Genomic DNA, 72089 nt, shown 5'->3' with positions numbered 1-72089 from the left:
TATATCTAGAAGTGGATTTCCTGTCAATCAAGGGGTCCACAACCTGATTACAATCTGCCCCACCAGGAGGTTGGAATTAGAACAGGAATGTAAGACATGCGACATGGATTGCCAGAAATGTGAATCTATACCAGTGGGGCTGTAAATGTTAAGGAGAGAAATAGGGGAACCATTAATAACTAGGTGAAGAAGAAGCCATCTGCCATCAGCGTCCCTCTCATCCTTTTCTATAGTAAAGGAAAGGGACTTATGAAATAGTGTCACTGCTCTGTTTTTTCTTTCCCTAGCCGAGGAGCAATACACATGTCCCACCCAGTGCTTTTTAAGAGAACTAATATAATTTTCATCAAGATGGGTTTCTTGTAGTATTGCAATCTTACAATGTAATCTAGATTAATGGGTAAGTACTCTTTTTTTCTTGTGTATGGTTATGCAAAACATTCACATTCCATGACACAATAAAAACATTATCCGTCATAATGAGAGGGGAGGAGCATTAAGCGCAACCATGAGCATCCTAAAATTGGTATCACTATGAATTCAGCATTAAAAAATATTAGGCCAACATAAAAAAAAATGTGCAATAAGAATAAGTACAAGAAACTGATGTTAAAGAGGTAAAAAACAAGATAATAAAGATAGATTAAAATGACTTGAGGTAGTAAATTGGAAAAAAAAGAGAAGCGAAGAACTACAACTCAAAGAATAAAGAGTAAAAAAAAAGACCACACATAGAATAGAAAAAGAAAAAGGAAAAAGAAGAGGGTGTGAATGACAGAGAAAGATATGTTGACAGGAAGCCAAGAAACGTCAGTCAAAGTAGGCAGGATACACTTCACATGTGAAGAAAACAACATGAAGAGGTGGGGAAACGTGAAAAGGAAGACAGACGACAGAGTCAGCGAAGTCAAAGAGAAACGACGAAGACCACTAAACAGGTCGATGAAAATGAATAGAGTAAGGAGCAGCAGTTAGGGAGTGAAGTTAAATGGAATTAACCTGAAGAAATACGTAATACGAAGGACAAACATAAGAAAACATGCATATTAAATGAAGAGAGTAACACTTACCAACAAATAAAGATAAACTATAAACACTAGGATTGGGAAGGGAGGCACATGGAGGAGGAAACATCGAGGAAGGGTGTCTGTGCTAGACAAGAAACATGTGTAAAAAAGAAACCACAAAATTGTTAGGTAAGAGCCGCCTGAGAGGGCAGACAAACAACAACCACAGGTTAAACAACCGAATAAAGACAAAAACCATCGGAACCAGTAAAGAAATGTTTTGAAAATAGGAACTGAAACTTGTCAATATTTAGGGTTTCCAAAAGTCAAACTGTCTTAAATCCTCTGGGCAATCAAATGAGTGAGTCCTTTCCTTGCAAGTGACTTTAGAAAAACAAGGATGCACTAGACCATATCTGGCATTCATGGAATGAATAGCAAGACGAAAGGAAAGGAACTCCTTATGGCGAGCTACAGTAGCATGAGCCACGTCCTGAAAAAAGAAAACTCTGTGGACCATAACATTTGCTTTCTCTTCTTATCTGCAGACAAAACCATTAACAATTAAGTATATTCAAACAAAAGGACAATTATCCCTCTGGAGCGGCTGGCTGACAATGCAGAGGAAGACCCTCCAAGTTTGGGTCCAATACCATGTGCACGGTGCAGGTTAAGATTATTACCTTCATTGAGGCCAATTATTTTGGGAATGTGAATTTTAAGAAAGGCAAGCATGTCAGGCCCCACCTCCCCTTCCGGAATACCATAAATTCTAAGGTTATTGAGTCTGTTGCGATTTTCCAAGTCCTTCGTTTGTTGTTTAAGACAAGCTATTTCTTTGGTCATAGCGTCAACTTTAGGGATCACGTCCTAAGCATCACTGATCTTTTGCTCAACCACCAACACTCTTGACTATAAATTAGACCATTTCTCCTCTAATCTCTGAAGAGTAGCATTGGTGTCATGAACCAAGGGTTTCAGAAGTTTTATTTCCTCCTTGAGGTCATCCAGCGTTATGGGTAATGGAGATTTTGTAGGAGAACAAGGCTCCTTCTTTTGGTGTTTTGATGCAGCAGTAGTGGAGTCTTTGTGGAGGGAAGACATGTTCACAGAAGCACCCTTTTTACTGAAGGAGGTAGGAGACTCCAAGTAGAGACAAAAAGAAGATAAGCCACTAATGCACCACAGCCTCAAAAGTCACTCCGTTATCAAGTGCACACCTTATTAAACAAAAATCTTTAAAAAACACCAGAGGAAATCCAAAAACTGAAGATAATTCAGCTGGGAACCGGATTGGAAACTCTTGTGAAAAAACAGTGGCTTTTTTTAAAAAACAGGTGAAAGGCAGAAAAAAAGCAGGAGAGGTCCATGAAGAAACATCCAATTTAGGTGAAAGGCTTTAAAGCCGGCAAAAGAGGGTTAATTTGACCAGTGCGTCGCCATAAGTTAGTGCAGGCCTACTTTCAGTATGATTCAGGGCATTCCCTAATCCTCAGGATTGGACATCAGTGCCTGAAGGAACTGTTCACCACTGCATTCCATGGAAGGCAAAATGGCGCCCGCAACCGGCACCTCTGAGTACAACGCGGCCCTGGGGAAACAGGGACAAAATATGGCTTATTGGAAGTCAAAAATTGAAGCTACCTGTGCCCCCACATCCCTGCCTTCAAAGCCACTGCTCCCTGGCTCCAGGAGACGTTTGCTGCGGCTCTGTAAAAGCAATGGTCCCAGTCGATGCACGGAGCTTCACCGAGTCGCGGCCATCTTGTGGTGGCTCAAGCCACGCCCCTCCATGATTGCATATGTGAGCTGATTGTGGTTGCTTACAAGAAGAGATGCATTTTGGGGCTTTTTCTTTAGGACAGGTTTATGACGAGAACTCATATTCACTCACCTGATTCATAGGATTGAGGCCTGGACTGCAAAGAGTGAGTCTTTGCAAATACAAACAGTTTGCTGGGAGGAAAGCAGGTGGTTGCTAGTAGAGCGGAACCTTCTGCCTGGAATTTTGAGAGATACTTTGTCGGTCAGTTAAAAGATGGCAAGCCAATTGAGTCAAAGGCAAAAATAATAGTGCTTCTGCCTAAAATCGGAACTGCAAGGAGGCTTCCTATAGGCCCCTGAAGGTACAATGGTCGCATTGATTAATTTGTAATAGAATGACTGCTGGTATCCACAGCTGTGCTCAGAGCCCACGTCCGGGACTATTAGTTACATAATTTTGAATACCAATGCTGAGTATTATTGAATACACCCCATGCCTCTTTAATGCCCTAACAGACACTCCATGCCCCTTTATCTCACTCTTCCAGGTCCCTGTTTTCTCACTTTGGGGTCAATTAGGATGGCGGGTGGAAAACCCTTAGTAGTGGTAGTGGAAATTAACCGTCCGCTGGTACCGTGGCAAAACCGGTGGTCAGATTAGGAACAACCACCAGAAAAATCCAACCATGGCGGACCAATGCCACGAAAGACCGCCGGTAGCGTGCGGAGCAGGTGAAAATCCTTCCACGGTGGTCAGATTTGCTGCGGAAAAACCCAAAACCGATGCACGGTCAGGGGATTGACCGCACGTGAAATTAGGAAGGATACCATTGAGGTGACAGCAAAACAATCTGCTGTTTCCGACCACGGTGATCGCTACCATTGATGAATGGGAGAGCCAGCGGAAGGGCAGTTGCATACCCACCACCGCGATCGCTCCAGAACATTAATGGCGGTCGACAAAAAAAACACAAAATAAAACTACCAAGTGTATCCATTAACTGGCTCAGCCTCAAAAAACACCTATCATACCCCAATGACACATCCCCATGGCAAGTAAAAAAATACAAATCCCAGGTCAACCCACACAACACACCTGACATCAATACTCCATTTTTACACACCCACATAACTGAGTATAAAATTAGCCCCTTCCCTGACAAGAACCCTTTGCTCATCTCCACTACTGAAGGAACCAACCCCACAGCACAAAGGAGAGGCCAATCTGCACAAATCACACCATCACACCACCACTCGCACACCTGCACCTTTAACTCATTTGCACATCACATACCATGTCACAGAAGAAAATGCCAAAATTCACTGACAATGGGTTGTCAGTCACGGTAGATCAGGTAATCAGAGTAGAACCAAATTTTTTGGAAACCGGGTCCAACAGACACAATAAGCCACCAGAACGCAAATGTGGGCAAGGGTAGTCAGCAAGGTCAATGCAGTAGGGACCATCCCGCGCTCCAAGAAGGAGATCATGAAGCGGTGGCATGACCTCAAGAGCAAGGTGAAAGAGAAGAACAACAAGAACCGTGAGCTGGCTCAGAGGACTGGCGGTGGCCTTCTCATTCCACTACCAACATTCACCGCCTGGGAGGAGAAGGTGCTTGGCATACTACATCCAGAGAGTCTCACAGGAATACCCGGGGGAGTGGAGGCTGGTAAGTACCAACAAGTATCTACCATCACAATGGTATGTACTGTCTTGCACAACTACAAAGCGACACCTCCTAGGCCTAAATGCACTCATGTGCACCACACTCTCCCCAACACATGTCTCACAGATCCAACATTCACTCCCTCTGATTCACCCCTAAGGTAGCTAGTAATATTACCAAGGGTGCATGTGGACAGGCAGCCAGCACTACAACTCCCACCAGGTCCACTTGTCCCACAGCTCAGCAAGATGGAGCACACCACACACCCACAATCATGTGGCAGCCATTGTATTTCACTCATGAAACTTAAAGGTAGGTAGCCATCTTCAAAGGGAGGGGTGTTTGTGGAAAGGCAGCCAGCACTCCAACTCCCACCAACCCCCCCTTGCCCCACAGCTCAGGGAGATGGAGCACTCCACACACCCGCAACCATGTGGGAGCAATTATATTTCACTCATCAAACTTACAGGTAGGTAGCCATCTTATGCTCTCTTGTCCCACCCCCGAGCAGGATGGAACACTCCCCCATTCAAGAGCCATGAGTAACTATTCCCTTCCTCTGCTCTACTTCACAGGGAGGCAGCCATCTCAACAGGGAGGAGGGTTTGTGGGTGGGAAGCCTGCACTACAACTCCCACCAGGCCCCCTTGTCCCACAGCTGAGCAAGATGAAACACTTCACACACCCACAACCATGTGGCAGCAATTCCCCTCAACTATTTTATAGAACAGGTAGGTAGACAGTGCATGCACCCTGTCATTCCTCTCAAAAAGCATGGAGCCATATGACCACACCATCCCTCACATCTCACCCAACTTGGCATAGATCCAATAGCCACTTCCAGTGTGCAGACAGCAACGCGTATATAACTGTCACAAAACTGAAGTTTGACTCACCAAATCACATGTTGAAGAAATTCAGGGCACAAACATGCACAGCACTGAATGCTATCTGTAAGTGCCATGGGGGCAGAGCATCAAGGCCCATATGAACACAAAACATGCATGGTCAGTTGTAAAAAGAAAGCAAAGTACATGATATGACAAAAGGATGCATGAGATCACAATGGCTAGTGCATTCTCAGATGGAACGTCTTCCATGCAGAGTAAACAACATAAACACTACACATAAAGTTGTTGTGCTGCTAGTCATTAGTAGGGGTGGGCGGAATTTGCGTAATCGCGTTACGCAAATCTCCGCGAAACGGTAAAAAATCTCTGCGAACACGCAGAAATTACGCGAACACGCGGAATTGCTTGTTCGCGATACTTTTTTCCTCTTCGCGATCGCTGTTTGCGTGCTCGGGGTGAAATATCTCGCAACACGCATATTGAGAACGTGAACAAGCAAAAAATTTCGCGAAGTTGCGGAACGCAGATTTTTGGGCAATTTCGCGTTCTCCGCGGAACACGAAATTACCCAAATTCCGCAAATTCCGCGAACGGAACGGAAATTACCGCCCAGCCCTAGTCGTTAGATGACAACATATCCTTGTAATCACATAATCTGCACGTGGAACATGTTCTCTATTGAAATGTCACACCATGGACAAGTAATGTATGTACCTCCATATCATGTCATGATGCTCAGTACTGTGCAGCCATACAATGTGATATCAATGTAAACTGTGTGGTGAATACCATGTACCAACCAAACATCTAACACCAAGCTTGTGGGGTGCACTCCAATGACCATTTCATCTCTGTCCAACAGGTGACCAACAATTGACTGCAGCAGATGATAACACCAGCCTGCAGAGCCAGTCTCTCCCCCCCCCCCCGCAACATGGACTCTCGGATGCAGACACCCAAAGTTCCTCGGATGCAGAGCCTGAACCTGGCCCATCAGGACTGCCAGGGCGCACCAGGTCCCAGGCCCCCACTTTCCCCACCACCACCACCTCAGCAACAACAACTGCGCTGACCCCTGCTGCAACAACCTGTGCGGCCTCAGCCACCACCACCAGTGCTGCCTTCAACACTCTCCCTGCCTCAGAGGATACCCACACCACCCCACAATCTGAGGAGGTCAGGGAGAGTCTGCGGGTGCATCGAGTGGTGAAGCTACAGGTCCAGGACAGAAGGGTAGGTGGGAGAGTGACAAATTCAACAGGACACTGGGGCCGAAGCCCTGGCCAACATCGCCAGAGTCCTTGGGGCATACCAAAACAAACCCAGGGACACATGGGCCAGGTGCTGGAAGAAGTGCGTGAGGTCCCCCTGCTGCTGAGGTCCCTGGACACGCATATGGGCCAAATTGTGGACCTCATGGGCCAGCTTGTGGGTGTTCTGAGGGACAGCTCAACCTCCCTCCAGTGGACCGCAGGATGACAGTCCCACCACCTCACTTGCGGCCACAGAGAGGGGTGAGCTGGAACAGGATGAGTCCTCAGACACTGATGAGCCCGCAGCAGAGGCCCCCCTGGCAAACCCACAAGGGGCTGTCCGAGGAAAACCACGGGAGGATCACGTGGCAAAGCACCAGCCAAATGCCAGTCAAAGAGCCAGCCATGATGGCACCTCTCATCACCTTGTAATTGACGACTATCCTTACCCACACTGCCATGTTGATGGCAGGCGTCTGTTGGACGGTGTCACCACATCAATGTGGTGACTACTCTATTGTCTCGTCTACCATCACTGACAACTCATTGATTCACTTTGCACCATTTTCTTAAACATCACTTGTCTGTCACAAACACTCATTGTAAATAAACACTCTTTACACACCTATGTTTTTGTGTCAGCTCCATATTTATCACAGGATGTACAATGTTGTCTCTGATTCCAATGTACCAGAAGCTCTGATTGTTTTGAGGCATTGAGAGGCTGAAGGGACCTGGAAAGACACAATAGAACAACATTCACTTGTCAGGTGATGGCATCACAGCCATTACACAACACTTGTTATCAAGGTACCCAAACCAGCACACATTACAATGAGCAACAACATCAACATAGACATCATGTAGCTGAGCATAACTACCCTGTGCCACAAACATTAGCCATCAGCACAGAGCCAACAACAGGCAGTAGTAAAAAAACACCCCTAGGCCTTTTCACCACCATCAAAAACAGCAGACAATGGCACCATTGTACAATGTCACTCACCTCCAAGGGAAGTAGCGATCATGTGTGGATTGGCAAGCGGGGATATCTGCTGCTCATCATCGTCCAGGATCAGGGGGATCTCTTTGCGCAAGGCCAGGTTGTGGAGCATGCAGCATGCAACTACGATCTGACACACCTTTTGGGGAGAGTACATCAGTGCACCTGCGGTCCTGTCCAGGCACCGAAATCGAGACTTAAGAAGACCAAAAGTGCGCTCCACCACAGGACGTGTCCTCCAATGGGCCTCATTGTAGCAGACTTCACCCTGGGTCCTGGGATTCCTCAGTGGGCTCAGCAACCAAGGCTGGTTCGGATATGCAGAGTCACCTAGGTGTGAGATACACAGACCATTTTATAATATCACTGTGGCAGAGGACAGCATGACACACATACAGCACGCTAGTTGACTCTGCGTACTCACCCACAATCCACGCATGTTCCGGATGCAGATTTGCCATCATCTGTGGTACGATGCTGTTACCCAGGAAGTAGGAGTCATGGGCTTATCCCGGATATTTGGCGCAGACATGGGAGATTATCATATCCGCCTGGCATACCACTTGCACATTGACGGAATGGAAATGCTTCCTGTTACAGTAGATGTGCTCACGTGCCTGTGGTGGAACCAGACCAACATGTGTGCAGTCAATAGCACCAACAGCATTAGGGATGTGGGCAAGGTCATAAACATCACCCTTCACTGCTGCCAATTAATGTCTTCTGAAGAAATGGATGTAGCTGTCCTTGTAGGTCATCATAGTGGACAGGCCATCACGAAGCACCATGCTGAACATTGGTTGAGACATCCCACCTGCGCTGGCCACCATGTACTGAAATGAACCAAAAATGCAGGGCCGCCATCACCTTACACGTTGGTGTCAAAGCAGTCGTATAGGTTCTGTGTGCCTCAGATGGGGCTCCAACTGAGCACATAGGTCCTGAAGGGTAGGTCGATCCAAACGGAATTTCCGTATGATATCCTCATCCTCCATGTCCGCAAGCAATGTGAATGGATGATGCACATTTGGTCGCCTCCTAGGTAGGATGAAAGGGGACACATGTCAATTCAATTCCCCTCTGAGATGTGTCCAACATCTTACATTTTGACTGACACAGCGCCAACAATGTATGGCCTGAAACTACAGCTTCCAGCACAAGTCACCTGTAGAGACACCTTGATCTAAAGTAGTTGTACACATGTCCAGTATTTACACAGTGAGTACCCCCAAACCAGATTCAGACTATGTGAATGCCAAAAGGTACATTCCAACATCTTGTGTCACCAGCCCTAAGAGTAGTTTACACAGCACCTCTGAAACAGCAACACTGCTGGATTCTACGTAGCTGTTGTACCTGCCACACCTTCTTGCGTAACTCAGACAGGGCACACATTACCAACACAACGAGCACCGTTTGTGCATAAAGATCAAGTATAAACATGAGTTCAGCAATCTACACAGTGAAATATGCACATTATGTAGTCAGTCCTTTATTACTGTGGGTTGCGTAGCCATCTCACACATTGACATGTGTACATATTTGAGAGTCCATCACACAACAGATCTGTGTACATGTACAACAATATCATAAGTGTCATGTGAGGGAGTACATGCCAATGCATGTAATCCTGTGCACTGTCATGGCATGTGTAGGCATTAGTGAGTTAAATGTCACACTAGCATTGAATTACACTACCTTGTGGCATGATTCATAGTAAGTGTCTGCTGTTCAATGCAGAGAACTGGCCATTGCCATTGCTACAGCATGATGTGTCCATAGGTGCCATAAGCGTGCACAGCCACCGCAATCATGGCCATTGGCACCAATGTTAAGCTGCCAAATCGTGATAGAGACCGCCTGGCTCCCGGGGTGTGTTACCGCCAATGCCTTTGCCCTTACAGCCAATGGGAACTGCAATTGCGGTACTGATATACACATTTGAAAATCGCGGTAGGAGTGCACAGCTACTACTGGGCTGGTCATTGGCACCAATGTTAAGCTGCCAAAGCACGGTAGCGACCGCCTGGCCCCTGCGGTGTGTCACCACCTCTGCTCATGCCCCTACAGCCAATGGGAACGGTAATCACAGTAGTGATATACACTTTTGGAAATCGAGGTAGGCGTGCTCCGCTACTGCGGGGCTGGTCATTGGTCACATTTGAAAAAAGCTGACCTGGAACACCAATTGCAGCAGCTGAGTACCACTGAAACAACCCCAGGGGGCCATATATGTCTGGGAGAGAGCCACACATTTCCACTGCATCCAGACACTGCTGACTGACACTCTTTGCCACCAACTGCTGCTGTTCCTGTCTCCTGGACCCAGTGATGGCGAGAACTGAGAACATCAGGGCCTGCCCCTTCACCACAGAGGAGCTGGAGATGCTGGTGGACGAGGTGCTCTCACAGCATGGGAGGCTATATCGTGCTCCTGATGTCATGGTAAGTGTTTCAGAGTGAAAGTAGGAGAGTGCAGAGAGTGCACACATGAAGTTGATCTGTTGCAGTATGTGCCTGAGAGTGTGGGTTTGTGTGATACACTGCCTAGCATGCTGACTTCAGGTAAACGGGGATTTGTAGCCTAGTTTCCACAGATCCCTGGCTGCATTTCAATATGGGAGGGACATGCAGTGTTTTTGCAGCCATACAGTGACACTGCTGGTTTGGAAAGTGGAAGTCAGAACAGACATTGCCTGTGCAAATGGATGTCTGAGTCCATGAGGTTTTGACATGCTCATTTGTGACATTACAAAGACTTTTTGTCCAGAGGGTACTAAAGGAAGGGTGTTTGACTTTTATCTTGCCACCATGAATATGAAAGCATTATGCACAAGAGTGAAATGCCTGAGGGTGACACTCTTGGTGGAATTTCACCTATGACATAGCACCCGACCCAGGCTTTTTTACTGTGTTTTGTGCTGTGCTGTTTTTTGCTGTTCTGAACCCAGCCCCATACTCCCACTTACTCGCACTTAAAATCTATTAGCACTCACCTGCTACTTGTGCAGGGTCCTCGCCCGACTCTCTCTCACCTCGGAGCCATCTTGGGAAGGGTCGGGAGGCGTGTGGCAGGCGCCATATTGGTGGGAGAGTTTGGGCAACGGGGGATTGGCCATAAAAATGAGCACCATGCAAGCGCGCAGCCTAATCTGATCGAACGCGCTCCTGCAGAGCAGCTGAGCGGCTGTTTTCAGGGGTCGCTGCTGCTGGCGCGAAATTACTTTTTAACCATTGCTTACTGCCATCTGTTCCAGCAGGTTTGGTCTATCGGGGCTTTTTATTGTTAGACCCGACCCAGGCTTTTTTACTGTGTTTTGTGCTGTGCTGTTTTTTGCTGTTCTGAACCCAGCCCCATACTCCCACTTACTCGCACTTAAAATCTATTAGCACTCACCTGCTACTTGTGCAGGGTCCTCGCCCGACTCTCTCTCACCTCGGAGCCATCTTGGGAAGGGTCGGGAGGCGTGTGGCAGGCGCCATATTGGTGGGGGAGTCTGGACAACGGGGGATTGGCCATAAAAATGAGCACCATGCAAGCGCGCAGCACGCACGCGCAGCGGGCGCGCCGCTGGCGCGCCGGAGGCGCGCCAGAGTCATGCCCGTCTGCGCCCGTCCGCGCCCTGGACGAGCCCAGGACGACACAGGACCTAGTTTTCGGCGTCAAGGTAAGACGCCAGTATACCAGGTCACAGCTCCTGGAGATAGGGAGAAGTTCGGAGTACACCGTACCCTCCCAGACCAAGCTTGCTGCACTACTCTCTAACCCGGGAAGGAGGGCGGGCTCCAAACGCTCGAATGAGCCGAGCTCCCTTAACTGTGCGTTGCTGAACTGCAGATCCTTGGTCAAGCACCATACAGAAATCGCACTTTTAATAGAGGATCTGGCGCTGGACGTACTCTTCCACACAGAAACCTGGGCTAGGGAAGATGCAGTAGTGGAGATTGGTTTGGCCTGCCCTGAGGGCTTTAAATGTCTGCATAAGCCCAGACAGGGGGGCAGGGGAGGAGGGGTGGGAATTATTCATAGGGAGGAATTCCGCCCCGTCCGGTTACATACGGACGAGCTGGAGGGAGTCGAAGCAATGGCCTTCTCGCTTCACGGCGATGGAGGAAATCTACTTACGGGCCTGCTTTGCTATCGCCCTCCAGGGCTGCACACTCCAACGCAACCACTCCTGAACCTGATCACCAATCTGGCACTTACACACTCCAAAATGATTGTCCTAGGTGACTTTAACTGGTGGGAAAATGTTGGCACAAAGAACCAATTGCGGGACTTGACGTCGACCTGCCTCGGTTTAGGACTTCACCAACTAGTCACCTCTCCTACCCATCAAGGAGGTCATACATTGGATTTATTGTTTGCCAGTAAGATGGGGGCTGAACTCTTAAATGTCCTGCCGCTCATCTGGACAGATCACCATTGTATTCAATTCAAGATACTGCAAACAACTACCCCACCTCATGCTAAAACAGCGGCAGAATTTAGAGTGGGTAGAGACTGGACTAAACTGGCCAAAACGGGCTTGTTACTAACTCCACCAACAGTCAGCCTCTTTCATGCCTCCAGACCCGTGGAGGCAAACTATAACGCCTACCACAAGTTCATCACCAACGAGCTGGACCTTCTCATCCCGAAAAGAAAGATAAGAGTAAGGAGCAGGCAATCTGCGCCTTGGTATGATGATGACTTGCGACAATTGAGACAGCTCTGTAGACAGGCCGAAAGAAAGTGGAGGAAGGGGTTCCTAGCCAGGGACAAGCTGGCATTGAGATCTGCACAGAGCAGCTACAAGCAGCTTATCAAGGAGCGTAAAGCCAGCTATTTTGCTAATTCCATAGTGAATGCCCCTAATGGGACCAGGGAATTGTTTAGAATTGTGAAATCCCTATCGGCCCCTTGTTGCCTTGAAAATAAAGTTGTTCCTTCAAAGAGGTTGTGCGACGAGATCGCCTCCTACTTTAAGGACAAGGTAACAAAGATTACCAATCTCTTTAGGGACACTGACAGTGCGACAGAGATATCCGGGAAGGGGTTGGCCCTTGATAGGTCAGGGGAGGTGTGTCATTTGACCAGCTTCCCACTCTTCTCGGATGCGTCGTTTGTCAATACGGCACTCACCATCTCGTCTGGCTCTTCCCTTGACCCTCTGCCTCAGAGGGCATGGAAGTTATATGGCTATCCAACCTTGCCCTGGCTACGCCAGATCTGCAATCAGTCATTGGAAGAGGGTCTGGTTCCGGATAGCTGGAAACAGGCGGTTGTTTCTCCCCTCATCAAAAAAACAAATTTAGATCCAACTTTTCCGGCCAGCTTCCGACCCATCTCTCTCCTCCCATTCCCCATCAAAATCTTAGAGAAAGCGGTGAGCAGGTCCCTCTCGAACTACCTAGAGGCCAACCTGCTGCTGGACAAAGACCAGTTCGGCTTCCGCCCCGGCCACGGCACAGAGTCAGCTTTAGTTACCATGCTGGACTCGATGCGAGTGCGGGCTGACACAGGGAGCACTGCCGTATTGGTGCTCCTGGACCTGTCAGCCGCATTCGATACCGTGAACCATACCATCTTGCTGGGCCGGTTGAGGGAGGCGGGGGTGGGAGGACAGGCACTAAAATGGCTCCGATCCTACCTAGCAGGGAGACACCAAATGGTGACTATGGGTCCTTTTGCCTCAGAGAACACCCCCGTGAACTTTGGAGTTCCACAGGGTTCCAGCATCAGCCCCACCCTGTTCAACATATACTTGCAGCCGCTATTTCCTATCATCAAGGCGTTCGGGGTGGAGCTGATAAATTACGCAGATGACACCCAGCTGGCCTTCTCTTTAGAAGGCAAACATGCAGTCCCCTTGGTACAGTTCCAGAGCTGCATGAGGCAGACCACGGACTGGCTCCAGAGAAACTGCCTACAGTTCAATGGGGATAAAACCGAGCTGTTGCTCTTTGCGCCTATGAAACCGACTCACCATCTGCCAATGGACTTTAAGCTCGCCCCAGACGCGACCCCACTGATACCAGCCGCAACAGTACGAAATCTGGGAGTGCTATTTGACAATAATCTCCAGCTGGACTCCCAGGCGAGCAAAACCACGAGTGCCTGCTTCGGCTTACTGCGACTCCTACGCCGTATCCTTCCGCTGCTGCCTGCCGAATCTCGCAACTCGGTCGTCAGAAGCACCATTCTCAGCAGGCTGGATTACTGCAACTCACTGAATCTCGGAGCCCCCCAATACATCTTGCAGGGGCTACAGAGAGTCCAGTCAGCCGCCGCCAAGCTGGCACTCGGTCGCAAGCTTGATTCATCTTCTACTCAGGCACTCAGGGAGTTGCACTGGCTGCCAGTCAAAGAGAGGGTCCTCTTTAAGTCCTTATGTCTGGTCCATAAGGCACTCCACGGAACAGGGCCGGTCCCACTTCAGGAAAGATTCTCAAGGTATTCCCCCGTAAGGCAGTTGCGGTCATCCACGGCCAACCTGCTGGCACAGCCTAGGTTCAAACGGGCAAGGCTGGGAGGGAGGGCCTTTAGTGTAGTTGGGGCCCAAAGCTGGTACGCGCTTCCATTGGAACTTAGGCAGACGCAGCCATTAATGGAATTTAGAAGGAACCTCAAGACCTGGCTCTTTCCAGTAGTTTGATGTTTTCATCTGCCGTATCAGCAATAATTTAACCATCCGGTCAGAGCGCCTGGATACCCGTTGGGTCGCAATTGCAACTGTGCGCTATACAAATCTTCATACAATACAATACAATACAATATTGCTCATTCCCTGTGCAGGTTATCATGCACACATGTGCATACTTTGAACTGTGGACTGGCCAATGGCCTTGCTGTTTGTCATTTTGGATGCCCATTCCCTGAGCAGGTTCTCATGCACACATGTACATACTTTGAACTATGGACTGGCCAATGGCCTTGCTGTTTGTCACGTTGCATGCCCATTCCCTGTGCAGGTTCTCATGCACACATGTACAGACTTTGAACAATGGACTGGCCAATGGCCTTGCTGTTTGTCCCTTTGGATGCCCATTCCCTGTGCAGGTTCTCATGCACACATGTACATACTTTGAACTATGGACTGGCTAATGGCCTGGCTGTTTTCTACTTTTGATGCCTATCTGGGTGATATGTAATGAACACAGTTACTCCTGTTGTCTGCTTTGTCAGTGTCCTTGCTAAATAAAATGTTTTCTGTATGAGTATGGTTGCATGTGACAAATGCTCTCTATGCCACTTTAACATTGCCAATTGCTTGTTTTATGTTTTCAGAGTTTGCCAGAGGTGACAGGCACTTTTGTTCTTCTTGACTCTAAGGCTTGAGGGTGCAACAATGGTTGTTTGTGATGATCTACTGTTAGCCTACTCATCATATGGTTATGTTTGCTAAATTGTACATGTCATGTTATGATGCAGTACCACAACAGAGGTGACTTCTAGCCACAGGATTACTTGTGTGGTGGCCAGGGCCCATCATATCTGTCTGATTTTTCTTGATGAGTGTGCAGCAGTGTTGATGTGTGGTCATCTTTTGTAGTCCTGTCTTCCTAGTCACACGAGTACATTTGAATGTGTGCACTTGATTAGTCATACAGTGTGAATGGCCTGTCATTGTCAGTGTCATTGATGTGTGTGTGCCCCTGCAATGTCAACTACACACATGTATGACCCAGGTAATGAGTGCCTGTTTGTTCAAATTGTCAGACATGTGCATCAGATAGTGGGCGCATGTAGGAGTTGTTGGTTGAGCACTGTGCAGTGTGTTGGTGTGTCCTTGCACTCCTGGGAGACACCTACTTGTTGTTGCTGTCAGTTGTGAGAATGCAGAGTGTGTGACTGCAAAGTGTGTGTTGTGTTTTGTTGATCAGCCATGTGTCTTGTTTCAGTTTGTGCTCACTGCGCAGACCAGACATTATTTGTGAGTTTTCTCATGCATTGCTGTCACTTGACCCATTTTTGGCTCCAGTGTGGTATGTGGTATGTGGAGTTATGCCATCCCCGATAGGTGCTAGGGATGCCTACACATTGTGTGTGACTCCTCTATGTGTTTGTGTAAAGTACACTCCTCACCTGTCCAATACTGATGTACACACCACTTCAATCTCATGTCTTCCACCCCATATCTTTCCAGTGTGTGAGCCTCCCCACCACTTTATTCGTTACACTATGCTTTGTGATGCTGAACTGTGTATAGGACCAATGTGCCACTAAGGATAGTTTCCCAACTAGTTATGTGTTATTTTCTTCTACTGATTTGCTGTCATAGTTGTTCATGTGCAGTGCATATGTTTGGGCAGCACAGTCCTCTAGTCTGGTTGTTTGCCCTTGGGTTTCCCTTAGTTGTGCATATGTGGATGTTGGGTAAGCAGTATGCGTGTTTGCTGAGGTACTGCTACCCTTCCTGAGTGGGATATTCTATGTGTGCTATGATGATTTGTGTTGTGGGAGTTCATGTTATGGCACTCAGATGTTTGTGCTACTGATTTGGTTGGTATGCACACGCTGCTTGGTGTGCATGCAGTGTTGTCAGTGTATGAAGCCTTGTACTTGCTTAGTGTGCATCCTCCGATGCCCAGCTGAGTTTGCAATGTGATGGATTGGTATGTGCATCTGTAATGCTTTTGTTGTGGATGTATGCAGTGTTTGGCCTGTGTTGGCTCTTTCTACTGACATATGCTATTTGTGTGTGATGTTCTATTTGCATGACATTGTGTGTGAGTAGTTGTTGCTGTGTGATACATTAGATGTGTGTTGCAGGTGTGGTGTGCATTACTTGTGTGTCTGTCACATGAGGCAAGGTGCATTTTTGTTCATGAGCTTATTTTGACTGCACATTGCTGGTTTGTCCTCCTAGTTTTGACCTGTCACTTGTCAGGAATGTGTATGTGCATGCTTGTGGTACATTATGGCACCTTGTTCACTTTATGAGTGGTGTGGTGTCTCTGTCTGTGTTAGCTGATTGTCCCATTGATCCCAGTTAGTGTTCATGATTGATTTTTGAGGATGCACTTTTTGTTTGTGTTGAGGTATAGTGTCTGTGCATTGGCCCTGAGTGACAATGTTGTGCACACCTGTTCTGTTTGGGGTCACATTGCCTTTCCACTGTGTGGCTGCTCATGTGTGGGATTGTTGGACTTCTGTGGATGTTGTTTGTGAGCTTTGTGTTTGGCTATTGTTTCTGTGTCGGCATTGGTTCAGGCAAACCTGAGTGTGAGTGTGATGTTTATGGATGCACCACAGGGAGTGGGATTGGTTGTCATTGAACTCACAGGACACCATGTTGACCATTATGTGTGTTTCTCACAGGTGTTGGGTGTTGCAGGTGTGTAGAGGATGGGTTTGTGTGAAGGTCCTATTTGGGTTTGACAGTCAAGGAGTGTGACAATGGGCCATGTGTGTTGTACTGATGACATACACATGTCAAGTGAGTTGAGACAGATGTGTGACTGGTCACTGTATGACTTCAGACACTTCCTATCATTCCAGTGCCTATGCATGGTTTGCCTTGATGTCTCCTTGAGTTGTTGCACAGAGATCACTGTGGTTTACTTTAACTCACTGTGCCACCCATGTCTGATTTTATGGCCTAAGGGTGGTGTGATAGGTTCCTTCTCTTGCATGTGATGTACAGATACTATGTGCTTCCTCCATGGTTTTCCAGCACTGTCCACTGCCCTATGGTATGAGTATGTGTCTGGGTGTCAGTGTTGGGTGTTTGTGTGTGAATTGACCGGAAGTGTGAACAGTTCAGTGGATGTTTATGGGCAGTGTGAGTCTTCATTTTGTGATCATACTCAGTTTGCTTCACATGAGTGGGAGGTAGGTGTGAGGAGGAGGGTTGTTCAGCCCCTGAGCTTCTGTGGAGGGTATTCTTCTTCAGCCCCACCTTCCAAGTCAGACTCCCTTGTCCTTTGGTGTGTGATGTACAAGGTCTGGCTACACCTGGCAGATTCATTGTGTGGGGGGCACAGGAGGAGCACACAGCATGTTCCCAAATGAGTGTGGGAGGCATAGTGTGGGAAGGGTGGAGGTGGAGCCCTGTAAATCTTTGCAGACTGCCCATGCCTGGCGCCGGCCCTGCCTGCTACATTGTGCGCAGGTTTTCCCGCATCTTCACCGCTGCGGTGACGTGACAGGGAAATTGCAGTGATTTCACGGTTGATGGGTGACCCGGATGCGGGGGGTGACTTTCTGAGAGGTAGGACATGTGTGGGTACACTGGGGATATGTTCCTGTCCCCACCAGAGAGTCTGATGTGGACAGGAACCGTATGTCAGCACAGGAGTTGTGTGTTGTGGTTGTGTGCAGAGTTGTGCATCTGCATACCTGCGGCGTTGTCAGCGATGGAGAATTACTTGTTGGTAGTGGATGAGGTACAGCAGCGGAATGGCTTGAAGAGCTGGATCCACTGCGGTCAGGACTGGGTGGAGGGGATCAGGAATCTGGTTTTGCGCTCCGCTGTCGTGCTTCCACTATCATTGGGTGGGTGGATTCTCTGCTGCGGTGTGATGGGCTGTTTGCGGCATCATGATTTGCACGGAGGATGGAACGTCATTCCGCACGGCGGTAGGTCTCTATTGGCTGCCTCCGATGCGGTGGCGCCCGCAAATTTCTGGCGTTTCACATCGCTCCGCAGCGGATGGAAAATGGGCTATGTTTGCCCATTGTAATCTGGTGGGCGCGAGGACCGCTGATGGAGTGCGGAAAAGGTCATTTTCCGCCAGCACCGCGGTTGTGCCTCCTCCCGCCCGCCATCCTAATGAGCCCCTAAGTAATGTGTTTTCTGCCTCTGGCTTCCTCCTTCTCCCTTTCTCTCTTGCTAACGGGAAATGTCTGAAGAGGAAAACTAAGTGTGGGTCCCGAAAAATGAGAGGAGGTGACCCTCACCGGCAACCATAGGCTCAAATTAAGAACTGCGGAGAGCAAGAGAAGTGAAAACACACAAAGGGGAAAGGAGGAGAAAGAGAAAGGCTGAAAAACCATCACAAATGGAGAAATCAGGAACCGGCAGGCATGAGATAAACGGGCAGGGAGTGTCTGGGGGTTGATTACTGATCCATGACAAGCCACAGCTTCACCGCAGACTATTGGGCACCAGCATTAATTTTTGTTTTACACAAATTAAGCACTTTCTGGTTGTAGTGTATTTCGCCAAACAAATCATGAAGGATAATGACTTAAAATAATTTGGCATAGTCCAGTTTTGCATTTAGTTGTGTGGACTGCCAGAAAAATGTCTGGTAGAACAAATAGAGTGGCTTTGTCGATTCAAAGGATGCTGCATCACTGCATGTTCACACTGAGGTCATAATCCAGGTGGATGCGGGGCTTTTGACTTCTTTAATAGAGGTGCTTTTTAACCCCAAAGGGAAGTTGAGAAGGGAGAGGAAGATTTTAGTAATAGCCTTACTTCCTTCTTGTTACCACTTAGTTATTCCACATTCAAGGATTTGGAGGGATTCGTAAGAAAGAGAATAAAGATAAATATGAGAGGAGCGTTTGACTCCTAAGGTGCACTGCAAGTTACATGGGTGCGCCATGAGATGAAGTTGTCCAGTTTCCCTCATTTTTGTCTGTTGGTAAAATAGGACATGAACAATAGAACAGTTGTGTGTTCTACCACATCTGAGGACTGGGGACTGATTTGCATCACAAAAGTGAATCAAATCAGTGCAAAATCTTTTTTTCCTTATTTGTTTTCCAGCGTTTAACTTGTGTAGCTCTGAAAATAATGGAAAAGTAATGCGAAGCAGTGCATAGCGCTGCTTAGCATTATTAGTGCCATGGGGGCATACTAAGAATGGAGCATGGGCATTCCCATGCAACCACCCAAGGCTTCTCACGCGAAAAAACCCCATTTAATAAATGAAGTAGATTTGGTTTAGCGGGAGAAAATTGCCCCCTTTTCAAGTAGGCACACGGAAGGAGAAATGCTTTCATTTCTCCATCTTTTTCCGACTTTGCATGCATGCCGCCCTGTGCAGCACGCATACAAAGTGGGAAAAACTTTGCATTGTGTCTGAGCATTGTATTTTGTACAGGAGGGCTACCCTTCCTGTCCAAAACCTATGCTAGACTAATGCACACGCCATAGCGCTATCTAAAGTGTGTGTGTGGCTCTCGGCCGCTGAAATCAGTGCTGGGGCAAGGGAAAAGGGCGAAAGAGCCATTTCTCTGAAGATATGGTGCTCTTCTGCTCCCTCCCTGTTGCGCAAAGCAGCGCAGCTTCACAGGGGGCTGTGCTGTGTTGGTAAATCTCCCCCTATGTGTTCTAGCGGGATGACCAGCACGATTTTGTTACACATACCAGTTAAGTCAAGGAGAATAAATATGCAGAGCGATCCCTCTCTGTGATTGAAATATGGCATTGCAGATAGAGGCAAAGGTTTTTCAGTGCTTGCAGTAGTCTAGAATTCAATGTGACCCACAAACCTGATGGTTGTCCATCAGGGTGATGGAGTAAATTACTACACAGTGCCCTTACGGACCTTACCTCCCCCAGATGTAGAGATGTTATCCATTTGGAGGACACCGCTGAACATTGGCATGAACTAATGCCATTGCGGTTTCTTTCAATCAAGCAAACTTTTTTGAAGTTGCATTTCTTTCAAAGCAAACTCCAAAAGTGGAAGTTTTATTTGAAAAAGTAAAACTAATGGCCCCTACACCATTTCTTTATTTTACCGTCCCTTGAAGCCAGGTACCGTCAGGTGTTACCTGGCAGTGACGGACAACAAAAAACAGCCATCCAGCTGTCCACTCTAAATTGGGTGGATGGTCAGATTGTCCACTCTAAAATGGGTGGATGGTCAGATGTCTTCCTTCTGAAGCCTGTACTTTGTTGAGCTGACAGAGGACTATATTGGCAACAAAGCCCGAGTAGGGTCCACCATCGGCATGGTGTGAGTCCACCCAATGTACAGAATAACCACCCTACCAAAATTGAAATCAGCACCTCGGACTCTGCTCGTGCTGTGCCTGTATATTGCCTCGACTTGTAGGAGTCCAGAATACAATGGGACTCACTGGGAGCAGATAACGCTTTCAAGTATTGATTGACTACAACAAATTATTTTCTGTCTCCGTTGTGCTTATATGGATTAATTAGTTTTGTGGAACATTCAGAAGCTTATGATGCAGACCCCAATTGTATGCGGCTGGTATTTTAAACCCCTTAGTAACTAACCTTAAAGACATTGTCCCAGGTGCAGACTTACAAAACCTAATGCATACTTAAAAATAAGTGTGAGCACAGCATTGGAACGTGGGAACCCACAAACCTTGCTATAACCTTGCTATAAAAATCCTATAATGCAATACAACCTGCGGGTTTTAATGCCTGCCAATTAAATTTTAAAAACCTTCCTACTGGCAATGTTCTAAACATAAAAATCAGAGTGGAATATGAGCTTTTGCTAATGGGCTTCATCTTAACTTTCATTGCATATATTTTAAAGTGATAGATTACATTATAACTTTTGTGCATAATTGATTAGCAATGTTATGTTTATAATATTCTCATTCCTACTGCTTGATGTCAGACTCATCTAGAAAAGTTGCTCTTTTATAGAATGTTTAAAATGCTGCTATGCATCGCTTAACACCGAGTTTCTAAAATACATTTTTAAAAAATATTTATAGAAAGTACTGTAAAGAAGAGATGCTTGTAGAAAATAGTAAAAAATCTCAAAAAACAATGATGAGTATTTTGAGATTTTTTACTATGTTCTACAAGAATGTCCTCTGTAGAGTTCTGACTTCTGCGAGAGGCATGCCCGCCTGATAATGGCGACTGATAGCTGAAAAAGAACAATATTTTTGAGAGAATTCATTTTCCTTTGCAGGACAACATCTTGAAAAACCGGAAAGTAGCTTGTGCCATATCAGAACAGACACATGTTGGAGGCGCACAGATGATGGACTGCATTGATCCACGATGTCAGGATAATATTGTAAACACAGAGGTCGTGGTGAGGCAGAAGAAGAAGGAACAGCAACATGGTTCACCCCTGATTTCTCTATCTGCGCCTGGTAAAATATGTGGGGGCAGATTTATATTTCCTGGCGCATCCCTGCAAATCGCAGGGATGCACCAGGAAAGATGCGTGTCGCAAATTTACCCTTGCGCCACCACCATGCGGCGCATTGCTGGAGTCGTGTCGCAAGCACGACGCAGCTCCAGCAATGCTCAGGGGCGCCATGTACCTAACATGCTGCGTCATGACTTACGCCTGCTTCAAGCAGGCGCAGGGTTTTGACGCAGCAGCGTCGGAAAAGTGACTCCGTGAAATCTTGTAGATTTCACTGCGTCACTTTTCCGAGGCTTTTTCCGACGGAACGCCCACCCTGCATACATTAAACCTGGCGCAGGTTTAATGTAGCGCAGGGATTTACAACATGACGCATCTCCCTAGATGCGTCACGTTGTAAATAAGGCGCAACATGGCGCATGGTTTACGCCGCCGCTGTGTCACAGAAGTGACGCAACGGCAGCGTAAATGTCTTGCAAGGGGCTTGTAAATCTGCCCCGTGATTTCCGTGAACAAATACCAAGCACGATTCAGAACAAACTGCGCGAAGTCAGGAGGAAACCGAGAGGAAAGAGAATCGTTTGTACAGACGAGCTAAAAAAAGGATCTTTCGATTTTCGATTTTATTATGGTTTACTTAGTTTGACCAATAAAATATCAACAACCAGACATTTTTATTCCAAAATAAATTAAATTAATTACTCGCACTTTGATTATTTCTCAGTAGAGCAAATAATCAATGGCACAATTATCTCAGTAAAGAGTAACTCTGAAATGCCTTGCCGAATATCATAAAAAACACAAGAACATGGATACTGGGTAGGAAACTTCTATTCAGCTCCGAAAAAGTCACGTTACTTGAAGCCTGGGCTACAACAATCATCGCACAGTTGAGGTCAGTTGGCACACATTTAAGTCTTGAATATGGGGGTAATGACAGAGATTTCAGTTTAAAATTCTAGAAAGTGTAATAAATGGAGGGAGGATAGAGTATTGTAAATGGGGGTACCTGCCATTGATTTTTAAAGACTATCTATATTTTTTTGAGATGCCAACTTGTACAGCACATTAAAAGACAGAAGTCGAATCTGTAAACCCAAACCTAATTTGGGGAGAGGATGTGACCTAACGGCTAGAGCAGTGGACCTCGAAGCTGTGGAACCGGTTCGAGTCTTGGCTACAGCATGATGTGTCCATAGGTGCCATAAGCGTGCACAGCCACCGCAATCATGGCCATTGGCACCAATGTTAAGCTGCCAAATCGTGATAGAGACCGCCTGGCTCCCGGGGTGTGTTACCGCCAATGCCTTTGCCCTTACAGCCAATGGGAACTGCAATTGCGGTACTGATATACACATTTGAAAATCGCGGTAGGAGTGCACAGCTACTACTGGGCTGGTCATTGGCACCAATGTTAAGCTGCCAAAGCACGGTAGCGACCGCCTGGCCCCTGCGGTGTGTCACCACCTCTGCTCATGCCCCTACAGCCAATGGGAACGGTAATCACAGTAGTGATATACACTTTTGGAAATCGAGGTAGGCGTGCTCCGCTACTGCGGGGCTGGTCATTGGTCACATTTGAAAAAAGCTGACCTGGAACACCAATTGCAGCAGCTGAGTACCACTGAAACAACCCCAGGGGGCCATATATGTCTGGGAGAGAGCCACACATTTCCACTGCATCCAGACACTGCTGACTGACACTCTTTGCCACCAACTGCTGCTGTTCCTGTCTCCTGGACCCAGTGATGGCGAGAACTGAGAACATCAGGGCCTGCCCCTTCACCACAGAGGAGCTGGAGATGCTGGTGGACGAGGTGCTCTCACAGCATGGGAGGCTATATCGTGCTCCTGATGTCATGGTAAGTGTTTCAGAGTGAAAGTAGGAGAGTGCAGAGAGTGCACACATGAAGTTGATCTGTTGCAGTATGTGCCTGAGAGTGTGGGTTTGTGTGATACACTGCCTAGCATGCTGACTTCAGGTAAACGGGGATTTGTAGCCTAGTTTCCACAGATCCCTGGCTGCATTTCAATATGGGAGGGACATGCAGTGTTTTTGCAGCCATACAGTGACACTGCTGGTTTGGAAAGTGGAAGTCAGAACAGACATTGCCTGTGCAAATGGATGTCTGAGTCCATGAGGTTTTGACATGCTCATTTGTGACATTACAAAGACTTTTTGTCCAGAGGGTACTAAAGGAAGTGTGTTTGACTTTTATCTTGCCACCATGAATATGAAAGCATTATGCACAAGAGTGAAATGCCTGAGGGTGACACTCTTGGTGGAATTTCACCTATGACATAGCACCCGACCCAGGCTTTTTTACTGTGTTTTGTGCTGTGCTGTTTTTTGCTGTTCTGAACCCAGCCCCATACTCCCACTTACTCGCACTTAAAATCTATTAGCACTCACCTGCTACTTGTGCAGGGTCCTCGCCCGACTCTCTCTCACCTCGGAGCCATCTTGGGAAGGGTCGGGAGGCGTGTGGCAGGCGCCATATTGGTGGGAGAGTTTGGGCAACGGGGGATTGGCCATAAAAATGAGCACCATGCAAGCGCGCAGCCTAATCTGATCGAACGCGCTCCTGCAGAGCAGCTGAGCGGCTGTTTTCAGGGGTCGCTGCTGCTGGCGCGAAATTACTTTTTAACCATTGCTTACTGCCATCTGTTCCAGCAGGTTTGGTCTATCGGGGCTTTTTATTGTTAGACCCGACCCAGGCTTTTTTACTGTGTTTTGTGCTGTGCTGTTTTTTGCTGTTCTGAACCCAGCCCCATACTCCCACTTACTCGCACTTAAAATCTATTAGCACTCACCTGCTACTTGTGCAGGGTCCTCGCCCGACTCTCTCTCACCTCGGAGCCATCTTGGGAAGGGTCGGGAGGCGTGTGGCAGGCGCCATATTGGTGGGGGAGTCTGGACAACGGGGGATTGGCCATAAAAATGAGCACCATGCAAGCGCGCAGCGCGCTCGCGCAGCGGGCGCGCCGCTGGCGCGCCGGAGGCGCGCCAGAGTCATGCCCGTCTGCGCCCGTCCGCGCCCTGGACGAGCCCAGGACGACACAGGACCTAGTTTTCGGCGTCAAGGTAAGACGCCAGTATACCAGGTCACAGCTCCTGGAGATAGGGAGAAGTTCGGAGTACACCGTACCCTCCCAGACCAAGCTTGCTGCACTACTCTCTAACCCGGGAAGGAGGGCGGGCTCCAAACGCTCGAATGAGCCGAGCTCCCTTAACTGTGCGTTGCTGAACTGCAGATCCTTGGTCAAGCACCATACAGAAATCGCACTTTTAATAGAGGATCTGGCGCTGGACGTACTCTTCCACACAGAAACCTGGGCTAGGGAAGATGCAGTAGTGGAGATTGGTTTGGCCTGCCCTGAGGGCTTTAAATGTCTGCATAAGCCCAGACAGGGGGGCAGGGGAGGAGGGGTGGGAATTATTCATAGGGAGGAATTCCGCCCCGTCCGGTTACATACGGACGAGCTGGAGGGAGTCGAAGCAATGGCCTTCTCGCTTCACGGCGATGGAGGAAATCTACTTACGGGCCTGCTTTGCTATCGCCCTCCAGAGCTGCACACTCCAACGCAACCACTCCTGAACCTGATCACCAATCTGGCACTTACACACTCCAAAATGATTGTCCTAGGTGACTTTAACTGGTGGGAAAATGTTGGCACAAAGAACCAATTGCGGGACTTGACGTCGACCTGCCTCGGTTTAGGACTTCACCAACTAGTCACCTCTCCTACCCATCAAGGAGGTCATACATTGGATTTATTGTTTGCCAGTAAGATGGGGGCTGAACTCTTAAATGTCCTGCCGCTCATCTGGACAGATCACCATTGTATTCAATTCAAGATACTGCAAACAACTACCCCACCTCATGCTAAAACAGCGGCAGAATTTAGAGTGGGTAGAGACTGGACTAAACTGGCCAAAACGGGCTTGTTACTAACTCCACCAACAGTCAGCCTCTTTCATGCCTCCAGACCCGTGGAGGCAAACTATAACGCCTACCACAAGTTCATCACCAACGAGCTGGACCTTCTCATCCCGAAAAGAAAGATAAGAGTAAGGAGCAGGCAATCTGCGCCTTGGTATGATGATGACTTGCGACAATTGAGACAGCTCTGTAGACAGGCCGAAAGAAAGTGGAGGAAGGGGTTCCTAGCCAGGGACAAGCTGGCATTGAGATCTGCACAGAGCAGCTACAAGCAGCTTATCAAGGAGCGTAAAGCCAGCTATTTTGCTAATTCCATAGTGAATGCCCCTAATGGGACCAGGGAATTGTTTAGAATTGTGAAATCCCTATCGGCCCCTTGTTGCCTTGAAAATAAAGTTGTTCCTTCAAAGAGGTTGTGCGACGAGATCGCCTCCTACTTTAAGGACAAGGTAACAAAGATTACCAATCTCTTTAGGGACACTGACAGTGCGACAGAGATATCCGGGAAGGGGTTGGCCCTTGATAGGTCAGGGGAGGTGTGTCATTTGACCAGCTTCCCACTCTTCTCGGATGCGTCGTTTGTCAATACGGCACTCACCATCTCGTCTGGCTCTTCCCTTGACCCTCTGCCTCAGAGGGCATGGAAGTTATATGGCTATCCAACCTTGCCCTGGCTACGCCAGATCTGCAATCAGTCATTGGAAGAGGGTCTGGTTCCGGATAGCTGGAAACAGGCGGTTGTTTCTCCCCTCATCAAAAAAACAAATTTAGATCCAACTTTTCCGGCCAGCTTCCGACCCATCTCTCTCCTCCCATTCCCCATCAAAATCTTAGAGAAAGCGGTGAGCAGGTCCCTCTCGAACTACCTAGAGGCCAACCTGCTGCTGGACAAAGACCAGTTCGGCTTCCGCCCCGGCCACGGCACCGAGTCAGCTTTAGTTACCATGCTGGACTCGATGCGAGTGCGGGCTGACACAGGGAGCACTGCCGTATTGGTGCTCCTGGACCTGTCAGCCGCATTCGATACCGTGAACCATACCATCTTGCTGGGCCGGTTGAGGGAGGCGGGGGTGGGAGGACAGGCACTAAAATGGCTCCGATCCTACCTAGCAGGGAGACACCAAATGGTGACTATGGGTCCTTTTGCCTCAGAGAACACCCCCGTGAACTTTGGAGTTCCACAGGGTTCCAGCATCAGCCCCACCCTGTTCAACATATACTTGCAGCCGCTATTTCCTATCATCAAGGCGTTCGGGGTGGAGCTGATAAATTACGCAGATGACACCCAGCTGGCCTTCTCTTTAGAAGGCAAACATGCAGTCCCCTTGGTACAGTTCCAGAGCTGCATGAGGCAGACCACGGACTGGCTCCAGAGAAACTGCCTACAGTTCAATGGGGATAAAACCGAGCTGTTGCTCTTTGCGCCTATGAAACCGACTCACCATCTGCCAATGGACTTTAAGCTCGCCCCAGACGCGACCCCACTGATACCAGCCGCAACAGTACGAAATCTGGGAGTGCTATTTGACAATAATCTCCAGCTGGACTCCCAGGCGAGCAAAACCACGAGTGCCTGCTTCGGCTTACTGCGACTCCTACGCCGTATCCTTCCGCTGCTGCCTGCCGAATCTCGCAACTCGGTCGTCAGAAGCACCATTCTCAGCAGGCTGGATTACTGCAACTCACTGAATCTCGGAGCCCCCCAATACATCTTGCAGGGGCTACAGAGAGTCCAGTCAGCCGCCGCCAAGCTGGCACTCGGTCGCAAGCTTGATTCATCTTCTACTCAGGCACTCAGGGAGTTGCACTGGCTGCCAGTCAAAGAGAGGGTCCTCTTTAAGTCCTTATGTCTGGTCCATAAGGCACTCCACGGAACAGGGCCGGTCCCACTTCAGGAAAGATTCTCAAGGTATTCCCCCGTAAGGCAGTTGCGGTCATCCACGGCCAACCTGCTGGCACAGCCTAGGTTCAAACGGGCAAGGCTGGGAGGGAGGGCCTTTAGTGTAGTTGGGGCCCAAAGCTGGTACGCGCTTCCATTGGAACTTAGGCAGACGCAGCCATTAATGGAATTTAGAAGGAACCTCAAGACCTGGCTCTTTCCAGTAGTTTGATGTTTTCATCTGCCGTATCAGCAATAATTTAACCATCCGGTCAGAGCGCCTGGATACCCGTTGGGTCGCAATTGCAACTGTGCGCTATACAAATCTTCATACAATACAATACAATACAATATTGCTGATTCCCTGTGCAGGTTATCATGCACACATGTGCATACTTTGAACTGTGGACTGGCCAATGGCCTTGCTGTTTGTCATTTTGGATGCCCATTCCCTGAGCAGGTTCTCATGCACACATGTACATACTTTGAACTATGGACTGGCCAATGGCCTTGCTGTTTGTCACGTTGCATGCCCATTCCCTGTGCAGGTTCTCATGCACACATGTACAGACTTTGAACAATGGACTGGCCAATGGCCTTGCTGTTTGTCCCTTTGGATGCCCATTCCCTGTGCAGGTTCTCATGCACACATGTACATACTTTGAACTATGGACTGGCTAATGGCCTGGCTGTTTTCTACTTTTGATGCCTATCTGGGTGATATGTAATGAACACTGTTACTCCTGTTGTCTGCTTTGTCAGTGTCCTTGCTAAATAAAATGTTTTCTGTATGAGTATGGTTGCATGTGACAAATGCTCTCTATGCCACTTTAACATTGCCAATTGCTTGTTTTATGTTTTCAGAGTTTGCCAGAGGTGACAGGCACTTTTGTTCTTCTTGACTCTAAGGCTTGAGGGTGCAACAATGGTTGTTTGTGATGATCTACTGTTAGCCTACTCATCATATGGTTATGTTTGCTAAATTGTACATGTCATGTTATGATGCAGTACCACAACAGAGGTGACTTCTAGCCACAGGATTACTTGTGTGGTGGCCAGGGCCCATCATATCTGTCTGATTTTTCTTGATGAGTGTGCAGCAGTGTTGATGTGTGGTCATCTTTTGTAGTCCTGTCTTCCTAGTCACACGAGTACATTTGAATGTGTGCACTTGATTAGTCATACAGTGTGAATGGCCTGTCATTGTCAGTGTCATTGATGTGTGTGTGCCCCTGCAATGTCAACTACACACATGTATGACCCAGGTAATGAGTGCCTGTTTGTTCAAATTGTCAGACATGTGCATCAGATAGTGGGCGCATGTAGGAGTTGTTGGTTGAGCACTGTGCAGTGTGTTGGTGTGTCCTTGCACTCCTGGGAGACACCTACTTGTTGTTGCTGTCAGTTGTGAGAATGCAGAGTGTGTGACTGCAAAGTGTGTGTTGTGTTTTGTTGATCAGCCATGTGTCTTGTTTCAGTTTGTGCTCACTGCGCAGACCAGACATTATTTGTGAGTTTTCTCATGCATTGCTGTCACTTGACCCATTTTTGGCTCCAGTGTGGTATGTGGTATGTGGAGTTATGCCATCCCCGATAGGTGCTTAGGATGCCTACACATTGTGTGTGACTCCTCTATGTGTTTGTGTAAAGTACACTCCTCACCTGTCCAATACTGATGTACACACCACTTCAATCTCATGTCTTCCACCCCATATCTTTCCAGTGTGTGAGCCTCCCCACCACTTTATTCGTTACACTATGCTTTGTGATGCTGAACTGTGTATAGGACCAATGTGCCACTAAGGATAGTTTCCCAACTAGTTATGTGTTATTTTCTTCTACTGATTTGCTGTCATAGTTGTTCATGTGCAGTGCATATGTTTGGGCAGCACAGTCCTCTAGTCTGGTTGTTTGCCCTTGGGTTTCCCTTAGTTGTGCATATGTGGATGTTGGGTAAGCAGTATGCGTGTTTGCTGAGGTACTGCTACCCTTCCTGAGTGGGATATTCTATGTGTGCTATGATGATTTGTGTTGTGGGAGTTCATGTTATGGCACTCAGATGTTTGTGCTACTGATTTGGTTGGTATGCACACGCTGCTTGGTGTGCATGCAGTGTTGTCAGTGTATGAAGCCTTGTACTTGCTTAGTGTGCATCCCCCGATGCCCAGCTGAGTTTGCAATGTGATGGATTGGTATGTGCATCTGTAATGCTTTTGTTGTGGATGTATGCAGTGTTTGGCCTGTGTTGGCTCTTTCTACTGACATATGCTATTTGTGTGTGATGTTCTATTTGCATGACATTGTGTGTGAGTAGTTGTTGCTGTGTGATACATTAGATGTGTGTTGCAGGTGTGGTGTGCATTACTTGTGTGTCTGTCACATGAGGCAAGGTGCATTTTTGTTCATGAGCTTATTTTGACTGCACATTGCTGGTTTGTCCTCCTAGTTTTGACCTGTCACTTGTCAGGAATGTGTATGTGCATGCTTGTGGTACATTATGGCACCTTGTTCACTTTATGAGTGGTGTGGTGTCTCTGTCTGTGTTAGCTGATTGTCCCATTGATCCCAGTTAGTGTTCATGATTGATTTTTGAGGATGCACTTTTTGTTTGTGTTGAGGTATAGTGTCTGTGCATTGGCCCTGAGTGACAATGTTGTGCACACCTGTTCTGTTTGGGGTCACATTGCCTTTCCACTGTGTGGCTGCTCATGTGTGGGATTGTTGGACTTCTGTGGATGTTGTTTGTGAGCTTTGTGTTTGGCTATTGTTTCTGTGTCGGCATTGGTTCAGGCAAACCTGAGTGTGAGTGTGATGTTTATGGATGCACCACAGGGAGTGGGATTGGTTGTCATTGAACTCACAGGACACCATGTTGACCATTATGTGTGTTTCTCACAGGTGTTGGGTGTTGCAGGTGTGTAGAGGATGGGTTTGTGTGAAGGTCCTATTTGGGTTTGACAGTCAAGGAGTGTGACAATGGGCCATGTGTGTTGTACTGATGACATACACATGTCAAGTGAGTTGAGACAGATGTGTGACTGGTCACTGTATGACTTCAGACACTTCCTATCATTCCAGTGCCTATGCATGGTTTGCCTTGATGTCTCCTTGAGTTGTTGCACAGAGATCACTGTGGTTTACTTTAACTCACTGTGCCACCCATGTCTGATTTTATGGCCTAAGGGTGGTGTGATAGGTTCCTTCTCTTGCATGTGATGTACAGATACTATGTGCTTCCTCCATGGTTTTCCAGCACTGTCCACTGCCCTATGGTATGAGTATGTGTCTGGGTGTCAGTGTTGGGTGTTTGTGTGTGAATTGACCGGAAGTGTGAACAGTTCAGTGGATGTTTATGGGCAGTGTGAGTCTTCATTTTGTGATCATACTCAGTTTGCTTCACATGAGTGGGAGGTAGGTGTGAGGAGGAGGGTTGTTCAGCCCCTGAGCTTCTGTGGAGGGTATTCTTCTTCAGCCCCACCTTCCAAGTCAGACTCCCTTGTCCTTTGGTGTGTGATGTACAAGGTCTGGCTACACCTGGCAGATTCATTGTGTGGGGGGCACAGGAGGAGCACACAGCATGTTCCCAAATGAGTGTGGGAGGCATAGTGTGGGAAGGGTGGAGGTGGAGCCCTGTAAATCTTTGCAGACTGCCCATGCCTGGCGCCGGCCCTGCCTGCTACATTGTGCGCAGGTTTTCCCGCATCTTCACCGCTGCGGTGACGTGACAGGGAAATTGCAGTGATTTCACGGTTGATGGGTGACCCGGATGCGGGGGGTGACTTTCTGAGAGGTAGGACATGTGTGGGTACACTGGGGATATGTTCCTGTCCCCACCAGAGAGTCTGATGTGGACAGGAACCGTATGTCAGCACAGGAGTTGTGTGTTGTGGTTGTGTGCAGAGTTGTGCATCTGCATACCTGCGGCGTTGTCAGCGATGGAGAATTACTTGTTGGTAGTGGATGAGGTACAGCAGCAGAATGGCTTGAAGAGCTGGATCCACTGCGGTCAGGACTGGGTGGAGGGGATCAGGAATCTGGTTTTGCGCTCCGCTGTCGTGCTTCCACTATCATTGGGTGGGTGGATTCTCTGCTGCGGTGTGATGGGCTGTTTGCGGCATCATGATTTGCATGGAGGATGGAACGTCATTCCGCACGGCGGTAGGTCTCTATTGGCTGCCTCCGATGCGGTGGCGCCCGCAAATTTCTGGCGTTTCACATCGCTCCGCAGCGGATGGAAAATGGGCTATGTTTGCCCATTGTAATCTGGTGGGTGCGAGGACCGCTGATGGAGTGCGGAAAAGGTCATTTTCCGCCAGCACCGCGGTTGTGCCTCCTCCCGCCCGCCATCCTAATGAGCCCCTAAGTAATGTGTTTTCTGCCTCTGGCTTCCTCCTTCTCCCTTTCTCTCTTGCTAACGGGAAATGTCTGAAGAGGAAAACTAAGTGTGGGTCCCGAAAAATGAGAGGAGGTGACCCTCACCGGCAACCACCGGCTCAAATTAAGAACTGCGGAGAGCAAGAGAAGTGAAAACACACAAAGGGGAAAGGAGGAGAAAGAGAAAGGCTGAAAAACCATCACAAATGGAGAAATCAGGAACCGGCAGGCATGAGATAAACGGGCAGGGAGTGTCTGGGGGTTGATTACTGATCCATGACAAGCCACAGCTTCACCGCAGACTATTGGGCACCAGCATTAATTTTTGTTTTACACAAATTAAGCACTTTCTGGTTGTAGTGTATTTCGCCAAACAAATCATGAAGGATAATGACTTAAAATAATTTGGCATAGTCCAGTTTTGCATTTAGTTGTGTGGACTGCCAGAAAAATGTCTGGTAGAACAAATAGAGTGGCTTTGTCGATTCAAAGGATGCTGCATCACTGCATGTTCACACTGAGGTCATAATCCAGGTGGATGCGGGGCTTTTGACTTCTTTAATAGAGGTGCTTTTTAACCCCAAAGGGAAGTTGAGAAGGGAGAGGAAGATTTTAGTAATAGCCTTACTTCCTTCTTGTTACCACTTAGTTATTCCACATTCAAGGATTTGGAGGGATTCGTAAGAAAGAGAATAAAGATAAATATGAGAGGAGCGTTTGACTCCTAAGGTGCACTGCAAGTTACATGGGTGCGCCATGAGATGAAGTTGTCCAGTTTCCCTCATTTTTGTCTGTTGGTAAAATAGGACATGAACAATAGAACAGTTGTGTGTTCTACCACATCTGAGGACTGGGGACTGATTTGCATCACAAAAGTGAATCAAATCAGTGCAAAATCTTTTTTTCCTTATTTGTTTTCCAGCGTTTAACTTGTGTAGCTCTGAAAATAATGGAAAAGTAATGCGAAGCAGTGCATAGCGCTGCTTAGCATTATTAGTGCCATGGGGGCATACTAAGAATGGAGCATGGGCATTCCCATGCAACCACCCAAGGCTTCTCACGCGAAAAAACCCCATTTAATAAATGAAGTAGATTTGGTTTAGCGGGAGAAAATTGCCCCCTTTTCAAGTAGGCACACGGAAGGAGAAATGCTTTCATTTCTCCATCTTTTTCCGACTTTGCATGCATGCCGCCCTGTGCAGCACGCATACAAAGTGGGAAAAACTTTGCATTGTGTCTGAGCATTGTATTTTGTACAGGAGGGCTACCCTTCCTGTCCAAAACCTATGCTAGACTAATGCACACGCCATAGCGCTATCTAAAGTGTGTGTGTGGCTCTCGGCCGCTGAAATCAGTGCTGGGGCAAGGGAAAAGGGCGAAAGAGCCATTTCTCTGAAGATATGGTGCTCTTCTGCTCCCTCCCTGTTGCGCAAAGCAGCGCAGCTTCACAGGGGGCTGTGCTGTGTTGGTAAATCTCCCCCTATGTGTTCTAGCGGGATGACCAGCACGATTTTGTTACACATACCAGTTAAGTCAAGGAGAATAAATATGCAGAGCGATCCCTCTCTGTGATTGAAATATGGCATTGCAGATAGAGGCAAAGGTTTTTCAGTGCTTGCAGTAGTCTAGAATTCAATGTGACCCACAAACCTGATGGTTGTCCATCAGGGTGATGGAGTAAATTACTACACAGTGCCCTTACGGACCTTACCTCCCCCAGATGTAGAGATGTTATCCATTTGGAGGACACCGCTGAACATTGGCATGAACTAATGCCATTGCGGTTTCTTTCAATCAAGCAAACTTTTTTGAAGTTGCATTTCTTTCAAAGCAAACTCCAAAAGTGGAAGTTTTATTTGAAAAAGTAAAACTAATGGCCCCTACACCATTTCTTTATTTTACCGTCCCTTGAAGCCAGGTACCGTCAGGTGTTACCTGGCAGTGACGGACAACAAAAAACAGCCATCCAGCTGTCCACTCTAAATTGGGTGGATGGTCAGATTGTCCACTCTAAAATGGGTGGATGGTCAGATGTCTTCCTTCTGAAGCCTGTACTTTGTTGAGCTGACAGAGGACTATATTGGCAACAAAGCCCGAGTAGGGTCCACCATCGGCATGGTGTGAGTCCACCCAATGTACAGAATAACCACCCTACCAAAATTGAAATCAGCACCTCGGACTCTGCTCGTGCTGTGCCTGTATATTGCCTCGACTTGTAGGAGTCCAGAATACAATGGGACTCACTGGGAGCAGATAACGCTTTCAAGTATTGATTGACTACAACAAATTATTTTCTGTCTCCGTTGTGCTTATATGGATTAATTAGTTTTGTGGAACATTCAGAAGCTTATGATGCAGACCCCAATTGTATGCGGCTGGTATTTTAAACCCCTTAGTAACTAACCTTAAAGACATTGTCCCAGGTGCAGACTTACAAAACCTAATGCATACTTAAAAATAAGTGTGAGCACAGCATTGGAACGTGGGAACCCACAAACCTTGCTATAACCTTGCTATAAAAATCCTATAATGCAATACAACCTGCGGGTTTTAATGCCTGCCAATTAAATTTTAAAAACCTTCCTACTGGCAATGTTCTAAACATAAAAATCAGAGTGGAATATGAGCTTTTGCTAATGGGCTTCATCTTAACTTTCATTGCATATATTTTAAAGTGATAGATTACATTATAACTTTTGTGCATAATTGATTAGCAATGTTATGTTTATAATATTCTCATTCCTACTGCTTGATGTCAGACTCATCTAGAAAAGTTGCTCTTTTATAGAATGTTTAAAATGCTGCTATGCATCGCTTAACACCGAGTTTCTAAAATACATTTTTAAAAAATATTTATAGAAAGTACTGTAAAGAAGAGATGCTTGTAGAAAATAGTAAAAAATCTCAAAAAACAATGATGAGTATTTTGAGATTTTTTACTATGTTCTACAAGCATCTCCTCTGTAGAGTTCTGACTTCTGCGAGAGGCATGCCCGCCTGATAATGGCGACTGATAGCTGAAAAAGAACAATATTTTTGAGAGAATTCATTTTCCTTTGCAGGACAACAACTTGAAAAACCGGAAAGTAGCTTGTGCCATATCAGAACAGACACATGTTGGAGGCGCACAGATGATGGACTGCATTGATCCACGATGTCAGGATAATATTGTAAACACAGAGGTCGTGGTGAGGCAGAAGAAGAAGGAACAGCAACATGGTTCACCCCTGATTTCTCTATCTGCGCCTGGTAAAATATGTGGGGGCAGATTTATATTTCCTGGCGCATCCCTGCAAATCGCAGGGATGCACCAGGAAAGATGCGTCTCGCAAATTTACCCTTGCGCCACCACAGATGCGCCGCATTTACAATGCAGCGCATCGTGGCGCAAGGATAAACAGATGCATGACGCAGCTGATGGCATAAGGGCGGCGCATTGCTGGAGTCGTGTCGCAAGCACGACGCAGCTCCAGCAATGCTCAGGGGCGCCATGTACCTAACATGCTGCGTCATGACTTACGCCTACTTCAAGCAGGCGCAGGGTTTTGACGCAGCAGCGTCGGAAAAGTGACTCCGTGAAATCTTGTAGATTTCACTGCGTCACTTTTCCGAGGCTTTTTCCGACGGAACGCCCACCCTGCATACATTAAACCTGGCGCAGGTTTAATGTAGCGCAGGGATTTACAACATGACGCATCTCCCTAGATGCGTCACGTTGTAAATAAGGCGCAACATGGCGCATGGTTTACGCCGCCGCTGTGTCACAGAAGTGACGCAACGGCAGCGTAAATGTCTTGCAAGGGGCTTGTAAATCTGCCCCGTGATTTCCGTGAACAAATACCAAGCACGATTCAGAACAAACTGCGCGAAGTCAGGAGGAAACCGAGAGGAAAGAGAATCGTTTGTACAGACGAGCTAAAAAAAGGATCTTTCGATTTTCGATTTTATTATGGTTTACTTAGTTTGACCAATAAAATATCAACAACCAGACATTTTTATTCCAAAATAAATTAAATTAATTACTCGCACTTTGATTATTTCTCAGTAGAGCAAATAATCAATGGCACAATTATCTCAGTAAAGAGTAACTCTGAAATGCCTTGCCGAATATCATAAAAAACACAAGAACATGGATACTGGGTAGGAAACTTCTATTCAGCTCCGAAAAAGTCACGTTACTTGAAGCCTGGGCTACAACAATCATCGCACAGTTGAGGTCAGTTGGCACACATTTAAGTCTTGAATATGGGGGTAATGACAGAGATTTCAGTTTAAAATTCTAGAAAGTGTAATAAATGGAGGGAGGATAGAGTATTGTAAATGGGGGTACCTGCCATTGATTTTTAAAGACTATCTATATTTTTTTGAGATGCCAACTTGTACAGCACATTAAAAGACAGAAGTCGAATCTGTAAACCCAAACCTAATTTGGGGAGAGGATGTGACCTAACGGCTAGAGCAGTGGACCTCGAAGCTGTGGAACCGGTTCGAGTCTTGGCAGGTACTCTCAACATCCTGTGATTCTGGGAAAATCACTTAATCTCCCCATGCCTAACAAAAAACGAAATTAAAAAAAAACTGAATATGTCTGTCTGTAATGCATCTGGTGCTCATGTAAAGCGCTCGGATAACTTCGGGTCTAGTTTGCGCTAAATAAAACAAAGAAATAATAATAATAATTTGCTACAAACAGAAATAGTGTTTATCCTATTAGTAAGAGTGCTACACAGAATACTTGTACCAATGCATTATTGTATCAGTGAGAATGAATCTCAAAGTAACACGTGACATAATAAGAGCTTAACCACCAATTGGAACTCTATGTTTAAATAACATTATACATACACAAACACATACACAAATATTTATATAGAGAGATGTAAATAGATATTTTTAGATATAGCTATAGCTATATATATTTATATAAAGCGATATATGTATTACTCAATGGCGGTCGCCACTGCTTATAGTGAGGACCAAGTTTCCATAGGAAATAGATTTTTTGATTTGCTTATAATGTTGGTGCTGGTTGTTCAATATTCACAACACTTTCCAAAGAAGTCTCATCCTACTCAGGTTCTTCCTGGAACGTTTCAGTATCATCCATCAAGTGGGGGCTGAGAAAAAGTGTAGGAGCCCAAAACTCTTTTCCCCATTCATTGTTCCGTAGGAAAAATCAGACAGAGCTACAGGTAAAATGTCTGAAGGGAATTATACCAAACTTGGCAGAAAGCTAGATCTTGGTCTAGAAAGTTTGCTTTTGCGATTTGGTGTTGAAAGGTGCACCCAGCGCTAATTGGAAAATGTTCCCATACCATAATAGGGCCCCTGGTATTTTAAGTGAGCCCTCACCCTATCACAGTGGAAGGTCTGGTGTGAATCTAATAGTTTTGACAGAGAGGGGAAGGTTTGAGATTTGCTTCAATTAATATTTGCTTCCAGCGGGCCCCGGAATGGTATGAATTTCTTTATTATGGGACTAAGCCATTCCACTGAGTTCCTTAAATAGAGTGTCATGTCATGCATGAGAGAGACTGGAAGATGATGACAAGTGTATCTGATGATATTAGTAGAAAAGTGCTGTTAGAGTTTTTTGACTAGGGGTATAAAGGTTATCACAATAAGGATAGGCCATGAGGGGCATCCCTGGCCTGTACACTGGGAGATGGGGTTGGGCTTCGAGGTACAGATGCTAATTTGGTTATGGCCCATGGGGGTATTATATATTATATATACCCTTATCCATGCTATAAATCTGGTAGGCGTACCAAGTCTACCCAAGATAGTAAATAGATATCCACATCCCAGGGAATCAAGAGCCTTTGAAACATTAAAATAAGAGCCGTAGTATCCAAAATAGATTCTAGATCACAAATTAAGGCAAATAGAGCTCGCAAGTTATGTGTGGTTGACCTTCAGCCTGATGAGAGACCTCTTAAAACTTATTAAAATGTCACCAAGCATAAATGGCTGGACATGGAATTGCTGATGGGCATCACCTATCCACGCCAGGGTTGTATCTTCCATAAAGGCAGAGATAAGCTCAAGGGGATGCATACATGCGGAGGTGAATAGGTTTATGAAATCGGTATATAAGACATCCAGAATCTGAGTCATAGCATGCTGTGTGTACCTGAAAGGTCTCCGATTATAAAATTATTGATTGCTGTTGGCGTTTTATAATGCCCACTAGCCACTTGCCAGGGTGCTCTCCCTGCACAGGACATCGAATATTTCCCACAAAATAGCAAATCTCTATGAGCCACTTTTTGGGGGGGGGGTTTAAATGGGATTTTATTTGTAAATAATTGAATACAATAAAGTTACAGACCAAAGATAAGAATCATGTACATCGTTGAAATAATTTAGAAAAAATGGGAAAAGGGAAAAGAAGGGAAGGAAAGAAGGGAGAAAGAATAATTATCAAAAACTATCAAAAACCAATTACTAATTACCAATAAAGCAGTACAAATAGAAAACAATAGTTAAATATGTTAAATATGTCACAATAGATACATAATGAATAATACAATCATGGAGGCATAGGCACTTTCTCAACACGAGGGTTGTGTGAGGAAGCAGTCATGGCAGATGCATCGAGAAATGTGGTTATAAGTCGCCAAAGAATGTCACGTTTAATTTCACATTTGTCAGAGTTTAATTTGTAACCTGAAATGAATGCATAAAGTTGCACTTCCGAAAGGAAGGCGGGAAGAGAAAACTGGGGATGTGAAAGAAAAAGTAAAATGTCATCAGCATAAACAGAAATTTTAAGATGGTTTTCCCCATATTGAAAGCCAGAAATTCGAGATATTGCCCAAATCTTTATCAGAAACGGTAATAAAAAGGAGAGGAGAAAGAGGGCATCCTTGCCGAACACCACGATATAAGGAAAAGGACGGAGAAATGAGACCATTAACTAGGACAGAGGATTTGGGAGATAAATATAAAAGAGAAACATAGTCAATAAAAGTTTTACCAAAACCAAAGCAAGAAAGAGTAGAAAAAATAAAAGGCCGACTAACTCGGTCAAATGCTTTTTCAGCATCTAAGGAGATAGCAGCTAATGAATGTTTGTAAGACTTAGATTTACAACGGACATTAAAAAATAGTCTAATATTATCGGAAATATGGCGACCCTTGATAAAACCACGTTGTCCTCCACCAATTAATTTAGGTAATAAGGATTCTAAACGGAGAGCTAACATTTTTGCAAACATTTTATAATCTAAGTTGATCAAAGAAATGGGTCTATCAATTTTACATAATAGGGGGTCTTTGTTTTCTTTGGGAGGTAGGCAAATTAAAGCATTCTGAAATTTAGAAGAGATGAAGAAAAGGAATAATTAATGAAGTTTAGGAAGAAGTAACTGAGAAAAGTAAGAATAAAACTCAATGGTAAAACGGTCAGGACCCGGCGCCTTACCATGTTTAATTGTACGGATCGCGTTAAGAATATTCTGTGTTTGAATAGGCTTATCCAAAGATGGGAAATCAATATTAGGAGGTAAAGGAGGGGCGATCGAAGACAAATATTGATGTATGTGGTTTTGAGAAGTGGGGGAGTCAGGAGTATAAAGGTCTTGATAAAAACGAGTGAACTCCGTTAAAATATCAACATTTGTGTAAAGCATGTGATTTGAGGGTGAAAGAATTGAATAAGTAACTTTGGATCTTTCTTTTCTGATTTTAAGATAATTGGCTAGTAATTTTCCCGATTTATTTTGACCTCCATACTATCTCGCAGAGGCCTTACATAAAAATGAGTTTGCATTGTCTGTGGTCAATTTATTAAAGGAGAACTTAAGCTTAATGAGTTCATCCAGAGAAGATTTGGATTGTGTATGGTAATAGGTATGCTCTAATTGTTTAATATGTACAGCAAGGGAATTTAAAGCTGCTAGAGAAGACTTTTTCTTGCGGGAGACAAAGGACATTATAAAATCTCTCGAGGCAGCTTTAAAAGCATCCCAAATAATTTGGGGAGAAAGGTGAGGGGTTTCATTTGGGAAATAAAAGATTTTTGAAAAATGTACAAAAGAACAAGTAAAAGAATGATCTCATAAAAGGGAGTTGTTAAGTCTCCATGGGCGGGGACTCTGAGATAGGGGAAGGAGATCCATGTTTAGAAATGAGAATAGGGCCAATCCCTGAATGAGTGATGTGCTGAGCCAGTGTTTGTGAAATTAATAAATGATCTAAACGAGATTGGGAATTGTGAACTGGGGAGAAAAAGGTATATTCTAAAAGATTGGTGTTGCAGAGCCGCCAAGCATCTACTAAAGACCGTTGTGTTATGGTTGAAATAAATTGGGAATGCATAAGAGTTGGAATAAATTTAGCTTTAGAATTGATGTCAAGTATAGGGTCAACAATCATATTACAGTCACCACCCACCAACAGATAGTCATCTTTATATGTCATCAATTTGGACAAAATTGTCAAATACATTGAAACCCTTCTGCAGGCAGTATGTGGGCCGGAAAACCTCTCCAACATGCTGGTAGTGGAGCGTGCGCACAGATCTCTGGCGGCGGGCCCGCCTCCGGGAGCTCCGCCGCGACCCATTATTGCGCGGCTTCTCAACTTTAGGGACAGCGATGCGGTGCTATGTGTGGCCCGCCAGAAAGGGAAGATACACTTTCAAGGGAATTAACTCTCGTTCTATCCAGACTTTACAGCTTCGGTCCAGGCCGTGAGAAAAGAGTTCCAAGGTGTAAAGAAAATGCTGCTGCAGGAGCAAGTGCCGTACGCTATGTTGTATCCTGCGCGCTTGCGAATTGGAGAGGATAGCGCGGCGAAGATCTTTAGTAAGCCGAAACTAGCTATGGACTACGTGCGGACTCTGCGGCGCCAGAAACAGGCACCGGGTCATACTTCTGATGTAGAGTAGTATTGTTGTATTCTGTGTTTTGCTTGGTTTCTTTTTTTCCCTGTCATCCTGGTTTGCGGACTAGTAGAGGTATGAGTAATGGCATGTTTATTTAATGGGTACTAGGGAAACCCTAATTGTTCAACATTCATGGGGCGCTAGTGAAAATGACGATGAGTGCGATAATGACGACGAGGATTATTTGCAGTGTGTGGTTGCAGGCGAACGATTGGCCCCCGCGGGGGAAACATGGGGAGGTGCCATTCACTGCGGTACACTATGCGATACTGTGCAGGAGGATATTCTGTTGATCCAGTTTGCTGATGCTGAGTGAAGAATGGGTGGATGTTCTGGGTGTTTAAATAGTGTTAAGGTCAATATGTTTTATGAGGACTCGGGAGGGTGTACCAGCGGCGGTATAATTGTTGGCGGCCCTCTCCCTCTAGTAAGGGAGAGAGAAGTGCGCCACTACGATTCCCCCCATGGGAATACCCCATCTTGATTTGGGTGTGCGAAGTTTCTTGTTGGATGGGGAAGTTACAACAGGGACTGTCTTTGGCGTATTGGGGTTGCCAAAGTGGGTGTGGGAGGGGGAGGGTACTGGCCTCTTGTTGGGGTTGTTGCAAATTTGTACGTAATGGAAACAGACACAGATCGGCCCGGGTTGTTGGGATGTTTGTCAATGCCAGAGATTCAGTGCAGATATATGCGGGGCAGCAGGGGCAATGGGTGAGAGATACAACTGTGTAACATGGAATATTCGAGGACTAAATACTCCGAAAAAAGTTAGACAAGCGTTAGCGTACCTAGATAGGCATAACATTCATATTGCTTTGTTGCAGGAAACCCATTTATCCACGCAGAGAGACCAATATTGCACGAAAGTGGGCAGGGTACCGGTTAGCGTCTTCATTTTCTACATACGCCAGAGGGGTTTTCACTCTGATAAAGAAAGGCATACCATTTTCCCCAATACGGTCACAGACTGACAGCGAAGGCCGATGGGCTCTAGTGCAGGGCAAGTTGGGAAATACATTGATTATGCAACCTTATGTACAAATGCTGGGAGTGCTCTGGATGTGGACGGATGTGGCAACACTATGGGGGGGGGTGATTTTAATACGCACCTCGACCCGATCCTAGATAATTCCAATCCCCAAGGGGCGTGTACTGTAAGTCGCGCAGTGTGTGTGTAATGCTATGGTAGAAATGGGCTTTGTGGACGTGTGGAGGTTGCGCAACGCTGCTGAGAGAGTGGGTACACATGTGACACCGGCGCATCAAAGCTGGTCTAGATTACACTATTGGTTACTGAATGAAGGTGCTAACAGATGGGCTATAAATGTGTACAACTTACCGCGCACGCTTTCAGATCATAACCCAATAATGCTAGAAATCCAAATACCAACTAACAAGCATTTTCCATTTACCTGGAGATTCAGAGCTGAGGCGTTACTTGATCCTATATACGAAGACACCATAAGGCAGGCAATTACGCAATATTTCGCACAGAATGTCGGGTCAGTGGATAGCCCAGCTATCTTGTGGGAGGCATTCAAGGTCACAATCCGGGGGGTTTGCATGAGTACATCTTCAGGGATTTTGAGGGACCTCAGAGGTCAGCTGACGAAGCTTGAGGTGCATTTGAGTGAACTTGAGACGCAGTATATCGCAGATCCGGCGACCACCCCTCTCGACAAGCTTCATGATTTGTTGAAAGAGTACGATGAATTAGCGGGCTCCGAGATACGATACAAATCAAGGCGACAAGTGGCTAGAGCCTATGGAGAGGCAGGGCGCCCAGGCAAGAGGCTGGCCGAGACCATTCGATTTAGAGCTCGCTACCATCATATTCATAAGATAGTAGATGGAAATGGGGAGGAACACTATCAACTTCAGGATATAGTGGAGCAGTTTAGAACTTTTTATGGTAAACTATACGCCTCTAGAGGCACCTGTGATGAAGCGGCTCTGTCAGAATATCTGGAGGGAGTCGCGTGTGTGTGGCTAGCGGATGGACACCGTGAATACCTCGGACGGCCCATAGAGGAGTCGGATATTAAGGAGGTGATTAAGTCTCTACCTAATAACAAAAAGTTCCTGGTCCAGACGGGCTCACTTCGGAATTTTATAAACAATACATGGACATCGTCGCCCCATATCTTTTAGAGGTGTACGCGGAAGCTCATGAGTCAGGGATACTACCGCCCTCACTCCGGCAAGCGCTTATTATCACACTTCTAAAAAAGGATAAGGACCCGGCAATGTGCGAATCGTATCGCCCCTTGTCACTGATAAACTAAGATGCAAAAATACTGGCGAAAATATTGGCCACTAGACTGCAACCGTTGCTCCCGGTCATGGTGCTGCCGGACCAAGCTGGTTTTGTTCCAGGGCGCTCCACTTCCAATAACCTTCGCACGATATTCGCCATGTATCACATTTTAAACCCTGACCTTCAAGCTGCTGCGGTTATGCTTGACGCCGCTAAGGCCTTCGATTCCATTGAATTGGGATATATGTTTCATATACTACGGAGAATGGGTCTTCCTAATGTTTTCTTACCCTGGCTGCAAATACTTTATACAGACATGTCGGAGAGAGTGAGAGTTGGTGGCCACACTTCAGACCCTCTACGTATAGACCGAGGCACAAAGCAGGGATGCCCATTATCGCCTCTCCTGTTTGCTCTTGTGCTTGAGCCGCTTGCCTGTATACTTCGTCAGCGTCACAGACAGACAGCGCTTAATTTTAATCAACAACCGGCTGCGATCTCTATGTACGCTGACGATATGGTCCTTTTTATACGGGAGCTGCAGACCCACCTTTCGCAGGTGTTGCGAGAATACATTAGGTTTGGTCTGTTTTCCGGTCTCATGATTAATTGGGAAAAATCAGTGATTATTCGATTAACATTATGCACGCGCCCCCCTCCCTTAGCATATCCTTGATCTGGACAACTGAACCAGTTAAAAATTTAGGGGTTTGGGTACATCGAGACCCTGAGGTAGTTATCAAGGAGAATTACGGTAGAGCGTTGCATCATTTGGAAGAGCAGGTGGAAAGGTGGGTGCATCTCCCTTTGTCTTTGTCAGATAGGGTCGCAGTGCTCAAAATGGTAGTCCTGCCTCGTTTTTTGTATTTGTTCTGTAACATTCCACTTCCCTTAACCAGACATTTCTTTGCTATGATCAGGACACAACTGTTAAAATTAGTGTGGGGAGGGAAACAGGTGAGAATCAACTGGGCCACGTTGACGCTTCCGTACGCCAGGGGGGGTTTGGTGCGCCCGATCTGTATATTTATTATTTATGTGCGCATGCTCAATAAGCTTATTACTGGTTTCGGCCACATGACTTTACCCCTCACTTAGCGGTGGAGGATGGGGATGCACATCCCATACCACTGTCGGGAATACTTACTCATGTAAACAGGGGTACACCTAAGCAAGAGATTAATTCAATCGATGCGACGGTGGGTGCGTGGCAGGCGATCGGTCGGATGGCAGGAAAGCTCCCTATATACGCGCCGGCATTGCCGCTCGCTGGACATGTGGCGTTGTCTGTAATGCAAGAGACTGGTCCCATCAGGGCGTTAAAAGAAGTAGCAATAACGCATATGCGCGACGTATACTCAGAGGGCAAGTGCGCGATAGATACTGAAATAGAGTTCATCAGCAATCCCACGCCGCTATTCACATACACTACACATCACCTAAGGCATGCCTTAAAAAGCCATTATCCAGAGTTACCGGCCGAGCCGCCGACTCTCCTCTCTCTGCAGTTGTTGCTGGTAACTCCCACAAAGAAGAAATGAATCACAAAACTGTATAAATCGATACAGGAGGAAGCACAGAGGGGCGTGGATGGTGGTCTGGAGCGTTGGAATTCCGCATTAGAGACACATCTAACAGTGAAAGACTGGGAACAAATATGCAATCTGACAGGGACACTCTCGCCCAACGGCAATTTAACAATTATATATCTGAAATGTATACACCAGGTCTACCATACTCCTCTTAAATTGTACAAAATTGGACTTCAAGATTCAGCGCAGTGTAGGAGGTGTGGGCGCGGCGACGCAGACTTCTGCCACCTTGCGTGGGATTGCGTAGCCGTGTACACATATTGGAAAGAGAAACTCAGTCATATAAATAGGATAACAGGCGCTGAGATACAGTGCACGCCGACGGCGTGCTTGCTTTGCTACGTACCACAGTTGAAGGGGGTGTTGGGCAGATTTGTGCGTGTCGCTCTTTTGTTAGCCAAAAGGCGAGTTGCTATGACTTGGGAGGGCCGCCTCAGCCCACGGATAGCAGACTGGATTAAAGATTTAATATATTGTAGGGAAACTCTGACAACCTACACGGAGGAGCTACCTGCTACATCTAGGCCTAGGGATATTTGGGAACCGCTTAGGCAATATTTGCTGGCTTATACCACTGCTGATGTTACCTTATCTTAAAATACCCATTGTAGGTTGCTCTGTTCACTGTGCTTGTACAATTTGTTTGCACGACAATGATTTGACTGTAGATGGAGGGTCAGATGTGTACTGTAAAGCAATGGCATTGGGCCTGCATCTATCACCCGGGATTGTTTTATTTTATCTTGATTTATGCGCTCTGCGAGGCGAAAATGTGTGCTGTTTTCATTGACTTATTTTGAAATTCAATAAAAAAAACTAAAAAAACAGATAATAAAAATACATTAAATACATTAAAATCAGCTAAAACTAAAAACAAAAAAAAAACTACTGTGTGATCCTGGATTCAGTTGGACGCAGTGGTCCTGTGGTAGTCTGACTGCCACAATCAGAATATTGTGGTTTGGCCAGCAGTGTGCCGGTGGTTGGACTGCCACCGTGAGCACAGCTTTCCTGTGGATCACCGATCTCGAAATAAGTCCCTATGTGTTTATAACTTATTGTAATATTGTACACATGGTTAATAAACATTCACCATGTCACTCTAAACATATCTGTGCTACAAATGGAGGAAGAGACTGTTTAGACTCTGAATTCCATGTAAAATATCGAATGCCAAATACAAATCTAGATCCACTCACAAAAAGAAACATTTTTATTAATGCTTGCTCAAGCTATTTTGGTACTGTTTGGCTACTGGATACCAAGGGTTCAAAGTGTAATTCAACATTATTTGTAAACTGGATAAAACTTAAAAATTGTTCTGAACAGGAGGTCCCAAAATGTGCCTTGTCCATGGTCCCAAAAATCCTTAAAATGGCACTGATGGCAGAGTGAATACATCGTCTCAATCTCTCACCAGGAGCTAATAAAAATGCCCAGTCTTTGGATTTCGAAAATATCACTGAAAATAATTGGCTCCCAATTCACAGAGAAGTCAGAGACGTCCATGAGGAATATTGATTCTGGATGGGAAGGAAGTGTAAGCCGGTCATTGTGCAACTGCAGCAAAAGCCTTTGACCCAGTACTATAATAGCATGTTTCCCTGACATCATAAGTGTAGATTTATTGCTCACTTTCTCATATAAACTATCTTTGCCATCAAATCAAATTCATATTATTATCAAATGCTTGAAAATATGCTTTGAATAAAATGATATGACTTATGTGAACAAAGTGTACATTCATGAGGCAAGAAATAGGAGAAATTGGAATGCTCCAATTCTACGACAAGAAATAAGGAGGGAAAATGAGTTGAGAACCAAAAGCAGCCCTGGCTAAAAATGCTCAAAACAAACGCGCACCCTTCCTCTCCTTGCTTTAGCTCTTTTATTAGAAGTTGTGTTTCTGGTTGGCAGAGGTATGCACCCTGTCCAAGCAGGAACCACAGTCCTGGTCAGGGTAAGTCAGAAACCTGCTTAAAATTGACCTTTGCTCACCCTCGAGTGTGCTTGGCACAGAGCAGTCAGGCTTAGCTTAAGAGTAAATGTGTGAAGTAGTTGTATAACACATCAAACTACAACATAGTAAAAACACCTAAAAAGATTTGGCACCAGTTTAGAAAAATATCGTATTTTTATGAGTAAAACAAGATCAAAATGACAACAATCCAATAAGCAGAAGCCAAGGTATGGATTTTTAAAGAATAAACAGTTTTGCAGTGCTTAGAAACAAATAGCACCAACTGAGGCTATCTGCTTGCACTTGCCTGGGCAAATCCAAAGGTTAAAGCTGACTATGATGGAGGACAGGTCAGATACAGGGACCAGGCTTGGCCGCTGAACAGTACCTTGGATGCATTCGACATCAAGGGTGATGCATGGAGTAAAAGAGGTGATGCATTGCTGTCGATCCCGTAGATGTAGGCGATGCATCAGTTCTGAACTGAGCAAAGTTGAAGATGCATCTAGTGCCAAGATGCAATGAACATCGGGGCGATGCATCATCGTCAAACTGCTGTGCTGTAGGTGATGCAAGCAGCTCAAAGCAAAGCATTGCTGCCAAGTAGCATAAAGCCACAGATGTGTCAGAAGCAGGGGACGATACGTAGCGCAGTTGGAGATGTGGTGTCTGCGTTCGGGCAGCAGTGGGAATGCGTAGGTGGTGAGGGAAATGTGCCTGTTCCAATTGGTTCAACATAGTCAATGCATGGATTTGTTTCATTGCAGCACTTGGTACTCACGTCCAAGGACCCAGGATAGGACTGGCACCACTTGGCAGAGCAAGACTCACAGCAGACAGAGTCCAGGTGCTGGTTGCAGATGAAAGAAGACTTTGATGTCTCTGAGACTTCAGTAAAGAGGAGGCAAGCCAACAAGCCCATGGAGATACTTTGTGTGAGAAGCTGGCCTGGTATATGATGTCCACTAATGTAAGAGAGCACATTGCACCAGTCCAGACAACCCTTATGGTGATTTAAGAGGTCTCAGACAACCTTAGAAAGCTATCCAAGTGGTAGCTGTGGAGAGCAGCCTTCAGGCTTAGTCTTGAAGGAGTGTAATGTAGCTTAGATTAAGTGAAAAAGAACCACAAAAGGTATGTATAAAAATATGTATTTATTATATAATACTCTCTAGTACATTCCACACTGAGATATACACAAAGCACACAATACTATAGCAAAGAAATCACAGTAAATAGCACTAATACACAGTGGGCCCCAGGGGGGGACCAAACCATATACTAAGAAAGTGGTATAACAACCCCGACTCCACACCAGGACAATGTCGAAAGGTTGTAGAATCGCTGTAGATCCAAGGAACCTTCCAAGGTAAGTAGACAGGGACCCCACGGAGGATGTTTGCAGTGTGAGAACACGACCACGGGCTCCGTACAACTCTACGTGTAAGTCGCCGTTGGATTTTTAAAAATGAAGGACCCTTCCCAGTGGACCCTGAAGAAACTCTGTGGAAGACAACATTTTGGAGAGCTACCCCACCCGTGGATACCATGGTACCCAAGTTACCTATCCTAGGGAACCCGGGTGAATAGGTGTGAATTGGTGTTGGAAACCGCCGTCGAACCCAAAGGAGGACTTCAGAAAAGTGCCGCTGCTGGAGGAGAAGAAAGTGCCCACGGGAATCCAAACATGGATTCTTGATGAAAAGTACCTGAAAGCAGAGGGGTCAGAGTCTGGGTCACTTGAGAGTGACCAGGGGCTCAGTAGACGAATGCCCCCCAATGTTGGGTGCTTCAGGACTCCATGACTCTGCAGCTGTGGAGACCAGGTGATGCTGAGGATGACCAGAAGCTGGATACGAGCTGTTCCACAAAGGATGTCGAGTTCTGAGGGGTCGGTGTTCGGCGGGAGCACTAACAAGCCTTGGCAACGGCTACCCACGCAGGAAGTCGAGAAGTTGCAGGAAGAGGACCAGCAAGGTCCAGGAGACTCACCCCAAGCAGGGGAGTCAGGGCAAGCCCAGAGCAATCAGGGGAGCCCAAAAAAGACATAGTTGACCCTCCACAGAACCCACAGGTCGAAGACACTGGATTCACAGGAGGACCTCGTGCAGCTTTACAAAACAACAGGCCACAGAGGGCACGGTGTGATGTGGGTGAAGATCTTTGCAGGAGAAGTTGCTAGAGACTGGGGCTACTTGGAGCCCAATGCACTTGCTGAAGAATTGCCAACAAGCATTTGCACTTGCAAAAGTACGCGGTGCATAGGGGTTTGGGTATTGCAGCCCTCACGAGGGAGTCTGGCCTCAGACTGGGTGAGAGGACAGCTCAGGCCTCAGGGGATGTAGAAACTTACCTTTTGTGCTGTTGAACCCTTTGGATTCCATAGGAGCTCCGGATCCGCAGACTGGTCAGCAGTGTTGCGGTGCCTGCGAATGCAGGGAAGTGACTCCTTCACTCCAAGGGAGATTATCTTTGGGTGTCTTGGATGCTCCACAGGAGGGCAGAAATGTGTCTCTGTTCGGCAGCAACCATTTTGTGCTGTCCGGGACTGGAAGGCTGGGAACACTGAGTGACTCACGGAGGGCTCTCCTGGTGGGTGGAATCATACCTCCCACATTGGTAACAGTGTAGGGGTATGATTCCAACATGTTTGATGTTTTCAAGATGGTCATCGAGTGGTCATATAATGCCCCTGGATACTAGTATATGGCTGCTTCACTGACAACCTGCCAGTAGGCTCCAGGGGGTCTTGGTCATGGTTTTAATTGCAGTGACCCTTAGATATAGAAAATCTATAACTTTCGTAAGTGGTGCATGCACCAACTTACACAGGCTGCAATGGCAGGCCTGTAGTACCATTTTGAATGGTTTCTCATGGGTGGCATTATACATGCTGCAGCCCATGGAAGACCTCTGGGGTACCTATGCCCTGGGTACATGTGTACCATATACTAGGGACTGACAAGGGTACCCCAGTATCCAATCTGGGGTGTACCTAAGTACATACACAATAGTTTTAGGAGAAAGCAGATAGACCGGGGTCAAGATTAGCAGGATCGCAGTCAGACTAGTCAAAAACAGCATCCCATCAAGCAAAAAGTGGGGGTAACCATAAGAAGCAGATCCTACTTTCCTACACTTTGGTTCTGGGATGCAGAGATGCAGGTCCTGTCCTTCTCACTCCCAGGCAAGAGGCAGCAGGAAACAGGCCAACACAGTAAAGCAGTTCAGGAATATAGCAGTCCCTCTAGAATCACAGTAGTCCCTTTCTTTCCTCCCCTGGCTCGGGACTCACTTCAGGAGAGTAAGCAACCTTATGTGTAGAAACTGGACGCAGCCCTTTCAGGTATAAGTTTCAGCTTCTCCCTCCCATCCCAGCTCAGAATGAGCCATCATGAGGATGACCACTCAGTCACACCTACCCTTCCTTTGTATGTGGGTGTCTAGAGGGGATTCAGGCAGCCAGCTTTCACCCACCCCAGATGTATATTCCAGAGACAGGCAGAAGGCACCAAACGGTTACAGTAAAAAAATGCCAACTTTCTAAAATGTCAACGTTCCGTCCATCAATTGTTCTTTATGCATTAATCATCCTAAGTGGGACAGATATGCCCAGAATTGGGCCCCATGCTCTCCATGCCACTGGAGTCAAGCTACCTGGCTGATGAGGGAGGATACACGGAAACTGGTCCCAGGATACTTGCTTCCGGTCCGGCAGTTCGGGCTGGACTGTTTCCATGAAGAGCAGGGTCAAGACTTATTTGCATATGACTCTGTCCAAACTGGAGCGGCATGGTGAGCAAAAAACTATGAATTTAGGCCCAGATCTCTGTTCTGATTCGACATTGATCCACAGTCCCTCCGTCAATTGTTCGTTTTGCATGTGTCACCCTAAGTGGGATAGGTATGCCTAGACGTGGGCCCCGTGCTCTCCATACCACTGGATTCAAGCTAGCCTGGCTGATGAAGGGTGATACCCCTCAACAGGTCTCAGGATGCTTGGTACTGGTCCAGGGAGGACCTGGCCTAGCAATATGGACAGGACTATTCCCATGAATAGCAGGGTCAGGGCTGATTTGCATATGGCTGTGTCCAAACTGGAATGGCACGTTGAGCAAAAAACTGTGGTTTTAGGCCCAGATCTCTGCACTGGGTTATGAATGTTTGCCATTGTTCAGCATTCTGTCCATCAGTTGTTCTTTTTGGATTTGTCACCTTAAGTGGGAAGGATATAGCCATACATGGATCCCATATTCTCCATGCCACTGGAGTCAAGTTAGCCTGGATGATGAGGCGTGATACCTCTCAACCAGTCCCATGATGCTTTTTTCTGGTCCAGAGAGCATCTGGCCTGGCAATTTGGGCTGCACTGTTCCCATGAGAAGCTGGGTCAAAACTGATTTGCATATGGTTGGGTCCAAACTGGAATGGCATGGTGAGCAAAAAGGATGACTTTAGGCCCGGATCTCTGTACTGGGGGTGAGTGTTTGCCATTGTTCAGAATTCTATCCATCAGTTGTTCTTTTGGGATTTTTCACCTTAAATGGTTAGGGGAATCCCAGACGTGCGTCCTGTGCTCTCCATGCCACCGGAGTCAAGCTAGCCTCGCTGATGGGGGTGATCCTCTTAAACCGCTCCCAGGACGGTTGTTTCCATTCCAGGGAGAACCTGGTATGGCAGTTCGTGCTGGACTATTCCCATGGGGAGCAGGGTCAAGACTGATGGGTCCAAACAGGAATGGTGTGGTGAGCAAATAAATGATGGATTTAGGCCCAGATTTCTCTACTGGGTGTGAATGTTTGACATTGTTCATCATTCTGTCCATCAATTCTTCTTTTTGCAGCTTTCTAAAACTGCCATTTTCAGAATTGTATTTTAAAAACCAACTTCACCGTAAGCTTTTTTTTAAATTGTGATTCCAAGTACACCAAATTTGGGGGTTCCATCTTTTACCATTTGGAAATTACATTTATAAAATGTAATAAGGCAATCCCAATGTTATCCTATGGGAGAGATAGGCCTTGCAAAAAACATATGTAAATGTATATCACTACCAGGACCTGTAAAACGTAAAAGTACATGTCCTACTTTTTAAATATACTGCACCCTGCTCATGGGCTATTCAGGGCCTTCCTTAATGATGACCAATATCTAATAAAAATGAATGTTTGGGACCGGCAAGTAGGTTAACTTGCTAAGTCGACATGGCAGTTTAAAACTGCACACACAGGCTCAGCAGTGCCAGATCTGAGACATATTTAAAGGGCTACCTGAGTGTGTGGCACAATCAGTGCTGCAAGCCCACTAGTAGGATTTGATTACTGTGCACATGTAGTGCACTTTACTAGGGAATTATAAGTAAATCAAATATGCAAATTGTAGATAAACCAATGTTAATATATTTTAAGTAAAGAATGCATGCACTTAAGCATTGGTTAGCAGTGATAAATTGCCCAAATTTATAAAGCCAGTAAAACGAAGTCGGCAGCAACAGTAAAAAACAGAAGGTCAGAAGGCAAAAAGTCTGGGTAAACCACACCAGGGATGCCAAGTTTAACATGTGTCCCCTTCAGCGGAAAGTACGGATAGCTATCCAACTCCTTGAAAATTCTCATTACTAGGGCAGAAGAACCTGGAGAGACCATCAGCATTGGTGTGGTCTGTTCCAGGATGGTGTTCCACATAAACTCCATTCCCTGTAGGGATATTGACCACCTCAACAGTTTGGGATTATCACCCCTTATTTGCATTAACCATCTAAGGGGCCTGTGGTCTGTCGGAACACAGACGTGAATGCCAAACATGCATGTCCTTAGCTCTTTCATTGCCCAGACCACAGCAAAGGCTTTCTTTCTATATTGCATTCCACCTCTGTTCCCTGAGAAGTAACCCCCTACTGATGAGGACTACGGGTTGCTCCAGTCCCTCTTTGTTCAGCTGTGAGAGCATGGTCCCTATGCCATGCTCTTAGGTGTCTGTCTGCACAAGAAATTCTTGGGAGAAGTCAGGGGCCTTGAGCACAGGTTTGCACATGGCCTCCTTCAGGGTGCTTAAAGCTTTCCTGTTCACCTTTGTCCAGACCCCCTAACATGGCTGCTTCTTGGAAGTCAGCTCAGTCAAGGGGGCAACATTGGTGCCTTATCCCATGATGATTCTCCTGTAATAGACAGTGAGGCCTATGAAGGCTCTCATTTATGTCTGGGTCTTGGGGGGGGGAGGGGCTCCAAAGCGAGAATGGTTTCAATTGTTGGCTGAAGGGGCTGCACCTTGCCACCCCGTACTTGGTGTCTCAAGTAGATGACAGAACCCTATCCTATCTGGCACTTACTTGCCTTGATAGTCAGGCCTGCACACTGCAGAGCCTGAAGCACTTCCTGAAGGTGGCACAAGTGGTCCTCCCAACTAGAACTGAAGACCGCAATGTCGTCTAGGTACGTGGCACTGAAGTTCTCCATCCCAGTCAGGACCTGGTTAACCAACCTCTGGAAGTTGGCAGGGACATTTTAAACCCAAAAGGCATGTCCTGGAACTGGAAGTGCCCTTCTCGAGTACAGAGTTCAGAAATCTCTTTAGCCCCCTCGATCAAGGTAATCTGCCAGTACTCAGACGTTAAGTTAAACGTGTTGAGGAACTTGTCTGCTCCAAGCTGATCTATGAGCTTATCAGCTCTGGATATGGGTTGTGCATCAGTCTGTTGACTGTATTAAGCCTACGGCAATCCACACAGAACCAGAGTTCAGGTGTGACATCTGGCGGGACAGCCTTGGGGATCAACTCCACTGGGCTGGATCAATGGCTGTTCAAGGCCTCAATAACCCCTAACACCAGCATCTTAAAGACCCCTTGTTTGATGCCGGCTCTCACCTTGTCAGGTAACCTGGATATTTTGCTCATCCCAGACATGCTGTCCCAGGTATCAATATCATGGGTGCATCAAGTAGTGAATCCTGTAGTAAGGGAGAACAGAGAGGAAAACTGTCCCAGCAACTGGTGCCAGTCTCTCTGTTGATCTAGGGTCAGGTAGGGGAGAGGCTCAAACCCTCCACTGACCCATCCTGCTCCTTGGAATAAAGGAGGTTAGTGAGGTGTTCACTCTGCTCTTCTATCCCAGCATCAGTAGCCAAGAGCATGGCAAGGTCAGACCTCTCAAAATGGGGTTTGAGGTTATCGACATGAAGGACCCTTAAAGGGTTCCTGGGAGTTTGAGGTTTACCGAGTAGGTGACATCACTCTTGCGCTACTTCACCTCACAAGGCCCGGATCAATGGTCTTGCAGGGCCCTGAGCTCCATACGCTCCATCACTCACTTTTTGTCCAGGCTGACACTCAACCAGAGAGGTATTTTGGTCATACCAACATTTCATGTCCTCCTGGCTGGCTTCCAGATTCTCCTGTGCGAGTTTCCAAGCAGGCTCTTTGGTTGGGGGATACCAGTATCTAGCTAACTACATCCTGGAGTGGGTTCTTGGGAGATTGCTCCTAGCCTTCATTTACCAAACTGAGAAGTCCTCTCACAGGGTGCTTGTACAGCAGTTCAAAGAGGCTGAAGCCAATCCCCTTCTGTAGTAACTCCCTGTAGACAACCAACACACGAGAGCAGGACGTCCTACTTACGCCTAATGTGTTTGGGTGGACACATAATCATGCCTTTGAGGGTTCGGTGGAACCTTTCAACCAACTCAGAGGTTTGGTGGTGGCAAGGAGTGAAGAACTTGTAGGTTGCCCCACACTCCATCCACATGACCTTCATGTACCAAGACATGAAGTTTGTACCCCGATCAGACAGCACCTCCTTGGGGAAACCCATATGGGTAATAATCCCTATCAGTGCCCTGGCAATGGCGGGTGCAGTCACAGTACTTAGAGGGATATAGATTCTGGGTACTGGGAGGCATGGTCTACCACGACCAGAAAATAATCTGTTGCCCATGGCTATCTTAGGGTCCAGGGGCCAACAATGTTGATGCCCATCCTCTCAAAAGGGGTGCTAATGACAGGAACAGGTTGGCCTTGCACTTCCCCTTTGACTTGCCAGTCACCTGGCAGGTAGGACAAGACTTAAAGTACGCACCTGAGGCCTCCCTCACTTGATGCCAACAAAAGTGGGTGACAAACTTTTCAAAGGTCTTGTCTTGCCCCAAAGGCCCTGCCAGTAACACATCATGCACCAAACCAAGTAGAACGGCCCTGAAGCAGTGGGGTACCACCAAAACACATATTGCACCTGGCTCAGGAGACTTATGCTTACTATACAGGAGATCATTGGCCCAGTAAATAAGATGTTTTCAGAGTTGTCACCAGCTGCCTGGTCGAAGATCCACAAGAGTTGGGCATTTCTTCTGCACCTTGAAGAACTCCACCATGGTTGGTCATCCTTCTAGCTGCCAGTTGGACAGCTCAGGCAGGTTCCCTAGTTCAGACACATCCTCCTTTGTAGGTTCCGGGGCGTTCCCCTCAGGGTCAGACTTCTCCTGGACTGTGAGAGTTTCAGGAGAGCTTTCCCTTGCCTTTCCTCTTTTAGGCAGGCACTTGGGCCATTTGTCCAGGATCCAGGTCCTCCTGATCACCCTCCTGAGCTGCTGTGGACCATGAGGTCAGGCACACTCCCTCAGGCAGCACCAACATCTGCAAGTGTGACCTGGGCACCACCTCCTTCCAGGTTGTATGCTCCAGGTCATTGCCAAGCAGACAATCCATATGCATGAACAGACTCGCAGCTACCCTCAAGGAACCTGAGCCCCCCCAATTCAAAGGGAACCAGAACCACTGGGTAGTGGCTCTCACAGTTGTCCCCTGCAACAACTTGATGGAACACATTAGGGACTACCTGCTATAAAGAGATGCCAGATGACACCAGCTGGTAGTCATGCTGGCTCCAGTGTCTCTCAAAGTCTCCACCCTTTGCCCACTAATTGTACACTGGGGTAACCCAAACTCCTTTCCCACCACTAGCTGGGACAAACTCCTACCCAAGAACTATACTAGCCAGCCCCAGTGACTGCCCACTGGTGGTGAGCTGTACCTACTTGTGACACTCCCTTGCAGTGTCCTTCCTGTTGACACTCATAACACTTAAGGGGTGCCTTCCCTTCAGACTTACTGTCAGGGAACCACTTCTTTTTCTTCACAGCAGGGGGATGGGAGTCCTGACCCGTAGAACTAGTTTGAGGCCCTTCAGAGAACTCCTTGCTTTTGTTTTTGTTCACCCTCCTTCCTTGCGGATCCTTGTGGTGATCCCCTCAGATATCTTCGTATAGACACTGGTGCTGACCCAGCGGTCACTCGCCTTAGCAAGCTCCTTTGGGTTGAGAGATTACTATAGATCAAGTGCTGACGCAGGTCTGGAATACAAAGACTAAACACGTGCTACTTTGCAATCAAGTTATGCAGACCCTGATAATTCTTAACATAACTGGCCTTCACCGAACCATCTAGTGCCTTGCAAAAGCAATCAACACAATTCACCCTGGTTTGTGGGGATAGTTTCAGACTGTCCCTAAAGTTCTGCCTGTACTTCTCTAGGGCCAAACCATAGTTCCTGATTAGGGCTTCCTTCATGGAGGGATACATCATCCTATCATTCCCATCTAGGGCCAGTAGGGTGTCCCTCCCCCAGTAGGGTTATGCTTCTACAGACTTACTCCACAATCCCCCTCACAGATCTTGTGCATCTGCAAATCAATCTCATACACCTCAAACCATCTGTCTATGTCATCTCTCACTACATAGTCAGGTACCAGACCATTGGATATGTATACTCTCTTGTCAGAGACACTGAAGAAATACTGCCACCAGCTTGGCTGGACTCTGCCATCCTGGCCTTTATGTCCAGGTCCCTCAAGGTCACCTGCTGAGCCAATCATTTGTTTCTCTTATTTGAGCTTAGCCAGCTCCAATTTAAACTTTCCTCTCTCCTGTCCTCCAGACCCTCTGTGGGTAGGCCTCTGGATGATGCACTGCTCCCTGCCCTGGTGGGACCCACTGCTCCCTGCTGGATGTTGGCCTCCTGTCCCACAGGCAGTCCCGGAGTCTCCAGTGAATCCTGGTCCAGCTCCTCATCATCATCCAGTACCTCATACTCCGTCTCTGAGGTTATAGGTACTGCATCACAAGCTTTTGCTCAGGCCCTTAGCCCAATTTTGAAGCTCCACCTTCCTTGTGAAGCATTCACTAGAAAACTCACCCCCTTGCAAAAATTCTTGGGCTGGGCCCCAGTGTAACTCTCAAGTTTGGCCAGCTCCATTTTTGCAGGTGCAGGTGCAGCTGCTGCTTCTTCAATCAGAGACATGATTTTGGAAAAATGTAACATGCCAATCAGGGAGAATTTGAAAAAAGGTTTGAATTGGTTTCCAATATGGATATTAGTCTACACCAATCACTGTATGTGTTAGAAAACCGGTCACCAGTAATGGGTCCACATTTCTCCTCCACTCGGAACCAAACATCCTATTGTACGGCTTGACTCTCTCAGGGTAGTGAAGCAGACCAGTCCAAGGCCTTCTCAAGGGAGGTACTGTGTGCTATTAATCACTATTCACAGATACCCAATAATAACACTCAATAAATGATTGTCCAGTCTGCACTTTTTCTTTTGTAAAAGCAAAAAGTACATTTATTACACACACACACACACACACACACACTACGCAGTACTATGCAGTAATTTACAAATATATATAAGCTGATGGAAATACTTCTTAATAGCATTGTATAATTATTCCTTCTCCTCCATAGGGAAGGTCTTGATCAACCAATCACATGCCAAAACATTCACTTATATTAAAATGCAATAATTGTATATAACTTTGAATGAATCTGCAATAAAACATGTATACTTTTGAACATGAAAGGTTGTCCACATCGATACTTCATTAAAGCATTTACAAGAAGGAAATTTATATGGATGTCTGGATGATTTGTATACTCATCATAACTTTGAGCACGAATAGTGCAACTTAAGCACAGCACCTAAAGGGCCTCACATTTATAATCACAGCACAGGTGCAATTACAACATTACACCTCTAGAGAGTGTATGCTCAACATGAAAACTTATGTTGACCACCTTTAGGCCACGGACACTGTAGCCAAAGACTTTGACTCTAGAGGGCACAAGACTCCCAGCTGTAGAGCACCTGCTCCTGCCTGGAGAATGCTTTAAAATCCTAGGAATCCCTTGAAAGGTTATCTTTTCAGAGCCCCACCCAACATAGGGTTCCCTGGTTTCTCTTTTGGTGGGGAGGCTGCGCTAGTCCTGCAGCTCCTCCTCACTTTATCAATTAGTTGATGGTGACCCCATAATACTGGGGCCACCACAAGCCTGAGACTAGTGATTGTCCTCGCAAAAAAATAGCCCGGGGCTGCTTTCAGCCAGGATAACAGAACTTCTATAAACTTTTGATGACTAAGTATTGTCCTATGTCAATGACATATATCTGATGGATAATGACATTTCTGTACACTTGACAAAATAAATTGCATAAAACTGGAATTTGCTCACATGGGCTACAGATTTAAATTTTAAAAAATCCAAAAATTGCCCACCTCAATGTCATGTTTCTGGGATAGAAGTTGTCAAGGGAAGGCAAAAGCCTGGTGACACACTTCTTAGAGAAGTCTGCACTTCTACAGCTGCCAGAAACATTGCAGAGGTTATAATCTGTATTAGGATTCCTAAAGTTTGATAGAATTTACATACTAGATTACACAGAATGGGCTAAACCATTCTACAACCTGATTTGTTGACATTTCTCAAGCACACACTGGACCACTGAACACACACACATATTACGCTAAGTACAAACTGACATGCCAACTTCAAAACACTTACAGACATGTGTAAACATGATAAACCTGGTGATCCACGGAAATTGAGGGGAATCACGGTACACCTACATGACATTTAATGAAGGTGACCCTTTACTGACTGCATATACATTGCATCTATATATTAATGCTGAAATGCTTTTTGCAGCAAAGTACAAACTGCTGTGGTGAGGGAGAGAGCACTGGCTCAGGGAAAATATATTATTGTAGTGACCCCAGTGTCGACCTTAGATGCCGTCACAAGAGCAAGTGTTCAAAATTGAAAAGCATTGCAAACGGGTTGGATACAATGGGCTAACTCACTCACTGCAACAGATGTAGAATACATATTTGACTCATTACAAACACAAGCATTTCTGCAATATGAACATGAATATCCTCTGCCTAATGAAATCATGCGTCTAGGACAGTATGATTGCATCATATATACTGACAGTTCTGCCAGCCTGCAGTAGGGACGAAGCACCAATATTCAGCAGCGTGCACTATCGCGAAGGGGCGCATGCAGGATGGAGAATTCCATCCTGAGAAAACCTACATGCAGTCAATTCAATTCATGAAACTTTATGTGGCTAAGAAAAACAGCCATGAAAGTGCTTAGGTAATAACACATTCATATAAATACAATAAAGTAATGTCCCACTGCCATATCATTAAACAAATCTCAATTTTATACAATACATAAATATACAGTACTGTAATTCAGTCGTTACCCTATTGCGGCATTATAACATACAAAAGATTAAATTAATGGCATTCAATATAAAAAGGGCAACATTATAAGAAGGGTCGCTCAGTGTCACCAGGAATTTCATAGCTGCTTTATGTGATCTAATATTTGGGGCAACACACACAGGTTTCAAATAAAAACGATCTAAAATTCTGATAAAATGTACAGAACAATAAAAAGTGCAGTGTGCTTTGCTTACTTTGGCCCTCGCAGGGGCAGAAGACCGTATCAGGGGGGCAAGTATTCATGTCAGAAAAGGCAACTAAATGATGTATGATGCCACATCTCAATCTTACCGGCACAAATCGGTGTTGCATATTTAACACATGAAGTAAGTATTTATAGCTGCCATCTTCCTGGTGCAGGGACTTGTAGAAGACTACTGACGATTTTTTTTTTTTGCTATTGTCTACCCCACGCTTCTGCAATCTATATTGTAGAATGGTGTCTTTAATCCTACTCTTAGCTAATAATATAATCTGGGAAGGGTCTGACCAAAATGAAAGACTAAGCAACCTACCAAAAAGAGAATTATTATAGAAAAGCCAAGGAATACTTAGAACAGTATCCAAGGCTAAACAGTCCAGGATAATGAATATGGTGAAGCTAGTTTCTTCCTTCGCCCATAGTGAAACCCATAATAACAGAGACCTTACCAAAAGGTGGTCTTCTAGGAACTGCAGGCTTACCTCATTCTGTAAAATTGTATTTAAAGCAGAAGATGGTAGGCATGAAAGCCGTTTTAAAAATCAGTTTTCTTCTATTTGAAGAGCAGAGCCATTAGCATGACCCCAGAGGCCTGCCCTATAAGAGGCAGTGGTCACTCCCCTTGCTGTATATATACCACAATCATTTCCTTAATGGGCCCAATTTAGAGGAAAACTTGAAAATACCCTGAGAAACCCTACCCTACTCATTTTGGCTCTGGTGTTCCATACATGCTGTATCTATGAGCAAATGAAATCCCCAGATAACAGCAAGAATTTACTGAAACTATGTGTTATCAATAAAAAAAAGTTCTACATGGCTTCCGCATTGGGCCACAGACCATGGTGAATGTTTCTCTTTATTAATGACCATTTTTTTGGAGGCCATGAATTCGCCAAAGACACTGATCAATCTCTGAAGGCCCACCAGCGTTCTTGCCAAATGTACTGCATCATCTAAATATTGCAGCACTGGTAAGGAACATCCCGCAGCCTGAGGGGCATCAGCTTGCAGAGACTGTAGGTGTATGTTCACCCAATTATTAAAAAGTGAAAAAAGTAGGGGGGCTAGCACACATCCCTGAGGAATTCCATGCCCCACTTTAAACCTGGTTGTACATTCCCCTTGGGGGCGAAAACAAACGAGGCAAAATAGGTTCTCATAGAGGCATGAGAGAAACCCAATGATTGGCCTAGGTGCACCTAAGGAAATCAGTGTTTCCCAGCATAAATTGTGGTCGACCAAATCAAAAGCTCTCCTCTGATCAGGTAAACATAGGTATAGGGCATCTGCCTTTGCCCTGGTATATTTACAGATTAAAAGCTCAAGTTTAACACATTGTTCGACAGCCCCCAACTGCTTCCTGAAATCAAACAGTACCGGGGTCAAGATAGATTGCTCATACGCCCATTCCTCCAACCTTGCCAAAAGGACTATACACATTACTTACATTGAGGAGTCCAAAAGGGAAATAGGGCAATAGTTTTTAGGGTTTGCTTTATCCCTTTTTTTATATATGGGTACAGGGTTAGATGTTCACCAGGAGGGTGGAATCATATCTGCTGTGACTTCATTAAATATCCTGGTCAAAATAGGCCCCCAGAGGTCTGGGACAGATCTAAATACATCTACTGGTACCCTATCTGGTCCGGGGACCCGTCCTCTAGCACTGGCCTGTATATCCAGCATGACTTCTTCATTAGTAATTTCTAATGTAGTGGGTCCCAGTCACGCACCAACCCCAGAGAACACCCTGTGGAAACCTCATTATTCGGTTTAAAAATTTCAGGAAAATGTGTCACTCATCTATCACAGGGAACAACAGAACTGAAGTCAGGAATATCGAAATTTTTTAAAAAGGGTGCATTCACTGTATCCCAGAACAACTTAGGTGCCGATTCCGATCCGGTAACACCCGGGTACGAACCGTCGGACGGAGCGTTTTCTCCGTCCGACTCGTACCCGGGAAAACCACCTTACAAACCCGCAAGTACGATTCGTACAGAAACACCATTTCCGTACGAATCGTAAGAAACACCGACCGGCTAAAATATACCCACAATTCCGATCCGGGACACCGCGTACGCGACATTCGCACGGAGTCAGGCAGCATTTTACGGATCAGCAAGTACGATTCGTACCCATAGCACTTCGCACGGCAATATTTTTACGGGACCCAAAAAGTGCCGGAAAAGCTAAGTATGCCGCGATGCAAGACGAAAAGGGGGCCCGGTACGCATGGTACCCCCATCCCTACACGTCCGCACCGTACCCCCAGCCCCCCATGTATGCACCGTACCCCCATCCCTACACGTCCGCACCGTACCCCCAGCCCCCCCATGTACACACCGTACCCCAGCACCAATACGTGTACGCGCCGTATCCCACCTCCATACCACAGCCCCGTACCTGTACGCACCGTACCCCCACCCCCGTATGTACGGTGCATACCCCCACCCCCGTATGTACGGTGCGTACCCCCATATGGATGGTGCATACCCCCACCCCCCTATGGACGGTGCGTACCCCCATCCCCCCTATGGCGTTGCGTACCCCCATCCCCCTATGGACAGTGCATACCCCCACCCCATAGGTATGGAGCGTACCCCCACCCCGTAGATACGGAGCGTACCCCCACCCCCGTAGGTACAGTGCGGACCCCCAGCGCTATGCGCTGGGGGTCCGCACCATACCTACGGGGGTGGGGTTACGCTCCGTACCTACGGGGTGGGGTGGGGGTACGCTCCGTACCTATGGGGTGGGGGTATGCTCCGTACCTACGGGGTGGGGGTATGCTCCGTGCCTACAGGGGTGGGGTGGGGGTACGGTGCGTACAGGGGGGGCTCGGGGTACGGCACGTACTTGGGGGGTGGGCTGGGGGGGTGTTCGGCGCATACGCGGGCACATGTTTGGACGTCTCCATGGTTGCTATGGGAGTTCGCTCCGTACGGTGTTTTTTCCATACGGTTGTGCATTCGGACGGATGGGACGGATCGTACTTGCGTGCTTGGACTTCAGTTTACCGATTCATGAGTAAAACTGTCCGGGGACGTGTCGGACACTTTTTCCGACCCGAGGACGTGTCGGGGAATTTTCCCAATGCGATTTGTATGGATTTTTTAACATACGAATCGTACTTGCCAGTTTGTACGGGACTTGTACGATTCGTACGTAAAAAAATCCGGATACGATTCGCACGGGGAATATTTTTAATGGATCGGAATCGGCACCTTAATGTTCTTATTCTCCGCAGCAAAGGAACATTGTTAGAAGGCGACCTCAGAGGAGACAGGGAGGGTAGCTGAGCACCCTGAGACCTACCCTCGGGGTATCGTAGCCGGGCGCTGGCGGGAGACTCCTCAAGGAAGAGTCTCGTGTCTAGGATCGTACACACTGCACCACACGACAAAGAGACACCACACTGTATGTTCTTGGGAACAGATCTTTATCTAATCAGCTTCGTAGGATCTTTATGATCAACAAGGTGGATATGTACAAATAGAGCACGGGCTCAAAGAGTCTCAGCAGGGATAGGGGGTACGGGGACAGTCTTTGGAGATCCGGATCAATGCAGGGACGTACCCGGCGCACAGCTCACAATCCTCGAGCTGGGGGATACGCTGTGGTCATTGGGGTCCAGCCGGACCGAGGGAGTCTTTAGGAGCCGCGAGTCACTCAGCAGGGCTCAAGCACAAGGTCGGAGGTCTTACGATCTTCAGGGGAGCCGCGAGTCACTCAGCAGGGCTCAAGCACAAGGTCGGAGGTCTTACGATCTTCAGGGGAGCCGCGAGTCACTCAGCAGGGCTCAAGCACAAGGTCGGAGGTCTTACGATCTACAGAGGAGCCGCGAGTCACTCAGCAGGGCTCAAGCACAAGGTCGGAGGTCTTACGATCTTCAGGGGAGCCGCGAGTCACTCAGCAGGGCTCAGGTGTTCCAAGGTTGCAAGGGAGCTGCGACCACGTCAGCAGGGCTCTCGTCGTTCCAGAGTCGAATCTGCCAGATAGTCCCAGAGCACCCCTTGTTATAGGTCAACTCCTCTTTGATGTCCGGAGTCTGTGTAGGCAGGGGTCTTAGCACCTGGGGGCCGCTTGTTGGAGTTTCCTGCCATCTCGTCCTTTGATCCTTTCAGGGCCGGGTCGGGAGGAGTCCCAGACACACAGCAGGCGTGGAGCCAGCCCTCAGGGAGGCCGGAGGGCCGATCGAAACCCATCTCCCAAGGGGAGGTCAGAGGTGCGATGGAAACTGCTCCTCCCTCTCTCACTCCGTGGGAGCGCGATGTCCTCCAGCCGGGGCGGCGCCTCTAGGCCTGGGTTGCGCTGGAGCCGGGCGGCCATCGTAGGTGCATGAAGTGGGCACGCGGGCCCTGTGGTGCTGGGAAGATGGAGGGCACGGATGGGGAAGTCCGGGTCGGGTGTGTGTGGGTCCTGGCGGGAAGGACCGGCTAGGCCGTGTACCTGGGGGCTGAATGAGGTGCACGGGTCAGGGGGTGTGGCTAGGGGTCAGGGATGGCCATGCCACAAGGCCGGGTCTAACAAACATTTTTCACATGCTTCGTTCTGGAGCATTTTTTCCTTGTGACCAGGGCCTGTTTGTATTGAGTACGCAGCGACTTAATATCCAAAGTATCCTTGGGGAACTACTCATGGCATATTTAAGGGACCGAAGAGCTTTAGTGCAGGCATTGTCAAACCGTCAGGTAGAAATAAATGTCTCAAAGTACCTAGCAAGAAAATGTATAGCCCATATGTTAGATCATAAAAAGGTAGTACATACAACTATTGCAAATGTGAATTGTATATTAAAATATATTTTTTATTTAAAAACCAGCAGATATTGCACCAAAAAATGCTGTAAAAATGATTACACTATCAACAAGGTCAAATCCATTACAATCTTATTTTCCATACACAGAGAACCTATAATTCACTATAGGAGTGATTGCAGAAGCATTGATGCCAAATTCATATACAATAAAGATTAGGTGTCTTATCCAAAAAATCATGTTCTTCTATTTAAACGTACCGACAAACAATCAACAGAGAGACAAGAACAGATAGTACATTTTGTCATCTAGGAACACATCCGGTCTGAACAATTCAATAGCTAGTCCTGGATACAGTCTATTATTCTTATCTACAGGATAAGGGAATTCCATGGATTGTGTTGAGTGAAGCGTCAACGCATTTCGATAGTTCTATTGATACCCCATCTTTATCAAGACAAATATAAATCTCTCTTTATTGGCACTGTTTGGTTGCCTTTGATTTCGATCCTTCTATCATATTATTGACACATCAGTTCACTTGATCTGCCAGGCATGTTGTTGGCCAATGATCCAGAGAGTCTGATAAGGTCAATGATGTGATCCTTACATTCGATTTCTATGCGAATAGTCTTCCTTTAGAGCATTTGACAATAACATCCTGGGTTTAAAATGTGTGTAGTCTTGCTTCCTTTCACACACACTATTTGAATCCTATTTGTAAAATCTTCAAAAAAGGCGGCTGTCTTGTATAATGTCTTTCTTTGATATAAACTTGAAATTCCGCTAGCGAGGCTCCAACGTGTCATTACGCCGCAGGTAAGCTGACTGGAAAACCATCCCCTTTTGTTATTCCTTGATGTAGTTGGATAGCGAGTCAGGAATAATTTTATGGAGCTAGTACTATGATTCAAATTCTAAACTTATGATTAAAAAAAATTGACTAACATATTTGGTACAAAAGCTTCCTGGAGGCAAAAGTCAATCTCCCTGAAATTAGTCACTGCTATTTTCTGTAACATCAATCAAAACAATCAATCAATCAAACAACATTTGAGGGTCTCAAGGAGCGGGGGCGCTACTGATCGAACAGCCTGGTCTTGAGTAGCCTCTTGAAGGTCAGCAGGTCTTGGGTATGTCGTAGGTTCAGTGGGAAGGTGTTCCAGGTCTTGGCGGCGAGGTGGGAGAAGGACCTCCTGCCAGTGGTTGTTCTTCGGATATGCGGGACGGTGGTGAGTGCGAGGTTGGCGGAGTGGAGCTGGCGTTTGGGGGTGTAGAAGGAAAGTCGTTTGTTGAGGTAGGCTGGGCCGGTCTGGTGGAGTGCCTTGTGTGCGTGGGTGAGGAGCTTGAAGGTGATCCTCTTGTTGATGGGAAGCCAGTGCAGGTTTCTCAGGTGGGGGGTGATGAGGCCGTGGCGTGGTACATCGAGGATCAGTCATGCTGAGGCGTTTTGGAAGCGTTGCAGTCGTTTGATGAGCTTGGTCGGGTCTCCCACGTAGAGGGTGTTTCTGTAGTCGAGTCTGCTGCTGACGAGGGCCTGGGTGACTGTTCTTCTTGTATCTGTCGGAATCCACCTGTAGATCTTGAGGAGCATGCGGAGGGTGTTGAAGCAGGAGGAGGAGATGGCGTTGACTTGCTTGGTCATGGAGAGCGTTGAGTCGAGGATGATTCCCAGGTTGCGTGCGTGGTCGGTGGGTATCGGGGCTGTCCCCAGTGCCGTCGGCCACCAGGAGTCGTCCCAGGCTGAAGGGTTGGAGCCGAGGATGAGGACCTCCGTTTTGTCTGTGTTCAGCTTCAGTCGGCTGGTCTTCATCCAGTCAGTGACGGCCTTCGTTCCTTCGTTGAGGTTGGCTTTGGCGGTGATGGGGTCCTTGGTGAGGGAGAGGATCAGTTGAGTGTTGTCGGCGTAGGAGATTATGTTGAGGTCGTGCTGTCGGGTGACGTGTTCGAGCGGGGCCATGTAAATGTTGAACAGTGTCGGGATGAGGGAGGAACCCTGGGGTACGCCGCAGATGATCTCGGAGGCTTCGGATCGGAATGGGGGAGGTGGATGCTCTGGGTTCTGCCAGAGAGGAAGGAGGTGGTCCATTCCAGGGCTTTGTCTCGGATCCCTATGGCATGGAGGTGTGTGCATAGTGTGTGGTGGCAGACGGTGTCCAAGGTGGCAGAGAGGTCCAGGAGGATGAGGGCTGTGGTCTCACCGTTGTCCAGCAGTATCCTGATGTCGTCGGTGGCGGCGATGAGGGTGGTCTCGGTGCTGTGGTTGCTGCGGAACCCTGACTGGTAAGGGTCCAGGATTCTGTTTTCTTTGAGGTATCGGGTTAGCTGTCTGTTGACGATCTTCTCAATGAACTTGGCCGGGAACGGGAGCAGAGAGATGGGCCTGAAGTTCTTGAGGTCTCTAGGGTCTGCCTTGGATTTTTTGAGTAGGGCGTTGATCTCGGCGTGTTTCCAGCTCTCTGGGAAGGTCGCGGTCTCAAGGGAGAGATTGATGACATTGAGCAGGTGGGTTGCGATGGAGCTGCTGGCTTTGTTGAAGATGTGGTGCGGGAATGGGTCTGACAGGGGGCCGGAGTGGATGGTGCTCATGGTCTTGATGGTGTCATCGATGCTCACGCTGGTCCAGGCTAGCAGGGGGTCGTGGTCGATGGTGTGTGGAGAGACTGTTGTGTTGCTCTCTGTTGGTTCTGTCTGGGGGTTGAAGCTGTTGTGGATGTCTGCTATCTTGCGGTGTAAGAAAGTGGTGAGGGAGTCGCACAGGGCTTGCGATGGCGGGATGTCGTTGGTGTTGGAGCTCGTGTTATAGAGTTCCTTCACGATGTTGAAGAGCTCCTTGCTATTGTGTGCGTTGTTGTCGAGGCGGTCTTTGAAGGAGGTCCTCTTTGTGGTCCTGATGAGGTGATGGTGGTTGCGGGTGTCGTCCTTGTGGGCTGCGTGGCTGTCCGGAGTCTGTTCGCTGTGCCATTTCTTCTCTAGCTTCCAGCAGGCTCGATTAGAGGCTAGGAGTTCTGGGGTGAACCAGCTGGCCCTCTTGCTGGTGTCTCTGTGGGGGGGTTTCTTCAGCGGGCGAGGGTGTTGGGGCAGTCGTTGATTCAGCGTCTAAGGTTGCGGGCAGCGTCGTCAGTGTTGGAGGGTTCGGTGGGTGGGCTGAGAGCGAGGTTTGCGTGTAGTTTGTCTTCGGTGATTTTTCTCCAGCAGCGGCGAGGGATCTGTTGGGTGTGGTGGTGTATGGTGGGTTTCTGGAAGGAGAAGTGGATGCAGCGGTGGTGGGTCCAGAGGAGTTAATGGTGTGGCTGAAGGCGACATGGGGGCTTGCGGAGAAGATTTGGTCAAGCTGTGGCCTGCGGAGTGGGTAGGCATTGTGACGAGTTGCCTCAGTCCGAGGTTGGCGAGGTTATCGATCAGGGTTGTCGAGTTGCTGTCGTTGTTGTTCTCCAGGTGAAAGTTCAGGTCTCCGAGGAGGATGCAGTCGGTGGAGGTTAGTGCGTGCGTGCTGATGAAGTCGGCGATGGAGTCACTGAACTGGGGTCAGGGTCCGGGGGGTCAGCAGACGAGGGTGCCTCTGAGGGTGGAGTTGGGGTCTGTGTGGATCTGGAAATGCATGTGTTTGGCGGTGCTGAGAGTGTCGTCGGTGCTGGTCGAGACCCTGATGCTGTTCTTTTGGACAATGTCGATTCCCCCTCCAACTCCGTTGGTGTGGTCTCTGCGGGTGATCTGGTAGCCATCTGGGATGACTATGGCGATGTCGGGTGCGGAGGAGTCGTTCATCCAGGTCTCGTTTAGGAAGGCGATGTCCGGGGATGATGTGTCGAGCAGGTCCCAGAGCTCGACGGCGTCTTTGCGTGCGGAGCGGGAGTTCAGTAGTTTGCATCGGAGGTGGTTGAGGTCTTTCTTGGCGGGTTGTTAGGCGGGTCTGAGGCTGGATTGCTAGAATCAATACCTTCCCCCTTAATTCTTACACCATTAGTCCTACTTGGGGTAATTCTAATTCACTGTAGGAAATAAGTCATACCTCTGACCACAGAAAAAGAATGATAATAAAATTAGGTTATGGTCATTTTGGACCGCCGGTAGGGTAATAGGTGTACCACATATAGCATTATCTGGCGCAGATACCAATACATGGTCGATATTTGTATCCGAGTTTCTCCCAATAAATCATGGAACTAGCTCCCCATTAGTGTCGCAGTTACCCCTCAATAGCTTTAAATCATATTTGGAATAATAGAATTCAAAGTTTCTCCATACTCATTGTGGCAAAAGTGGTCGTATCCCACCCCATCCTGATCGGTGCGCCAACATGCCTGGGTAGCAGATAGTACACAGGCTTGTATTTAAAAATCTCCTGCCCACAATAATATAAGATTCATATGACTGGAGCTTGAAAAGACTTACAGACTATGGTCAAGTTCCGTCGCCACCCTACTGCGAGTAATATTGAAAGTGTTATTATAAAAGATTCCTACTACCAGATCTTTCATCCCCATTTTCTTCAGCGACAATAATAGAGAGAATGGACCAACTGATGAGGTCTTCTTAACAGTCACTGAAATGTTATTAGAAATAAGAGTCAGGAGCCCCCTTTTGCCCGCCCAGATTGTGATGCTCTTGCTTCTGAAAAATATGAAGAAAATCCTTCTACGTATACAGGGCTCATACACCAGGTTTCTTGCATGCATATAATGTCAAAATCCAGTCGATATTCCATATTTTGTTTGTGAGACCATTCATGTTCCATATTACAAACCTCAATTTTCCCTCCAAATAATTGCTAGTTGGGTTTGTCGTTGGGACAACTGTAAATGGGCTACTGGAATTAGATCTGTCATTACAGTTTATGTTAACAGACTTAGGTATCACCACTCTATGCCTCGTTACCAAACATGCAGTCACTTGGTGACTGCACTGTGCCGTTGGTCGAACTTGGGGCTCTAATACTGACACTGCAGAATATGGATCCCAGATTCCCCACACTCATAGTGTGTGATTTGTATTACTAAACCCAGTCTTATGATGACTACTTACATTACTGGAAACAGAAAGGATACAGAGATTCAAAAGTTTGCACAATAAAGCACAAGATGCTTTGGGAACAGGGGGCAAAGCTGAAAGAGTGCTTGCAACAGACTCATATAATCCACACATTGAGTCATCTACGTGTTGGCGTACCCATTGCCGGGAATTCATTGGCTGAAGCCGCAAAAGCAACAGAGCGAACTGCTGCAGCCACTGTAATAACTGATGACACTGACATTGAGTCATCAGCGTGTTGGCATACAAATTGCAGGGAATTAATTGGCTGAAGCCACAAAAGCAACAGTGCGAATTGCTGCAATCAGTGCAACACAGTGCTTAATTTGAGCCGGTGCTTTCCGGTGCTCAGCACCGGCATCTAATTGTCAACACGATAGACCACCACATGGTGGCGCTGCTCATCTAATTTAGATATGAGCAGAACAACTGTTGTTTAGGAATACAATATACATTTAAAATTGCTAACACCTTCCTCCCCAGCCACTCCTTTAACTTTGGGGACCTGGAATAATGGGAGCTGTCACATTTACAGATGCGAATGATGGTTAGTAGTTGTTTTGGCAGCAATTTCAAGGGCGATGGGTGGTGCAAGCAGCAGTGGCCTCCTGGTCAGAGCCCTGGCACTTCATATTTTACAAATTAAGCACTGGTGCAACAACTTGTTCTAGTGTACGATTAGACATTGACATCATGACGGCTGTCAATGCTGCATGCATTGACACCCACCTGCTGAAAGGCTTTCCACTCAAGTACTCCTACAAGTTAGATACACAAAACATACCACTTGCTCACCTTCCTGGAATGGGGGATAGACTAATACCAAATTCAAGTTAAATTCTAGCTGCACATGAGAGTCTTGCATCCACACGCAGGGGTGGCTGCTGCAATTTCACTATTGCAGCAACTCTACTGGTGGCCATGTCTCTATAAACAGACCAAGCTCTTTGTCCTTAAATGCCACATCTACCAGCAGATGAAGTGTTCCACCGTGGCACGTCCACAACAGACACCTCGTCTGATTTCAAACAAGCCTCTCGCTTATGTCTATTTGGACCACTGTTGCACTTTGGCATCAGATGGGGCTTACAAGTACATCTTGGTTGTAGTGGATTCATGATCTCGATTCCTATGGGTATGACCACAAAGATCGGATGATGCCAGAACTGTTATAAAGGATCTGTAAGTCTTTTATCGGGACATATGCAGTTGGCACACTAAATTCTTATAAAGGTCTGGTGTTTGCCTCCAGGGCTTACAAAGATGCCCTGGGAAGTTTGGCTGTGACCCTGTGGTATTCTTCCCAGCACCATCCCAAGGAAAATTTGGTTGTGGAATGAAAAACTGGGACTTAAAGCAGTATTTAATAGCTAGGGTACTTGGCTCGGGTCGCAGTTGGTTCCATCATCTATGTGGGGTCCAAAGGGCACTTTACAATCTGCCTAAGTGGTCAGACTCCCAATGAATCCAGTGGAGGGGAATCACTTTTTGATCTAAACGAATGTCTGGCTGCTTTACATGAACTGAACAGTTTCTGAGCCGAACAAATTAACATCCAAGCAAAACGCACCATTACTGGTAAAGTGAAGGAAGTCCTGGGTGGCCTGGCTGGATCCCAAGAATTGGGGATCTGATCAAGGAGAAAATTGTGGACAAAAAAGAATTTGGGCCATCCTACAGAGCACCTGTACCTGTCCTGGCCGTTGAAGGTACCAGAACCATACTTCTTCCACCCCTTGCTGGCTGCAAAAAAAAGAGCTTTGTCTCCATTGATCTGACCAAACCACACTATGTGGCTGATTCTCAACAGTAGGGCATGTGGGCTCCTGAGTAGTTACCTGCCTCCTCTCTCTACCATACAGGAAGTGTGGATGGAAGCTTTAATAGCTGATGAAGCATCCGCTCCCAAATAGGAGGTTGCAGTAACCAACAATAAAGTATCCCTTCTACAAGTTACTACAACAACTGCACACTCATTTGGAAAAATAGATTTCAGTTCTAAAGTTACCGTCTCTTCCATGAAACGACTTCTGACATACATTTGCATGCGTGAGAGTTCAGGATTTGTTTCTCTGAAACCACATTGCGTACAATTCCACTTCATAAGTACACTAACAAGACACCTTGAACATTGAGTACAAGGCCTGAACACACATTGTGCAAATAGAAGGGGGATGAGAGCACACTGCCTTACCTCTCAGCACATTTCACCCCTTAGCATTATGGTAAATGCAGTTCATTTTAAATGCTTACTTGAGTTTTTGCTGAAGTGTCTCACCAAAGTTGGTGCAGGTTAGTGCTGTCAATCTCTAGACACGTGTGTTTCTGGATATTATCCTTCATCAGTAGAGATAAAAAATGAAAATTATCTGGGGTTGCTGAGCAGGCTGCCACAATCCTTTCAGGTCTCAGTACCTCTCACAGGCGCACAGGTCCATCTCCCAAGGCTTGTCAGCTCAATGGCTCAAGGGAGCCTTTTCAAACAGAAGGGAGATGGGAGCACACTGCTTCACCTCCCAGCACAGTTCACCCCTGTGCAAATGTTGAAATGTATTATTTGTTCAAGAGGCGACAGAGCTATTACTGATACAATAAAAAATGTCAGCTTGGCTCAAGCTTCGACACGGAAGCATGGATACTGTTGGTATAAATACACATGTATTTCAGTGCTCAAATTAGAGGAGCAATCTGCTATCATTTTGAGGTCGTTGCTATTGTTAGAGTCTCAGCCCAGCTGATTCCTGTTTATCCTCTGGGAGGAGGGATGTCCAAGTTGTGATCAAGACAGGGGCCTACATTGCTTGTCTTCAGGTTTTGGGGATTTAGATCATCCAGACCACCCTCCCAAAACAACTACGTTAGGGGGCGCATAGTAGGGGTACACTATATCCAGTACATATATGCCAGCACATATACACTGTTTAGCACAATAGTGGAATCATTAATCCTTTTCACTGTCCATATCTTGCTGATCCCTTTTATCTGCTTCATTGTAGCACATATACTTTATACAAGAATCACAATGGTTCAATGAATATTGAAAATGCCCCTTTGTGTATTT

The sequence above is a fragment of the Triturus cristatus genome, chromosome 1_2 (assembly GCF_964204655.1).
Source record: "Triturus cristatus chromosome 1_2, aTriCri1.1, whole genome shotgun sequence".
Classification (NCBI taxonomy): Eukaryota; Metazoa; Chordata; class Amphibia; order Caudata; family Salamandridae; genus Triturus; species Triturus cristatus.
The sequence above is the reverse complement of the archived record's forward strand: the minus strand, read 5'-3'. Positions refer to the sequence as shown.